The sequence below is a fragment of the Pinus tabuliformis genome, chromosome 2_2, assembly GCF_031772625.1.
Source record: "Pinus tabuliformis cultivar Carrire ecotype Pingquan chromosome 2_2, CPIR1, whole genome shotgun sequence".
Lineage (NCBI taxonomy): Eukaryota > Viridiplantae > Streptophyta > Pinopsida > Pinales > Pinaceae > Pinus > Pinus tabuliformis.
The window spans coordinates 542,225,105-542,297,193 of record NC_142300.1 but is presented as its reverse complement, the minus strand read 5'-3'; the positions used below and the strand labels follow the sequence as shown (position 1 = coordinate 542,297,193).

The 72,089-nt window shown below is 38.8% G+C and overlaps 1 pseudogene; it reads left to right on the top strand.

The window, feature by feature from the left end:
• Nucleotides 1-45,968: 45,968 nt before the first annotated feature.
• Nucleotides 45,969-47,073, top strand: LOC149193759 (trihelix transcription factor ENAP2-like; annotated as a pseudogene).
• The last annotated feature ends 25,016 nt before the right edge of the window (nucleotides 47,074-72,089 follow it).

The window sequence follows — 72,089 nt, the reverse complement described above, 5'->3', positions numbered from 1 at the left end:
CACGAGCCAGCTTGTTCAGTTAAATTACAACCAGTGAATGGCATTGTCGACAGCTGGCCACCAAACCAGGACAATGGCTTTTTATCTTACAAAATAAGGAAAAAAGAAAATGCAATACAAAAAATGTGGAAACATATCTTTTGGATTCATTCTTTTTAATTATACTCTGAAATGGATGGAACAATGAATGATCAAATGGTTAAAAGGTAACCCTGCCAAGACTATAGACGTTTGCTGGCAGCAGAGGCTCTACCTATGACAAAGGAGTCATTATAAAAGCTAAGTTGGAAAAATATTTTGTTTTATCATTATCAACTAATTAAGGTTTATTTAAAGCTTAGAATATATTTAATTTTAAGAGGAGAAAGAAATAGCAAAAATAGTTATCATTATATTCAGAGTTTATGATTATCTAGTTATATTAGATTTTCTCTATCAATTAAGGTTTTCAGATTAAGAAAGTTAAAGTATTATATTATTTTCTCAGAGATAATTGTTTCTCCCAATGAATCGCCAATTGTTGTGTTGTACAACAACCCCTCATTTCCAAAAAATCTTTACATAAAATTTTAATAAGAAATGGGTCCCTTTAAATCAACTTAGATAATATTTGTGTGTCCACAAATAAAATTGGTATTAACCCATCATAAGCAAAAACCCTTATTAAAAGGCCTAATGTAAATTAATCATTTTAAAATCCATTTGAATAAAAATAAAAGTGTGACTTTAAAAATATTATAAAACTTTTTGTTATTGCAATAAAGCGATCAGAGATCGCATATCGCACTAACAAAGGAAACATACGCAAAGCCACAAAAAGCCTCATCCATCATCTCTGATTCGAAAAGGCAATCACAATTGGGAAATCGGAGAAGCCAAATGCCAAGCATAATAAAATGGAGCCCCTTAATTCCTCTGATGCGATAAAGCATATTGGAATCGACAATGTCAACAATAAGTGAACACATGAATAAAGGGATGCTCAAAACCCCTGATGCAATAAAGCAAATCGCAATCGGCAATCGGCGGAATCACATTGTCAAAACAATAAAGCCCGAGCCCAGTCCCGACTGCGATATATCAATTAGGTGCGCATCTCTAAAATACATTTAAAATTGTTTACATGCATTGTATCACCTTTCGGTAATCGGAGATATTTAAAGCAAGTGTTAAAGCCTTTCCCGTGACATTCCCGATCATCGATTTATGATTTATCACTAATCATCCATCAAAGAAATCTAAGGCACGCTTGAATTAATCATTCGGCATATGAGCGACATGATCGGCATTTAAGATGTTATTTACCACGATTGACATGTTAAACGGCTATTCAATGAAGTAGTTAAGGGTAGATCTTTTATTTAGATTTTATTCGCGGTAATATTTAACTATATTTCATTATCACCTGCCAATCGACGTAACTCTTTTCATTATCATATTGGCCTGCAACAACGTTTCTTTGTATCACGGTTTGCAACTGCTTGTGCAGAATTCCTTCGAAACCAGAAATCTAAAGAAAATGGGGAAGAAATCAAAGAAGTCTGCAATAGCAGCTCCTCCAGTGAAAGATTCAGGACCAAGCAAAAAATGATTAATATCAGATACGACGTGTCTCAGACTGGGGAACACTAGCTGGGAGAGTATCTATAATCTAATTGAGGTAGAAGAGCCTGAAGAATTATCAGAAGAGGCCACGACTGATTCAACTAATAATTCTGAAGGAACTCTTAAAGAATTGGCATGCTCCTTTCTTCACAGGATAGCAGCGCGAGCTAAAGTCCTGCCATATACTGACGTGGTGAGATGGGTGGTAGAGAAAATTCCAATTATAAACAAAACCTTTTGCACAACTGACGGGAGGATATTCGGCTCGTTTCAGCCTGATGATCTAAGGAAAATGTATCACTTGCTTGAGCTTGAGAAGCGATACAACAAAGCATTCTTAGAAGCTTTTGCAAAGGAAAACAAATCAGAGTCAGCCCTGATAAAGCAGTGGAGACATTTCCCTTTAAAGCACAAGCACGAGTCATCGGGTAAGTACTCTGTAGACTCATTGGCGTCTCCTTACTGTTATGCCGAAGCTATGATGTGTAGAATGTGGGGGATACATGATTTCGCTAAATTCACTATAGAAATGGTCCCTCTAATGGAGGTTGCAATCAATGGATATGTGATGGATTGAGCGAATATTTTGGCCGATAAACTAGCCACAACAATTCTAGAGTACAGAGAAAATGTATATCATACTACTAGGACCATTCCCCCATTCTATTACAGTGCATTCATTATGGATACTGTTTGTTTCAATTCTGAATTTTCGTTGCTCGGATGGAGATGGACCCCCACAGACCCTAAACCAATCCATATCTATCATGAGCAGTTATGGAAGGCTAATTACAAAAATCATTTGTATAAAATCTGCAACGATTTTATTTTTCCTGTTTGTTACTCTATTTTTAATAAGCATGCTCCCAGGATATCCCCGGAAGCAGAAATATATTTGACAACAGTAGGCAGTTGGTTTATATAAGACCTTTTGGTAGCCTTACTAAACCCCATGTCCTTCCCCTGTATGTGCCCGATAAACTGTTAGCTCGGGAATTGGCTTATCAAATAACAGTAGATGGGACATCTAAAACCCTTAGAAATTCCAAGAAACAAGTATGGCCTATATTCCCTTTACGGTGCGGCATTTTCACTCTTCATGATTACAAGCACGCAGAGAAGGAGACAGAAAAAATGCAAACGCTGAAGCTTGCCACAATTCCTAACAGGCAGTATGATCCCAGAAAGGTTGCCTATAATGTTCTTGACCAAGCCAAACTTGCCAAATTTGATCATGAAGATGATGACTTCGATGATCTATTTGCCTCAACTGAATCATTATTCCAAGTTAAAGCATTGGCTAGAATCAAATATCAAGATGAAGGGCTAGAAATGTTTAATAGGCTTAGAGAACAGAGGTTGCAAACTCTACCTTTAGACCTCTTAGCCATAGCCGCTACAATCCAGTCATCTAGTCAGGCTGAACAAATATTTACTAGTAAGACCTCCGATGTGGAAAAGGTCTCTGAAAAAGAAAAGGTACCAGAACAAGAACAGGAACATGGAAAAGATAGTCAACTCCTGGATATAGATATTCAGATTGATCCCAAGCTACTTAAAGAATGGCAACAATTTGATTTAATCATAAGCAATACTAAGAGCTTACAAGGATTTAGCACACCTGAAGTGACAACTGGTCAGAAGACAACAACTAATACAGTTCCGACTGAGGGAACCAATGGCCCACCCATCACTCAAACAGATATAGAGATAATTCCAGAAAATCCATCTGATGAATTCATTCTACATGTAGAAGAAATGCCACCTTTGGATGTCTTCTACAACCCTAAGCATAGGGTTGTAGTAAAAAGACAAAGGAAAAAGAGAAAGCTTTATCAATCTTCTCTTTTACCTGCACAGATGGAAATAAGTAATGTGGTATTGAGAGAGGAAGTCAATCCTTCCGAAGACCTTACAAAACTCTCTCAATATGCCGAGGCATATTCGATAGCTACTATGGATAAAGCATCGGAAGTTAGCACTTTACTCAAAGAAAAAGATCAGACAATTATTTCGCTGGAGGCACAGGTATCTAAAAGACGGCAGAGGATAGAACAGTTAGAACAGCAATTAGCAACACAACAACAATTAAACAACCAACTAAACAAGCAATTGCTTAAAGAGAAGCAGAGGATAGATCAAAGTGCAGTTTAGAAACAAAAATAATTATCCCTAGCATTGGCCAAACTGAAGACAATGAATGAACAAATGAACAAATGAACAAAACAAAAGTTGAACAAATCGCTCAGTTGTCACAACAAATAGAAAGGTTCAAAGGTTTTCCTCAAGTAGCAGAGTTTAAATCAGAAGCTCTCCAGATCAATAAGGCATTGATTAATCAATTGAATTTGCTATGTCATAATATTTCTCTTGCTCAGCCCCTCTGTGAAATTTCTTCATCAATGATTGATAAATCAGTTGATGCAAGACAGAATTTGGAGCAGGCCAATGAAACATTAACAGAGTTTCTTTCTTGGCAAGAAACCAAGGAAGGACAAGCTGCAAATCTGCCTCAAATTCTGGAATCACACAAGGAAATTCTTTTCCTAGAATGGAAATCTCAATTGATGAAAGCGGAGAGGGCAACTTCAAGATGTAGATCGACGACTGGTAATTTGATTGAATTAATTAATGATACTCTTTATCTGTCTAATTTGATTTCAAAATGCACTCTAGGGAAACTGCCATCAGCTAAAGCATTGGAGCAGACATGTAAACAGGAATTGGAAAAGAAGGAGAGATTGATCGCGGGCATCCAAAGTTTAAATTGGGACACCTTTTGGTTCTTCCTGGTTAAACCACGTAGTCAAAAAGCAACAATAAAATGTTTAACCAATGCAATCGGTTACATGATTCCTGAAATCAATGATGCAACGTATTTAGCCCAACTACATTCACATATGAGTCACCCTCCAGAATTGCAACCAATGCTCGCCATATGCTAGCTCAAGCCAAAGGATAGTCAGCCGAAATAGTGAATCGTTCTTACCGACTGCAAGCATGTCTATTTCAAGGAGATTTTCATGATTTGGTTATACCAGCTCACAGCATTTTTATTTCATAGTTAGTTAGTTTAGAAAGTATTTATAGACCCTTTCATTGTTTTGGAAAGGGTCCTCAATTTTTGTATCAAAACTTGGATCGGGAGTTGCACTATTGTGCTTCTGATATATATTTTTTTATGAACACTGGACCTATATTCTGAATTTTAATGAAGAATACTTTGATGAGATATGCACTATTGCTTTTTGTGAGAGTATTTCTAAGTTGGAAGACGGGATCTGAATGCGATTGATATCGGAAGGGATTCAAATTACATATGGTACTATTATCTATGTCTTTGCTCCATTCTTTTATATGAATCAACATTTATTCAATTTTGCTATCATTTGATATATGTATGTGTTTTAACAACAGTCCTTTTACTTATCACTATTGAATGTTTAAGGAATGTTATTCTTTCCATCGTATTTATGTCAAAGATATATGAAAAATAGTGTAATAATGTGTTAATTATTACTTTGTTCAACTATTTGAACAAAGTAATTATCATATGAATGAATGTTTTTATTTATAAGTGGAGTCATCTATATGCCTAATTATCAAAAGTTGCACTAAAGTGGAAATTTCCCGGGATAGATTAGTTGTTTATAATTTTGCATTTTAGAATAAATCATCTATCATTATCATTAGATAATAGAAAATCAATCACTTATCCATCCTATTTACAAATCATTGGGAAACTGGTCCCATTATATCCAGTCAGAGCCACCACACCAAACGGAAAAGGAGCTACTTTTAAGGTTCGGACCTAGTGGTTTTCCGCGATGTTGATGCAACAATTTTCGAAGCATCAACACCTCCAAACCTCATGGTCTAGTTCCTATTCAATGATAATACTCATTAGTGCCATGTAGTTCAAAAACTTCTTCGAAGGGTTTCTCTCCTTCAATGTGTTCCTAGGAGCGTCCTCATGCTCTCGAGCATCCTTTAGTGTCTACTCAAATCGTTTGGGTCTCCAGATAGAACTAGGAGCCACTGAGTCCTCTCCGCCTAGAGGTTGATTTCCTAAATTAGAAGACTCTTCATGTTGCTCTCCCTTTAGAGGCTCTTGCTTCTCACCCTTTGTCAGTATGAGTGGCAACTCATGAGACTTCCAGGATGCTAAGTCTCCTTGAACTTAACATCCCTACTGAAAACTACCTTCCTTTGCACTAATGTGAAGATCCTATAAGCCTTTGAAATATCACTATATCCAACAAATATCCTCTTCCTCTCCTGAAGGCTCCAACTTCATCCTCTTCTCCATGGGAACATGAAATGTATACTGGACATCCAAAGATCCTCAAGTGTCGTATCTCTAGCTTCATTCCTTTAAAATCTTCCTCAGTGGTCTTGTCCCCCAATATCCTATGAGGATTGTTGTTCTACACATATATTATAATGTTACATGCCTTTTCCCAAAGAAACATAGGTAGATTTGAGTCATGTAGCATAGCCTTGTCAAAACCAATGATGGATTGATTATTTTTCGTTGTAACCCCAATTTGTTGAGGGTTATGTAGGTTTTACCCCTAAACGGATAATTCCCGCAAGAAAATTTTCAATAAAGTAGAAAACATTCAATGCAAAACACACACATTAACACAAAGATTTTATTGTGGAAATCCAACATCGGGAAATCCAACAAGATTATTTTTTTCAATATATTATCTTTACAATGTTACAATACAAATATGTATATGTCATAGCATTCATAAACTCTCAATCCATTAAGTCTGGATTAGAATACAACCATAGTTCCTTTGACCAAATTGCACATGGAGTTAGTGATGTAAAGCATATAACATACCCAACATTCTCCCACTTGTTGTTTTCTTTGCACACAAGGGGCCCTAGGAGTACACAGTCAACAATCCAAGAAAATTATGCCCATTGTCTCTCTACACCAAGATAATTTCTCAATGTTTATAGATTTTGCTAATGCATTTACAACATTCTTTATAGTGTCGACCTTTACCATCAAGACTTTCTTGTCTTCAATCATATCCCTCACAAAGTGATATTGAACATCAATATGCTTTGCCTTCAAATGATAAGCAAAGTTCTTTGCAAAAAAAATGCACTTTCGTTGTCATAATCTATCCTTATAGCTTGTTGTACCAATCACATAGCTGAACACAATCTCTATAACCGATTGCTTCCTTGCTTGCATGAATGGATGCCATGTATTTAACTTCTATAGATGAAATTGCCACTACAAATTATCTCTTTCTCATCTAAGTAATTTCTCCTCCAAATAGGTTAAACACATACCCACTTGTAGATCTTTTATGATTCGTATCTCCAACTCAGTCTACATCAATAAAGCCAAGTATGTCCAACACTCTATCCACTCTTGGTCTTCCTTGGTAGCACAATCCATAATCCTTTCCTGTCTTTGACAAATACCTACTCAATACTTCCACTACGTGTGCAATGTCTACTCTTGTACAAACCATTGCATACATCAAACTTCAACTACACTAACATATGGAACACATGACATGTCCTCTTCCTCTTTTTGTGTCTTGGGGCACTTATCTACAAAATGTTACACCTACAAGAATAGGACCTTTACCAGTTTGCTTTCCTGCATATTAAACCTTTGCAATATTGTCTTGACATACTTCCTGTGATTTAACCAAAGTTTCCTCTTTTCCCAATCTCTTTTAATTTCCATGCCCAAAATGAAACGAGTAGCACAAGGATCGTGATGTTAAATTTAGAGAACAATTGAGTTTTGACATCTTAGATGATTTCCCTATTATTTCCAATTAGCAACATATCATCTACATACAAGGCCAAATAAATAAGATGATCACTAACTAATTGAAAATATACACAGTTATTCACTTTACTCCTTTTGAATCCAAGTTCATATATATATTTATTAAATATTTGATACGACATCCTTGGTGATTGCTTCAACCCATACAAGGACTTTTTTTGTGTGCATACCAACTCTTTTTTACCCTTCACTGCAAAGCCTTCTAGATGCTTCATGTAGATCTCTTATTCCAGAACCTCATGTAGGAATGTTGTCTTCACATCCATTTGTTCTACCCCAAAACCAAAAGTAGCAATAACAAATAAAAAGAATCTAATAGAAGCTAACTTTACAATAGGAGAAAAAATATTACCAAAGTCAACTTTGTACACCTTGGAATAACCTTTTCCTACTAACTAAGCTTTGTATTTCTCCACTTTGTCTTTTGTGTTTAACTTATTCTTAAACACCCATTTGTTCCAATTGGTTTTCTTCCAGTCAACAACTCCATAACATTTTGTATCCATTTCCTATGCTTAGAATTCTTGTCATAACCCAACACCATTGAGCATACTCTTTGCTTTTTCCATCAATGTCCTGTTCATCCTTTATACAACTCCATTTTGTTGAGGTGTGTATGGGGTAGTCTTCTGTCATGCTACTTCACCACACTTCTGAAAGAACTCTTCAAAATTCTTCCCATAGAACTTTCCACCATTATCTGTCCTCAACACCTTTATCTTTTTCTCTGTTTGATTCTCCATCGGAGCCTTAATATTTTGATTCTTTCAAAGACTTCATATTTATTCTCGAGGAAATATATAATGTATTCCTCAAGAATTCATCCATAAATGAATATTAGTACATAGATTTACTTAATGATGGAACTGACACAAGTCCAAATCCATCAATGTGCACTAGTTATAATATTCTCTCTACCCTCTTAACACCCGAGGAGAATCTCACCCAATTCTACTTCCCATATAAACAATGTTCACATAAATCAAAATCCATAAAGTAATTAAGCATACCTTTTACCATACCATTGTCGTGTAATACTCAAAGGCCTTTCTCTTCAATATGTCCCAGTCTTTGATGTCACAACATAGTATTTTCTATAGATACTACAAGAGTTTTTCCTTTTGTTCCACTCTCAAGAACTATGGAACTGTTGCACCCATCATTAACAGTGCTTCCTAATAGCTTATATAGAGTTTCAATTCTAACTCCCCTTAGCAAAACCATTGTTGCTCAAACCATCTTGCAAGTATCCTTTTCAAACATTGTTCTTACACCTACATCACTCATATTGTTACAAATGATCCGAAGATCAAAATTTAGCTCAAAAATGAAAGTGCCCAAAATCTTTCTAAACTAGCTTCAAGTCATATTGTTCGTCGTTCTCATTCCAATGACACTTGTTTCGCCTCAATCCAATGTTGTATGAAAAAGTTATGATGTTTTGATAGTATGGCTCAACAACTAAAAAATTTGCAGGGTTGGCTGACTGGGCTGCTGATTGGGCAGTTGTATCGCTGATGTCAGCATATCTACTCAGCGCGTATGGATCAATCCTGGCTTTCCTAGTGGAAACCTCGTGTAGGGTAGGATGTCACATTTTGATTGGTTGGATTTTATATGTGGTGGTCCAATGAGAGGATTCCACGTGGCCCAACCAAAGGCCGCCACATAGCACTTCGTTGTTGGTCAAAATTTTATGTCTTTGGCCCACAAGCATAGTAGCGATCGAACAGATGACCTGCCTCATACAATTTCGACACTCTACCAACTCATCTATGCATTAGGTCTTAACCAATATGCACGTCTGCCTATTGTTAAAGGGTTGTTGGATGTGTTTTGGGAGGAGGGGCCAGGAAGTGAGCCCCAAACCCCAGTCATCTGCCATCCCATAGGACCAATGACGTAAAGGAAAAGGGCTCGAGGACCAGCCTCGACCCCTTTTCACCAGTCCTCCACAAGACCACAGGCGGAGACTGAAGAACGCTTAACAGAGAGGGGCTTGGGACCTAACTAGCCTTTGGTCACAGGATCATCCACAAAACCCTGGCGCATGGAGGAGAGGGATCAGGGACTAGCCCCGACCCCTGGTCATAAGAGCTCCCCACAATGACCGTGGCACTCAGCGGAAATGAGCCAAGGATTGAGGGGCTAGGCATATAGCTCGACCTGGGTCACAGACCTTCACGTGACCTTGACGAAGTGAAAACTAACAAGGAGAAAAGATATAGCCCTGACACTGGGCATATGAAAGCCATACGACCACAGGTGGACCGTCGAGAGGGTTCCTGCGGCGAGGGTAGGGGGTTAGCCCCGACCCCCGGCCACATTAATGTCGACATGATCACGAGCACGGATAAAAAGGGGCCTATGCTGGCGAGGGTGCGCCATTGGCCCAACCCTCGGTCATATGGACCATGTCGCCACATTTTAGTGCTCACGAGAGTTATTGGAAAAACTGACTATCCGATAATTTACACCTTTGGCAGGCGAAATTGTCGCCTCCCGAGCGGATTTCAGGGTGGAATTGTCACTCTATTAACAAGTTTATCCAATTTGTAGGATGGATAACATGAGAAGGTAGAAAGCCATAACTAGTTGAGTTTTTGGCCTTTTGGAGCTTAAGAAGAGTCCAGATAGGAGTTTTTGGATACCCTGGATCTAGTGGAAGCTTCTATTTGCTTATTGGAGCACATATGAAGATACTTTTTGCAAGTTTGAGTCCATGGGTGTGAGGATCAATCAATGTTTTGGAGTAGTTATTGGATGCTTTTGAGAATGGAGAGGACCTTGTAGGGGTTTTCTAGCCTTCAAATGTTAATTTCAACAACTATGACTTATTTGGTACAAGTCATGTTTGTATTTTCTCACTATGTCTTGTTGAGGAAAACTCTCTTTTGGTACTTCAGTGTGGAATTTTTGTACTTCTTTTCTCATTTTTAGATGGAGTACAGGGTCTTGATGTGAGGACATTTTTCTTGTTGTTTGTTTCATGACTGACTATAGGTTGTCATGCTTTTTAGAGTGAGAGTTCTTTGCAGGAGAACGTTTCCTTGAAGGGGAAAATAGCCACTCATATTGTTAGCAAACTTTATGTAATCTTCATCACTGAAATATATGGAACGGTCTAGTTGTGTTAGTAGGCCTGGAGATGTAGCCCAGGAGGGGTGAACTTTGTCACCAAATTTTGTGTTGTCCCTCTTCTTGAATGTCTTTATGAGTTAAATGATGACATGTTACTTGTTTAAAGTTCACATGTAAAACTAATTCATTAACCTTGAAGAACCCTTAAAAACTTTTGTTTGTGTAAGACCCATTTTTACTTGCAAAGCATCAAAGGATGATCAATTTTTAGGAAGGAGAAGTTCTCCTCCAGTTTCAGATCAATTGGTATCAGAACTTGTTTTGTCCAAGTTGCAGGTATGGGCAAGTAGCTTTAAAGTCTCTAAGAGCTAAAGGAGATGAACTTGTCTCTTCGAATGGAGAATGTTGCAAGGAAAGCAATAGGTGGCAAACATGATACTGGAATAGTTCATAAGGCAACCTTTAAGGCAAAATAGATGCAAAAAGAGAACCCATAACCCTAGGAGAGGCAAATATTGGATAGAATGTTTGTATATTTTGTTGCTTTGTAAATTGTAAATGCTTGTTATTGTCGTTACCTATTTTGGGTACTTTGTAAAGTGAACAAGAATAATCACTATTTGCAACAAGTATGTTTTTCTTTGACATGTTATGTTGTTGGCTTGTTTATGAGTCCAAATGTTTAAGGACTTTTGGGATGAACAATGTTTGTCGTCCAGTTTGTCTATAGTTGTGTCATGTACTCACCGATACAAGTGTTCAAGATGAAACTTGTTGTGAATGAAATCTTTGATAAAGATTGTACAAGAAATGACTATGTTTTTGTGGACAAATCCAAATGTGTCATTGAATTATTGCATCTAGAGTACTTTTTTGTACAAGCTCAGTTTGAGGATAGTAAAGAAAAATTTGAATAAGTGCATGGCAAGCATTTAGTTGCTTTTGTTTTCCAAGATGGAAAGTCAAGTTTATCTTCAACAAGGGAACTTCAAGATGAAGTTTTTTGAGCCATGAAAGATGGGTTTGGAAATAATGTTAAGATTCCATCTATCAATGTTTTTGTTCCTGCATGGTGATAAGAATTGTGGCTCGATTCTTGACAGGACGGTAAGGTCTTACGTAGAGGATAGGTAATGTACCTTGATTAGAGCTTGAAGGCACTAATTTAAAACAAAGCATTAAGGATTGAGTTTGGGAAATTTTTGAGTTTTTGCCTCATTTTGTTTGCTAGGATAAGATAAACTTTTGGAGACCAAAAGTTCCTAATGATCTGGAAAGCAAAATTTAGCTCAAAAATGAAAGTGCCCGGAGTTTTTTGAAACCAACTTCAAGTCGTAGTGTTCATCATTCTGATTCCAACGACACTTTTTTCGCCTTAATCCGATGTCATATGAAAAAGTTATGATGTTCTGATCGTTTGGCTCAACAACTAAAAAATTTGCAAGGTTGGCTGACTGGACTGCCGACTGGGCAGTCATATCATTGATGTCAGCATGTCTACTTAGTGCATGCAGACCAATCCTAGTTTTCAAAGTGGCATCATTGTATGAGGCAGGATGACTCATTTTGATTGGTTGGATTTTATATGTGGTGGTCCAATGAGAGGATGCCACATGGCCCAACCAGAGGCCACCACGTGGCACCTCGTGGTTGGTCAAAATTTTATCTCTTGGTCCCACAGGCCTAGTAGGAATTGAACACATGACCTGCCTCATACAACTCCAATGCTCTACCAACTCATCTACGTATTGGGTCTTAACCCATATGCACCTCTGCTTATTGTTAAAGGGTGGTTGGACAAGTTTTGGGAGGAGAGGCCGAGTGGTGAGCCCTAACCCTCAGTCACCTACCATCCCACAGGACCAATGGCGCAAAGGGAGAGGGCTCGATGATTAGCCCCGACCCCAGTCACTAGTTCTCCACAAGACCACATGTGAAGAATGGTGAGCGCTTAGCGGAGAGGGATTGGGGACCAACCACAACCCCTAGTCACGAGATCTCCCCACATGACCTTGGAACTCAGTGGAAAGGAGCCAAGGAGTGAGGGGCTAGGCATATAACTTGACCCTCGGTCATAGGACCTGCACGTGACATCGACGAAGTGAAAACCAAAAGGGAGCAGAGATATAGCCTTGGCGTTGGGCATATGAAAGCCATACGACCACATGTGGACCATCGAGAGGGTTCCGGCAGTGGGGGCGGGCGATTAGCCTCGACCCCCGACCACATGAATGCCGACGTGACCATGAGCCCAAATAGAAAGGGGCCTAAGTCGACGAGGGCGGGCCATTAGCCCAGCCCTCAGCCATATGGACCATGTGGCCACATTTTAGCGCTCACATGAGTTATTGGAAAAACTAACTATTTGACAATTTGCACCTTTATCAGGGGAAATTGTCGCTATGTTTGCATATTTATCCAGTTTGTAGGACGGATAATAGGATAAGGTAGAGAGTGCCATAACTAGTTGAGTTTTTGACCTTTTGGAGCTCAAGAAGAGTCCATATAAGGGTTTTTGGACATGCTGGATCCAATTGAAGCCTCTGTTTGTTGATTGGAGCATATATGAAGATATTTTTTTACAGGTTTGAGTCCATGGGTGCCAAGATCAATCATTGTTTTGGAGCAGTTATTGAAGTCTTTTGAGCATGGAGAGGACCTTGTAGGGGTTTTCTAGCCTTCAGATGTTAATTACAGATGTTGTGACTTATTTTGTACAACTCGTGTTTGTTTTTCTCACTATGTCTTATTGAGGAAAGCTCTCTTTTGGTACTTTCAATGTGGAATTGTTGTACTTGTTCTCTCATTTTTAGATGGAGTACATGGTCTTGATGTGAGAGCCCTTTTCTTGCTATTTGTTTCATGACTGATTGTAGGTTGTCATGTTTTTTAGAGTGAGAGTTCTTTGCAGGAGAAAATTTCCTTGAAGGGGAAACCAGCCACTAACATTGTTAGCAAACTTTATGTACTCTTCATCACTAAAATATATGGAGTGATCTAGTTGTGTTAGCAGGCCCAGAGATGTAGCCCAAGAGGGGTGAACTCGTCACCAAATTTTGTGTTGTCTCTCTTCTTGAATGCCTTTATGAGTTAAATGATGATATGCTACTTGTTTAAAGTTTACATGTAAAACTAACTCATTAACCTTGAAGAGACCTTAAAAGCTTGTATTTGTGTAAGACCCATTTTTACTTGTAAAGCGTTGTAGGTTTTAACACCATATAGAAATTACCTGCATACGAATTCTAAAACACAGAAAATAAACAATGCGAGAGCATAACACATAAAACACATATACACAGAGATTTTCCCCTGGATCCCAAAACCGGGACTACCAGCTTGATTTTTCGTTCTTTTCCTTTCAATGTTACAATACATATTTATACATGCCGAAGCATCCAATACCATGAACCGAAAACCATCACGTCCAAAACCATGGAATGAAAACCATCGCGTCCAAAACCATGTGCGAAAATCATGCACAAAACCATAGGTGGGTCCGCCCAACCTAACATAGGGTCCAAAACCAAAATTTTCCAGGGCACTACACCAGAACCCATAGAGTGGGGTTACCTGCACCCCTCAAACCCCCTGTGACCCCCCCCCCCCCCCCCCCTCTACGCAACGGCGCAACAAAGGGGGGGCTCCGCCCCCCCCCCTCTAACCCCCCGGTTAACTACATGGGCTAGTCGTGGAAAGAATATAACACAACCCAACATTCTCCCACTTGTTGTTTTCTTTCCACAGGGGGCCACAAGAGAGATTAGTCATTTATCCATCCCTGCAATGCCCATTGTTTCTCTACACCAAGAGAACTTCTCAGAGATCACGGATTTTGTCAATGCATATGCAGTATTCTTCAAAGTGTCCACCTTTACCAGCAACACCTTTTTGTCTTCTATCATATCCCTCACAAAGTGATACTGAACATCAATGTGCTTTGTTTTTGAATGATATGCAGGGTTCTTTGCCAAGAAAATTGCACTTTGGTTGTCACAGTCTATACTTATAGCTCCCTGTATTAACCCCATACTTGAACACAATCTCTGCAACCAAACTGCTTCCTTGCTTGCATGAGTGGTTGCCATGTATTCTGCCTCTGTAGTTGATAGTGCCACTACAGATTGTTTCTTACTCATCCAACTAACTGCACCTCCAAATAGGTTAAACACATACACACTTGTAGATCTTCTCTGATCCAGATCTCCAGCCCAGTCTGCATCAACAAAGCCACAAATATCCAACACTCTGTCCAATCCTTATCTTCCTTGGTAGCACAAACCATAATCACTAATGCCACGCAAATACCTAAAAACACGCTTCACTGTTGTCCAATGCTCCTTTCCTGGTTTTGACATAAACCTGCACAATACTCCCACTGCATGTGCAATGTCTGGTCTAGTACAAACCATTGCATACATTAGGCTACCGACTGCGCTTGGATATGGAACATGGGACATGTCCTCTTCCTCTTCTTGTGTCTTGGGACACTGTTCAGTAGATAACTTTACACATACAGGAATAAGAACCTTCACCGGTTTGCTATCCTGCATATTAAACCTCTGCAGTATTGTCTCAGCATACTTCCTCTGGTTTAACTAGAGCTTCCTCTTTTCTCTGTCTCTTTTAATTTCCATGACAAAAATATAGTTTTCAGCACCAAGATCTTTCATGTCGAATTTGGAGGACAATTGGGTCTTCAAATCCTGGATAATTTCTTTGTCATTTCCAACCAGCAACATATCATCCACATACAAGACCAGATAAATAACATAGTCACCAATTAATTTAAAATACACACATTGATCTGCTTTGCTTCTGGTGAAGCCAAGTCCCCGTATAAATGTATCAAATTTCTGATACCACATCCTTGGTGACTGTTTTAACCCATACAGAGACTTATTTAACTTGCATACCAGTTCTTTCTTACCCTTCACTGCAAAACCTTCAGGTTGCTTCATGTAGATCTCCTCTTCCAGATCCCCGTGAAGACATGCTGTCTTCACATCCATCTGTTCTACCTCAAAATCAAAAGTAGCAACAACAGATAACAATAATCTAATAGAAGTTACCTTGGCAACAGGAGAAAAAATATCACCAAGATCAATTCCCGACACTTGGGAATAACCTTTTGCTACCAATCGAGCTTTGTATTTCTCCACCTTTCCTTCTGCATTTGTCTTCTTCTCGAACACCCATTTGCTGCCAATGGGTTTCCTTCCAGCCGGAAACTCCACCAGATCCTAGGCCTCATTTTTGTGCAAAGATGCCATTTCATCAACCTTGGCCTCTTTCCAAAGTTTTCCGTCCTCTGAATCTATTGCTTCCTTCAGAGTTCTTGGATCATCATCAGTAATAGATAAAGAAAATTTAAACAGAAAGCAAATGGACTATACCTTTCTGGCTACCTTCTTTCTCGAACTGATCTTCTCACACTCGGAGTTTGTGGCTCTTCATCTTCTGATTCCTCCTCTGCTGTAGAGTCTGATTCTTCCTCCTTTAGCTCAAACTCTATCTTCTCTGGTTCCTTTGGTTGGGATTCATGTTTAATAACATATTTCACCTCTTTGAAGACCACATCTCGGCTGTACACAACCTTCCTTGTTACTGGGTTCCAAAGCTTATAACCCTTTAAACCATCCTTATGCCAAATAAAGATGCACTTTTTAGATTTACTATCCAACTTTGTTCTTTTCTCCTTTGGAACATGTACATATGCATCACATTCAAATATCCTCAGATGTGAAAGAGAAGGTTTCTTACCAGTCCATACCTCTTGTGGAGTCTTATCCTCCAATGCTGATGAAGGTGACCTGTTGACCAGGTAACATGTAGTCTCCACCGCCTCTGCCCAGAATTCCTGTCCTAACCCGGCACCACTGAGCATGCTTCTTTCCCTTTCCATCAACATCTTGTTCATTCTTTCTGCAACTCCATTTTGCTAAGGTGTAAATGGAGTATTCTTCTGTCGTGCTATACCACACTTCTTACAGAATTCTTCAAATTCCTTGCTGCAAAACTCTCCACCGTTATCTGTCCTCAACACCTTTATCTTCCTCTCTATCTGGTTTTCCACCAGAGCCTTGAATTCTTTAAACCTGTCAAAGACTTTAGATTTCTTCTTAAGGAAATATATCCATGTATTCCTTGAGAAGTCATCTATAAATGATACATAGTACACAGACTTACCTAGTGGTGGAACCTTCACAGGTCCAAACACATCATTATGCACAAGCTCTAATATATGTTTCGCCCTCTTACCACCAGCGGGGAAACTCACCCGATTTTGCTTCCCATATACACAATTTTTTCAGAAATCAAAATCCATAGAGCTATTACTCATACCTTCTACCATAACTTTACCATGAACTATTTGAAGGCCCTTCTCTCCAATATGTCCAAGCCTTTGATGCCACAACATGATCTTCTCTCGAGAGACCACTAGATTTTCTGCTCCACTTTCAGGAACCACAGAATTATTGCACCCATCAACAACAGTGCTACCTTGCAGCTTGTACAGAGTTCCAGTCTGAACTCCCCGCATCAATACCAGTGCTCCTCAAACCATCTTGCGGGTATCCTTCTCGAACATTGTTTTTACACCTGCATCATCTAGCTTTCTTACAAAAATAAGATTTTTGGCTAATGCAGGAATATGAAGAACACCCGGAAGTGTTCTAACCCTTCCACCTTGCAACTTCAACTTTACTTTTCCGCGACCAACGAGTCTAGCCTTCCTATCATCCCCTAAGAAGAAATCACCACCATCGTATTTATCATACTCGCAGAACCACTCTCTATTGGGAGTGAAATGAAAGGATGCACCTGAGTTAATCAACCATGCCTCATGATCTACATGTGTATTTGAATAAGCCAAGTACACACCCCCACCTTCATTTGAGGTGGTTTTCGCCTCTGCAAAAGAAGCATCATCAGATCCATTTCCTTTGTCAGGAGCTTTAGATTTACAGTCCCTTTTGTAGTGCCCTTCCTTTCCGCATTTCCAGCACACCACCTTTATAGGTTTTCCTGGAGATTTAGATCTCCCTCTATATTTATATCTCCCACTCGATGACTTACTTTTGTTTCTATTCTGGGACCAACCTCGTACAGACAAGGCATCACCATTCTGGCTCTCCATATTTTTCTGTCTAATCTCCTCCGTCAGCAAGGATGAGACTATTTCATCAAACTGCAAGGCAGTTGCATTGCTACCTATTGCAATAACCAGACTATCCCACGAATCTGGTAGAGAACACAACAAACGGATGCACTTATCTTCATCTGAAATTTTAATATCAACAGATAATAACTGACTTACCACAGTATTAAATTCATTCAGATGCTTTGTCACTGAGTCTCCATCTTTTATCCTCAGGTTATACATCTTTTTCCGTAGGAACAATTTATTCACCAGACTTAGATTGGTACAAAGTCCCTAACTTGTCCCACAAATCCTTCGTCGTAGCTTCCCCTGATACATTCAGCGATACTGAATCCACCAACAGATCCTCCATCTTGAGTTTCCATAACTCAAAACTCTGACCATTAAATTTATCGAACTCTATATTTCCACTGCTCGCCATCTTCTTTCACCACCAGAATCGATCCCGCAGATCTCCCACTGAACAGGGTCTACCATAGGCTCGAGCGAAACCCCTCAGCAACAAAGGCATCCCCTTGAAGCCAAAATAGCTCTAATACCAAATGTAGGTTTTAACCCCGTACAGAAATTACCTACATATGAATTCTAAAACACATAAAATAAACAATGCGAGAGCATAACACATAAAACACATATACATAGATATTTCCCTTGGATCCCGAAACCAGGACTACCAACTTGATTTTTCATTCTTTTCCTTTCAATGTTACAATACATATTTATACATGCCGAAGCATCCAATACCATGGACCGAAAACCATCGCGTCCAAAACCATGGACCGAAAACCATCGTGTCCAAAACCATGTGCGAAAATCATGCACAACACCATAGGTGGGTCCACCCAACCTAACATAGGGTCCAAAACCAAAATTTTCTAGGGTGCTTCCCCGGAACCCATAGAGTGGGGTTACCTGCACCCCTCAAACCCCCTGTGACCCCCCACTATGCAATCGGCACAATGAAGGGGGGGCTCTGCCCCCCCTCTAACCCCCCGGTTAACTACGTGGGCTAGTCATGGAAAGAATGTAACACAACCCAACAAGCATAAGAGGACGATCAATTTTTAGGAAGGAGAAGTTCTCCTCCAATTTCATATCAACAAAATTCTAATTTCTAGTTAATCCTAGAATGTGCAAAACACCAAGGAGTTTTCAAATCCTTCCACCCATGAGCTTCATCTTGAATTTTCCTTGTCTTATGATTTTGGTTGTTGAGTCGCCTCCTAAGAAAATATCACCATTGTCATATTTTTCATACTCATAGAAACACTCTTTATATGAGTAATATGAAAGGATACACCTAAGTTGACTAGCCATGCATCATGATCTACATGTGTAATTAAAGAAGCCAAGTACACATCCCCTCCTTTATCTGAGGTGGTCTTTGCTTCTGGAGAAGGAGCATCTTCAGATCCCTTCCCTTTCTAAAAAATTATATATCAATAATCTTTTTTGTAGTTCCATTATTTTCCACACCTCCAACATACCTTTACAAAATTTCATGGAGATTTAGATCTACCACTCAAGGACTTATTTTTATTTCTAGTTTCGAAGCATCCTCTTATAGACAAGGCATCTCCATTCTGGATTTTAATTTTAATTTTTTCCGTCTTATCTTCTCTGATAACAAGAATGAGACTATTTCATTGAAATTTAAAGTAGTTACATTACTACTTATGGCAACAACCAGACTATCACACGAGTCTAGTAGAGAACATAACAAACTAATGCACTTACCTTCATATGAAATCTTAATATCAACAAATAACCACTGACTTACCGCAATATTGAAGGCTTTCAGCTGCTCTATTGCTAAGTCTCCATCCTTCATCCCCAAGGTATGCAACTTCTTATGTAGAGACAATTTGTTCACAAGGGACTTAGATTGATACAAATCCCTTAACTTATCCCACAAAGTCTCCATTGTAGCTTCCCTTAAAATATTCAGTAAAAATGAATATGAGAGACAAAATCATATTGTGCTCTTTGTCTTTCGATCTAAATTGGTCCAATATTTTGTTGGCATCCCTGTTGGTGTAATATCTAGATCCACGATGATCCACTGATCTTTGTCCACCAACAAATCTTCCATTTTGAGCTTCCACAACTCACAACTCTGCCCATTGAATTTTTCTATCTCTATCTTCAAACTTCTCACCATTTCCTTCTCACCAAAAGAATCACTTCCATAGATATACCGCTTTAATAAGGCTTACCATAGGCCAAAGCCAAACCCCTTAACCACAAAGGTGTCCCCTTGAAGCAAAAAATGCTCTAATAAGAAATACATGTTTTAACCCTAGACAAATAATTCTTGTAAATAGATTTTCAATCAAACAGAAAGATTCAATGGAAAACACATACATTACACATATTTTATCCTGGAAACCCAAAACCAAGAAAACCAACAACATTTTTGTCAATATATTATATTTACATTGTTACAATAAAATATATATGTGTGTGTGTGTGTGTTGTAGCATTCATAAACCCCCAATCCACTTACCCCATATTAGAATACAACCATAGTTCCTTTTATTGGATCTAATAAACCATAGTTCTTTTGAACCCCACATGCATGGGGCATATAAATCGCTCATGGGGTCAATTGTGCAAAGAATATAACACTTACCCAACAAGTTGTATGAGACTATCATCTCCATCTTAATCCCAATCTCCTTGTAGAAGTCTTTGAAGTCATTAGAGGTGTGTTACACTAAAAAATGTCACCATGACTATTTACAGTTAGTATGGCTCAATCAACAGTCATGCTACCCTCTTAGGCAAGTCTTATGCCTCTGCTCTCCATGTCAAACTCCAAAAAGAGAGAAAGTCTTGTATAAATGTATTTATCTCTGGGGACGCAGGTTCTCTCAAACTTACCTGCGGGGACACTCCCAATGTTCACAAAAGCTGCGTCCGAAGACGCTCTGTATGTAAAGGGACAGGTGTGTCCCCCTGTAAAAGTTAGAATGCGCAAGTTTCATCTTTAAAAAGTTACTTGTGGTCATTTCTAGAGCATTCTACAAGGTTGTTCGACGTGTATTGGGCGCCTCCAGATGGTTCATGCACTCCTATCAAAGAGGAACTTATCCCATCAATAAGGGAGTGATCCCATCCAAAGAGGGGACTATCCCATTGATGGTGGACCTGATTAACCTCCTCTTGAGTACTATAAATGCAGGCATTGGGCCAGAAGGAGGAGAGGTTGAAGCTATACATTTTCTAAGGGTAAATGCTGCAGGAATTAGGACTCCCATTTAGAAGCTTGTGAGGAGAGATTGCCATCTTTGCTTGTTCTATTTGGAAGTGGGTGAGCTTTGTCAAAGTAGAGGAAGACTCTTGTGGACCCTGGAAGGAGCTTGCACAACACCAAGGCTCAGGTTGTAATGGTTCCTTTTGATTACCTTTAATGCAAATTGGTCCATTCTTCTCAATAACTTGTTGTTTATGGGTTATTTCATGTACTCCTTGGTCTATATGTTGGATATGCTTTGTTTTATGTTATAATCAGGTGCTATTTAATTGTTTGACTGTTGGTGATTGCAGGTTTTGGAGAAAAGGAGGAGCTCATCCAGATCAACAAAGCTTGGACTTCTACAACAGCGTTTGGACAAAGGTAAGAACGAAACACTTGATTTCTCATATCATAATGCATGTTTAGAGAAGGATAGCTCCAGTTTGTTTTGTTTGTCATTAGAATGTCTTAGACTTCTAGGAAGGTCGGTTGTGTCCGCACTTTTGACTGATTCCGTGTGACAAATTGGCGACTCCGCTGGGGAATCCATTGTTGAGAAGAGTCTTTTCTTTTGTGTGAACTTTGCTTTGAGAAAATTGGTTTATTTTTCTGGTTTTGGCTCTGTGATTCTGTCTCTGGGTGGGTTAGCTTAGGATTAGTTTTATTTTGCATTTTCTTGAGTTTTTCAGTAGGACGCACCCTCTGAGTGCTGCACAGTGCGTCCCTAGACGCTCTTTTGCTGTGTGCACAGAGCGGGCCCGCACCTGTGCTAACGGGTTGCCTGCGTCCCCCTGCTAAAATTTGAGAAAACTCCATTTTTTGCTTTTTTTACTCTTAGATTTTGTTGTTTCTTAGTTTTTTCTGCCCAGATTCATTAGTCCCTTGCCAAGAATCTTCACCTGAACTTGTTTTTATAGCATTAAGTGTTTTAGTGGATTTCATTGAAATTTAAGCCTAGGGTTTGATTTTTGAGTAGATCCTGTAGTGACTTTAATGGTGGAAGTTGTCAAGCCTTAGATCTCTCTGGTTTGGTCAACCTTCTTAAGAGTCGGATCTGTCGTAAGTCTACCCGTGTGAGCAACCAACCTGTTGAGTTGTCTCTTTGGTCAAATTTCAAAGTGCTTGTTGATTAAGTCTTGAATTCCATTTTACAAAAAGAACAAAAAGATTTGAGTTTTGTTTTGATCAGCTCTTGATTCTGCAATAGCTGGTCCTTGATTTGATTTTGGTCAAGTAAAACAACCTAGAAACATCCTTGTAGGTTTTGGCCTCGTTAAGTTTGCTTAGAGTAAATTTACCTTTTAGTTTGCTCGTGAGTGAATTTTCGTAGATTTTAATAGTTGTTAAGATTGATTTTTGTTAAATTAGATTTATTTGCTTTATTAAAAGAAAAATACAAAAACATCTTCTTTAAAAGTCTTGTTTCAAGCAGCTTTGAAAGTTTTGAAAGAAAAAGAGTTTTTCGTGCAAGTAAAGAGTGGTCATGTTTGTGTGCTTGAAAAGAAAAAGAGAATTGTTTCTTTGATTGTCTTTTCTAAGGAAGTTGTTTTCTCTAAAAATTTGCATTCTCTCAACTCTCTTAGTTAAGAATTTCATTGAAAAAGGAAAGTAGCGTAAATCATCTTAGGTGCATCTTTGTAGTGGTTGGAGTCGAGTCTACACACCATTGGTTTCACTTCCACTACCTTGTGATTTTAAAGAACAACCATAAAAGTAACGCTTAAAGTAAAATTGAAATAGTAACTTTTATTTACTAGGGCTCTGAAGCACCAATTTAGATCAGGCTAGTGTCTTGGAGTAGGTGAGTAATTAACTCTCCAAGACAACAAAACCAAACAAGTAGCTTATCTTGTGATAGAATAAATCCAATTGTCTCACTTGTACTCTGGGAAAGCTCCTCTTAAAGGAGAAGCACGAGCTCGTGTCCGAACCAGTGAGGGGATCATTCCCCCCTCGTTGGGAACGACGCCAGACACGCACGTATTACAAACGGTAAACCTCGGATTAACCATTGTCGAGGAGCCAGGGGTCACTTGTCGGTAAACCTTGGATTATTGTCAAGGAGCCGGTAAGGGGATTGAGCTTGCTACTCTGCCCTTGCGTGTTGTCGGAGTTTAGACTGTTCCCCCAGGTGCATTTGTTGCGGTTGGTAACCTTAGTGGCCATTATCTTTAGGATTCTACCGAGGTGACGGTGGAGGGAAGGTCCCACTGTACCTGGAGCAGACGTCGGTTATACTCACTTGGATTTTCTGGGGGGTTCACTTAACTCGAGACGGTTAAAGTGGAGGAACTTGGTCCAGTCTATTCATTAAGCAGGTTGTCGGGGTAACTGTTCCACCCGCCATTTCTGTACTGAATCCAGCGAGGTTGGGCTTCATCACCAACTAGCGCTTTTGGTCCGGAAGACTACTGTTTGTGTTTGGTTTGACGCCCTAGATTCTTTAGGCGTGTGATTCAAATTTGTTTGGTTCTTTAGAGACTTTAGGTGGTTTGATTTGAAATTTTATTTTGTTTTCGTGTGTAGTAGTTAAAAGTTTTTAGCTATGGCGGAATTACCGAGACAGTCCCGTAGACTGCGGGGCCAGTCTCCTGAAGTTGTTTCTGTGGCCGAATTGTTGAGAAGATCCCGTAGACTTAGGGGTGAACCTCCTCAAGACGAGTCCAGTCATTTAGAAGGTTTAAAGGTCCTTGTAACTCCTCCTAGTGGCAGTAGAGTAGGTTCACCTGAAGAAGGAGAATCTTCCTTGGTGGTCCATCCAGATTACCAAAGTTTAGAGACAGGTTATAATCCCGAAGCTGTTACAGTTTCTGAGCTTGTTGGTAGTTTTTCGTCTGCTAGTGATACAGGCGAAGAACCAGAAATATCCGAACCTGTTACTCCGATTCCTAGTGTTCCTGATTCACCGAGAATAGAAAGGATTATCACCGAAAATCTTCCTGTTGGTTTGATTGCTATTGAAGAACTTGTTCCAGAGGAAGAAATAGGCGTCTCTGATCCTGAAGATCAAATTACCCTTGATCTAAGGGAGCGTGAATCTATCTTTTACAGTCCTCCTAGAAGTACTACTTGGTACCTTTCGTTAACAAATTATCTAGACAACTTTGGGCTAGGTTTTTCTACACCTCGTACTCCTTTTCCACCTGGAGGTATTCATACTCCTGTAAATATGTCTGGTCAGTCGTCCGTGTTTACACAAAGTCCTGAATCTTTTTTACATGGCGGTCCTTCTGTTCCTACTGGGTATCAATCTCTTTCTGGTACCTTTGCGGGAGCATCTCCTCAACCCGTTGATCATGGGTTATTAGTTGGAAACAGTGGTAATGTACCATTGGGTGTAGGAGACATTTACATGATGTCAGGTTCAGTTCCCGTTTCCCAACCTCAAGGTGGCCAATTACCGCCTGGGGGGCAGCCTCCGTTAATGCCTGGGGGGCAACCTCAAGGTACTTCATTCGTGTCTGGGGGGCAACCTCAAGGTCAGTACGCTCCTATAGGGCAATACATACCTCAAGGTCAACCCCAGCCTCAATATGTACCCCAAGGTCAACCTCAGTATCAATATCAACCTCAAGGATGGCAACCTCAAGGATGGCAACCCCAAGGGTATCAACCCCAAGGGTATCAACCTCAAGGGTACCAACCTCAAGGTCAAGGTCAACCCCAGTATCCGTATTTACCTCAAGGTTATCAACCTCAAGGTCAATACTCAAATCAAGGTTATCAACCACCTCAAGGTCAATCGTATGGTCAAGGTATGGGAACTACACCTTACAATTATCAATCCTATCCTCAATCCGGCTATGGATCTCAGTATCCTCAACCTGTTATGGGTCAATACCCTGGAATGTTAGTGTGGGATCCTTCACAGGGTCAACAGATGTTGCAGCCAAGTATGCAGTCGGTACCTCAAGTTGGACAACCTGTAGTTTCTGGTCCACCCAGCAACCGCAACCTGTCCAGTCAAGTGTTCAAACCTCTGTAACTTCGGTAGTTACTCAGCCGCCAATTGCACCTAGTACTCCATCTCAAACGGCTGCTGCAACTACCGCCACATCTACCATACTTACTTCTGGAGTATCGACGGCTCCGGTTTCTACTGTCTCTGTAACCACTCCTCAGACATCTGTACCGTTGTCCGGATCTACGATTCAAACCACGGTCCAGATGCCTGTAGGCCAGCCTGGTATAAGTACGGTTGTCACTACTCAACCTCAATTTGTTCAACCTCCGTACCAGGGACAGTATCAACCTGGGCAAGCTGTCCAACAACCGGTTTACCAGTATCAACCGTATCCTGGGTACACTTATCAACAACCTCAACAACCCCAGTACGGTCCGGTTAATCCTGGTTTTCCAGGAGGATATAATATCCCAAATGCGACTCCTGTTCCTAGTTATCCTGGATATCCTCCTCCTGGGGCTGGTATTGTGACCCAGAGTTTTAGAGATCCTAACCGGCAGTTACCATTTATCGCAACTTTGGATTTACCAGACTTGACGCGCCTAACGAACGATCCAATTCAATATCTTCCGTTCTGGCCGCCAATGCCAAATAAGTTGCCCAGCGATATACCCAAGTTCGAAGGTAAGTCTGGAGAGGATCCGTCCAATCACGTGATGACTTACCACCTCTGGTGTGCTTCAAATTCTATCTCGGATGATTCGATCCGCCTACGTCTTTTCCAGCGTACACTCATTGGTCTCGCGGCCAAGTGGTACATTGAGTTACCACGGGCCTCTTTTTACAACTTTAGCCAGTTAGCTACCTCGTTCTTAACTCACTTTCAGTTACCGGTCAGATACGATAACGGTACGGAGTTATTAACTTCACTAAAACAATCAACCTCCACGTATATTTCTGATCACATTCATGAGTGGAGACGTCGAAGAAGGCTAGTGAAAGTTTTTATCCCGGACCAAATCTTAGCTGAATGGTTTGTTAAATCATTATTACCAAGGATTACTGAAGATGTAGCTAAGGCCGGAGTAGTTACTGAGGAGCAAGTCATTGCTCAGGCGCAATACCTTGACTTAGTTTACACTCAGTCGGGTACGTTACACGAGAAGATTCCGGATCTTCCAAAATCGAATCAAATCGCTGCTGCTCCTTCGGGATCTCATGCCGCTGATGGTATGATTGGTATCGTGAATACAAAGAGCAAGAAGAAGTCTTCCAAGGCTTCAACTACTCCAATTATCACTTTGCCCGATTCTACGACAGGAGAGTCTTCTCCTGAACTTACCGCTGATATTCACGCTGTAGAGTCATCTACGGCCAAATCAAAAAACGGTGGAAAGAAGAAAGGAAAGAAGAAGGCTAAAGCAGACAAGGCTCCGAAGGAGAAAACAGAAAAGTCGAAAACCAATGACGAAAAGCGCAAACCTCGATATCCTTGTCTTATTTGTGAAGAGGATCATTTTACGAGAGATTGCCCTCATCGGGCCGAGGTAGTGAAAATAGTCAAAGGTTCTCCCACTCCTGCTGTGTTAAAAAATCCATTTCCAGAGCAGGAGAATAAGATGATAGGTTCTTCCTCGAATGCCAGTGAAGAACCCATTTTGATGATGTCTCATGTGAGGATTGCGACTCGATCGCAAGATTATGGTAGTAAGAATCCTGTTGATGGTAAGGAAGCAGAATCTTCTCATTCTAATCCATCAACCTCAGCTCCTGGTTCCGATCCACTACAGATCGAGAAACCTAACCCAGACTTAGTAATTAAACCGCCCGCCAAGGGTGTACTTCGAAGGTCTGCTTTCAATCCACATGCGAGAGCGGCCCAGAATTACAACATTGTTGAGGACTTAGCTGTTTCACCCTCAGCAATGTCGGCGTTAGAAGTGCTGCAATCATGTCCAGCACAACGAAAATTGCTTTTGTCGGCTATAGGAGCTGTTGATGTTCAGGATCCGAATCTAATGATCTTCGATCTAGAAAATAGTACGTCGCGTCTCCCCCATCAAATGGCTTTCCAAATTCCAGTGATAGTCAAAAACAGGCCTATTCATAGGACTGTGATTGATGAGGGAGCTTCTACGTGTATTATGTCGATTCAATGTTGGAGATCCCTTGGTTCTCCTTCGTTGAACCAATCCCCCACCATCCTTAAGGCCTTTGATGGCCGTGGGTTCCGTCCGTTTGGTATTCTACAGGAATTGCCTATAGGGGTAGAAGGTAAAACCGTTAGTCTGGATGTGGAAGTGGTTGATGCCCCTCTAGACTACAACCTTCTTTTGGGTCGAAGTTGGTCATATGCTATGACAGCGGTCGTTTCATCGGTCTTCAGAGTAATTAAATTTCCACATAACGGTAAGATCGTGACTATTGATCAGCTGACATACTTTTCATCCGACCCAGCCTCTTCAGAAAGTATCCAGCATGTCGGTAAGACGACAATCCCTTATAGGGACGTTGGTGTAGGTTTAGTTAAGGATTCCGGTTTACTGGGAACTTTTCCTCTCCCTCCACTCAGCGTAGAACCTTCGTTTGCAACAATTCATATGATTACATCAGAAAACATTATTTATGATGATCCTTGGTTTGTCCCATCTGACTCTGAGATAGACTCATTCGGTAATGCTATGCCCTTGAGTCCATATGAAATTGCTTATGAAGCTCTCATGTCTTTTACCGACTTTCATTCAACCGAGGTCGACCAAATGAATGTGGTCAGTGAAGAGTCACTTTTCACCTCACCCTTAGAACGGATAGCGTTTCCCGAAGTCGTGTCATCTGACGAACAACTTCGCGAAATCCTAAGTGTAGACGATCTACCATGGGAGGATCTCCATCACAGATCTTCGTTTTTACCTAAGGATGATGCATTTGAAAATGATTTTTCATCTATCTTTACCGCTGAATATGTCAAAGACGCTCAGGATCCAACGAAACATTCTGATTCAGAGTTGAATTTAGGGAATATTTCTCGTACTATTCCCATTGATATTTCAGTGAAGCCCGGAATTGAGGAGAACATTCATATAGGTGCCGCATGTACAGAAGATGAAATCCAAACTTACAAGGCCCTATTCCAAGAATTCCGCGATGTGTTTGCCTGGTCTTACGAGGAAATGCCGGGAATCGATCCTGCCATTGTTGTTCATGAAATAAAGACCTACCCGGATGCTAAACCCATCCGGCAACGGTTGCGTCAAATTCACCCTCGAAAAGCGGCTGCGATTAAAGCAGAAGTCGAAAAGCTGTTGAAAGCAGGTTTCATTTATCCGATCCCGTTAACGGATTGGGTATCGAATATTGTTCCCGTCAATAAGAAACAAGGAACAATAAGAATCTGTATCGACTATAGGGATATAAATCGAGCTTGTCCAAAAGACAACTATCCTACGCCTTATATCGATCAAATTATTGATGATTGTGCCGGAAGTGAAATGTTTTCCTTTATGGATGGTTTTTTGGGCTATAATCAAATCAATATTCTACCTGCCGATCAACCAAAAACGGCATTCATTTGTCCATGGGGGACATTTGCTTATTGCAAATTACCTTTTGGGCTTAAGAATGCCGGGGCCACTTTTCAACGGGCGATGTCTTATGCATTTCATGACATCAAGCACATTGTGCAACCGTATCTCGATGATTTGCCTGCTCATTCTTTACGTCGAGCTGATCACCTTGTCCACCTACGAGCAATCTTTATGAGGTGTAGGCATTATCGAATTCGGTTGAATCCCCACAAGTGTGTTTTCTGTATAGAAACAGGTCGATTGCTGGGATTTGTTGTTTCAAAAGCCGGCATTCGCGTCGATCCCTCGAAAGTCGAGGCTATCATCAAATTGCCTCCTCCTTCGAGTTTGCGCCAACTCCAAAGTTTGCAAGGGAAAGCGAACTTTTTACGCCGATTCATCCCAAACTACGCCGAGGTCACTAAAGGTTTTACACGGTTGTTGAAACAGAACGTTCAATTCTTTTGGGACGAGATTGCCCAACAATCTTTTGATGCACTTAAACACGCGTTGACCCATGCACCGTTATTGCATCCTCCCAACTACAACCAGGACTACTTCTTATACCTCGCAGCTTCGCATTCCACCATTGGAATGGTGTTAGTTCAAGAAGATGAATTCGGAGCGGAACATGTGATATATTATCTCAGTAGGACCTTAAATCCCACTGAGTTAAAATATTCGCATGTGGAGAAATTGGCCCTGGCAGCCGTTCAAGCTGTCCAGCGTTTCCGTCACTACATTCTTCTCCGTAAAACTACAGTTATTTCGGATTGCAACCCTATGATTTACATTTTGACAAAACAATTGCTAGGGGGCAAGTACTCTAAATGGATCGTTATCCTGCAAGAGTTCGACTTGGAGTTCGAGAAGTCCAAGTCTAAGAAATCCTTAGTTTTTGCGGAATTGATGTGTGATTTCCCGAGTGCTGACACAGAGACTGTGGCAGAAGAGTCCATTGCGGACGAATCTTTGTTTCTTATCAGTACTGTAGATCCGTGGTACGGGGATATAATCATCTATCTCCAAACCCAAACCTTTCGGCCTGAAGCTTCAAAGGCGGAACGTCGAAAAATTCGGTTTCAATCCCAGCCATACAAAATTATTGGAGATACACTTTATCGCCGGGGGGCAGACTTAGTTTTTCGACGTTGTTTAACTCACGAAGAGGCTGAGAGAGTTTTGAATGATTGTCACTCTGGAGCATGTGGCGGTCATATGTCTGGGTATGCCACAGCTCAGAAGGTGTTGCGCGCTGGTTACTTCTGGCCATCTATGTTTAAAGATTGTATCATTGCAGTCCGGAAGTGCCACAACTGCCAAGTGTTTGATCGAAAGATGCGCGCACCGCCTGCTCCTCTCCACCCTATAATTGCCGTTGGTCCATTCGCCAAATGGGGTATCGACTTTATTACTTGTAACCCTCACTCGGCCGGGGGGCATGCGTATATCATCCTCGCGGTTGATTATTTCACTAAATGGGCCGAGGCGATGCCTACATTCGACGCAAGCGGCAAAACAGCTGCAGTTTTCATATTCAATCATATAATAACTAGGTTTGGTGTCCCACAAGCAATCATTACTGACCATGGGAGCCATTTTCGAAACACCATGATGACTGAACTTACAAGCCAGCTTGGTTTGCGCCACGACAGCTCTACTCCTTATTATCCGCAAGCCAACGGCTTGGTTGAGTCTATCAACAAAGTTCTGGTTATCATGATCCGACGAACCATTGGTATTCATCGGTCGAATTGGCACAACATGTTATTTTCGGCGCTATGGGCATACCGAACCTCAGTGAAAACCTCAACAGGGTTCACTCCTTTCCAGCTAGTTTATGGCTTGGAAGCAGTGTTACCCATTGAATGTGAAATCCCATCACTTCAAATGGCTGTCGAATTACTTCCAGCTACTTCCGAAGAGGAGAAACGTTTATTGTACTTAGCTAAATTAGATGAGACTCGACGTGATGCTGCATTGGCAATCGAGACTCACGCGAAGCGAATGAAAGCTCAGTATGATAGAAATGTGACCCCTCGAAGTTTTTCGGAGGGAGACCTAGTGCTTTTATATGATCAAGCTAACGATAAGCTAGGTGATGGAAAATTCGTTCCTATGTGGCATGGACCCTATATTGTAAAGCGAAAGCTAGCAAAAGGGGCTTATGAGCTGGTAGATTTTGATGGGGACTCTTTGGGTAAACCCAGAAATGGACTTTACCTAAAGAGGTATTATGCTTAAATGGTGGGTATGGAGAATTTTTAGTTAGGTTAGGTTTTCTTTCTAGCTAGTATGATTGTTAGTTAGTCAGTGTGCTTAGCTTAGTGAGTGTGTTTTTCGTCGTTATTCTGGCTTATCTTGGTTTTACTCTTGATATTACAGATGTCGACGCCTCTCCAAACATACATTGGATTTGCTGATGGTGCTTGTCGTAGTACACGGAATATCTCTTCCGCAGCTTGGGTTATCTATTCACCCTCTGACGAGTTAGTTTCTATGCATGGGGTAAGCCTCGGTCAAACAACGAATAACATTGCAGAATACAGTGCAGTGGTTGAATTATTATCCGAATCTATTTCATTTGGAATTCGACGTTTGATAGTGAGGTTAGATTCTGAACTTGTTGTATTACAGCTTAATAGAGTTTATGCCATTAGAAATCCTGTGTTATTAAGGTTGTTTTTGAGAGTGCGTCTCTTGGAACGTGAATTTGATTACATTGAATATCAGCATATTCCAAGGTCCTTAAATACATTAGCAGATGCAATTGCTTCTCGAGTGTTGGACAGACATTTACGATAATCATGCAAGTAAATTTAAAAACATTTCATCATACATGTTAAACAAGATAAGCCGGTAATAGTGATATATATATAGATAGGAGTGTGTCAAAAAATATACATCGTCCTCGATCATAGGTTGAAAAACACCTTATGATCGGCAAAAATGATAGAGTACAAAAAGTCAAAAATGTCACATGTGTCTACAAAGTGACTAGCCAATCACTGGTGGTGCTCCCTGTACGACACCACTGCACGGGCTACCTTACGCAAAAATCTCCTAAACGGTCCAGGGACTGCGACTACAAAGCGCTGAAGCCTGATAGGAATGTCATCCATAGTAGTCTCAGGCATATCTGCCGTCAGACGCTCTAGATCATGCTCCAACTCAGCTAGTACTTCTGCAGCCGCGTCCTGTGGGGCCGGTACCGGTGCAGCTGGATGTCTCCTCTCAAAAGGCCGGAGGTTGGCTGGACGCTGTGGACCAACATCTGCATTTTGAAACTTTCACTGTCAGTTTTGAGACGATATATATAAAAACAAAAAATACATAATTTGAAAACTCGTGAAAAATAAAGTACCTCTGTCATCCCATTGTTCTCCCTGTGGAAGAACCATGTCCGGATCATGTCGAAAATCTACTCCGGCGTACGAAAAGTCCTGGATCGAGAAAACCTGGTCCTCCAACCAGTGAAAGTAACTATCAGAAAATCGAACAACTGTCGCGCCCTCGTCAGGATGCCGGGCCATCACCGCAACCCATCGTACCAGCTTTGGCTCCCGAGGACCCAAGATATCAACAGTGAGTTGCTGAGGGATCAGCATCGGAACTCTCTCTAAGGCAAAGCTCACGACTAAAGGCCCATATCCAAAAGTTTTCAGTCGTCCGTTCTTTGCCTTAGTCAGTTGGCTCTTCATATTAGCCGACACAGCATCACACCAGTTGAAAATGGTGCCTTGGTAACAGTCAATTGCCATCCGCATTTGGGACCCAGAAGCAATGTGCAAAGCGGCCGCGCCGCAAATTCTGGTAACCGTGAAAGCAATAACTTTGAGTTCACGCAGAGAGATGTGTTTGATCTCCACGCCTTTCGAATGGTGTGCCCCAGGTGTGCACCAATCTTCCCGGAGACTAACAAGGGATTGGCCACCCGGCCTAGTCCCGGCTAGATTGAGTTGCTCGCCTCTGTTTGGCAAGCCAGTGAGAAAGTATACATCCGAGGGCTCTATCTCGAGCTGGTGCCCTCCTATGTAAAAGCATTGCTCTTGAACATTCCATCTCTCAACCAGCCATTCTAAGAATCTTACCTGAGCCCTCATGCCCGGTATGGCCCAGTACTTGTATAACCCGCATGCTTTTAGGGCATCCAGGGAAGGTTGGTGTTCTATTGCAGCTTCATCAACCTCTTCGTGCTCTCTTTCTCTCCAATCCAACATGGTGAGTGCCCTACACACCAAGAAATGATGATTAGAATTAATTTGGGGAAATTTGAATGGTCATTTGTGAGGATTGGGGTTTCAATTTCCGCGTTCCACGGAGGACGCACCCCGCATTTGGAACACAGGGCGTCGGGACGCAGCTGGCCTGAAGGTGGGCTGCGTCCCCCGACCATTTTCCTGTATAGGAAAAAGTCGGGGGACGCAGGTCACCCGAAGGGCACCTGCGTCCACCGAGGAGCGCATTTTGAAACCTAAACCCTCCCAAAAAACAAAACTAAAACCTAAAAAACAATTTTAATCGGATAGAAATGAAGAGTAAGATGTTGTAAAATACCTGGAAGAAACGGCGTTCGATTCTGACGGTCGGATTTTCCGCAGCGACCACGGGAAGTTTCTTGTCAAAAGCTCCTTTTTCAACCTCAACAGTCAAACGGTAAAAATGACATGGTAAAAAGTCTTTTTATGGGTTTTTTGGATGAATTTGTTCATTTTTCACCATGGAAAGATGTTTTTCGATGTATTTTTGCCTATCTTAAACAGGTATGAGTAATGTGTCGCTTTTGTGCAGGACAAAGGGACTTAGAGGGAAAATTGTTATTTTTTCACAAACAAAATATCAGAGTCATCTTTTAAGCCCTTTTTTGACTCCTAAAATATGAAAAGATTGCCGAGCGTTTCTTTTACACTTGTTAAAACGGAATTAAAAGACGGTCCCCTTATAGCTCTTTTCTGACCGTAAAATCAGGAAAAGATTGCCGGGTTTTTGTCGTTTCAAACTCGATACGGAAATAAAACGACGTGTCCTTGATCGCTTTTTACTTTTCAGGTCAGTGGCACTAATTATGAAAGTACTCCTTGGTTGCAAGATCAAGCGGTTCCCCCAGGTATTATTTTATACTTTTTCGGGCTTGAGGGACACAAATCTACGAAAAAGTTCAACTTGGAGTCTTCTTAAGTTTTTCAGACTCTCTAAAATTGAAAAACACCGAGTTTCTCCTATACTGGGCTCGTTAAACATTTCACAGTAAAGGACCTGTTCAATTACAAACAGGAACGAACCACTCCTTCCTAGGGTTCGAATCAAAACTAGGTTGGACTCATCCGAAGGATGAGCTTATAATCAAGCACATGTTATCCTCCTCAAGCTTGTTAAAAATAAAGAGGTACTTGCCAGAAATGGTGGGGGAAAAAAGAGAAGAATGAGCCTATTTGTTATCCTTTGTCTCAGAAGAAACTTTATTACCACTCTTGAACGCGACACTTTTTCATTCACCTGGGTTGGGAAATTCTTCACCTCACAGTTGATCAAACCACCTTTGAAAGTCTTTAACCGGGTTTCAGGGATTAACTTTGAGTTATTCGTCACCAAGCCATCTGTCGTGTCGTTATGTGTTCAAGAGGTCTGCAAGCAAAACTTTCATCCGCAAAATACTTGTCATCCATTTGACCATCCCTGAGTCAGTCCTTACAGCAACATTTCTTCAACTTGAACAATGATTTCGTGTTGCGGGCTTGCCTGCAACGGGTCGCTTTCTATCGACATCAGCACATTATCTAGAGAGATGACTTAGAAATCGTCAGTACCTTGAAGTCTGCATGCATCAATGGCAGGTTTCTCGCCTTTGACGTCAGTTTACATCATTGACTTTCGATCGAAGGATTCCGTGAAATGTTCGACATCAACTCGTTCATTCACATCTCATGGATTGTACTGGGTACTTTGAGAACCATTGACATTATTGGTGGTCTCTCTCACGCTTGTTAACAGTTTACATCATTGACTGGTAATCAAGTGGTTTCTACCATGTTCGACATCAACTCATTTATTCGCATGGCTAGAATCGTACCAATTCGGGAAGTAGAAATGAAGACCCTGGATCTAGTTTCCACCATCCAGGCTGCGAGGAGTTTTGTATTCATTATCTAAGTAGACTAATCATAAACAGATGGCTGCGTCCATACTGTGTCTACAAAAGTCTATGATTGTGATGTACTGCAAAATCATTCCTGTATCAGAATAGTTAGTCTGTTAGTTAAAGTTTTGATCTGAGTATGGGAATGCCTACCTCAGTGATGATATAATCTTATACATGTATTTTGTGTTGAAAATTGCAGGTTCTGACCAGGCTCTCCACGGGATAATCCTTGAAATGATAAAGCGCTTCACCCTTCCTAGATATTACAAACCCTAATCTATTCCAGGCTTCGCACTTTAGGGGGCAATCTGTTACACTAAAAAATGTCACCATGACTATTTACAGTTAGTATGGCTCAATCAACAGTCATGCTACCCTCTTAGGCAAGTCTTATGCCTCTGCTCTCCATGTCAAACTCCAAAAAGAGAGAAAGTCTTGTATAAATGTATTTATCTCTGGGGACGCAGGTTCTCTCAAACTTACCTGCGGGGACGCTCCCAATGTTCACAAAAGCTGCGTCCGAAGACGCTCTGTATGTAAAGGGACAGGTGCGTCCCCCTGTAAAAGTTAGAATGCGCAAGTTTCATCTTTAAAAAGTTACTTGTGGTCATTTCTAGAGCATTCTACAAGGTTGTTCGACGTGTATTGGGCGCCTCCAGATGGTTCATGCACTCCTATCAAAGAGGAACTTATCCCATCAATAAGGGAGTGATCCCATCCAAAGAGGGGACTATCCCATTGATGGTGGACCTGATTAACCTCCTCTTGAGTACTATAAATACAGGCATTGGGCCAGAAGGAGGAGAGGTTGAAGCTATACATTTTCTAAGGGTAAATGCTGCAGGAATTAGGACTCCCATTTAGAAGCTTGTGAGGAGAGATTGCCATCTTTGCTTGTTCTATTTGGAAGTGGGTGAGCTTTGTCAAAGTAGAGGAAGACTCTTGTGGACCCTGGAAGGAGCTTGCACAACACCAAGGCTCAGGTTGTAATGGTTCCTTTTGATTACCTTTAATGCAAATTGGTCCATTCTTCTCAATAACTTGTTGTTTATGGGTTATTTCATGTACTCCTTGGTCTATATGTTGGATATGCTTTGTTTTATGTTATAATCAGGTGCTATTTAATTGTTTGACTGTTGGTGATTGCAGGTTTTGGAGAAAAGGAGGAGCTCATCCAGATCAACAAAGCTTGGACTTCTACAACAGCGTTTGGACAAAGGTAAGAACGAAACACTTGATTTCTCATATCATAATGCATGTTTAGAGAAGGATAGCTCCAGTTTGTTTTGTTTGTCATTAGAATGTCTTAGACTTCTAGGAAGGTCGGTTGTGTCCGCACTTTTGACTGATTCCGTGTGACAAGGTGTACTCACCCCCATTGTTCAACCTCAATACCTTGGTCCTCTTCTCTATCTGGTGCTTCACCTAGACCTTGAACTCTGGTAATTGACTGAAGACTTCATCCTTGGTCCTCATATGAAGATCAAGTTTTCCTAGAATAACCATCAATGAACGTTGTTGGAGGAATTTGTTATTGATTTCAAAGGGTGAATGGGACAACATTCATTTTGATGATTTTCACACATAAATAAAGTGAATTTGGGTAAAAGGACCCTCTATATTTGTAGCCCTTGTCACGCCATTTCATTTGATAGGTGGCATGCCTTGTGAGTCCTCATGGTTGGAGAGATATTGACATTTGAAGTTTGATGCCCCAAATGGATGGGTTTAGCACCAACTCTTGCCCCATTATATTCATAGATTTAATATTTAATTTATGCCCTAGAAGAAGGTCAAATTGAAATTAAATTTGTCCTAAATTCATATATCCTAGTCAGCCTTGATCAAAGACATTTAGAAAGACAAAAAATATTTTTTATTGTGCCTCAACCTCCTTGTTCAGGTCGGCCTAAATAACAAATTTCTCAAGTTATCTCTAGAAAAAATTCCTAGCTTTTCAAAAGGAGAAGTTGGCCTTGTCTTGGTTGACTTGTTCAATATAAATAAGAGGCTCTTTCCCTCCATTCTATCACCCAACTTGGTCAAGCAAAACAAAAGAAGAATTTAGCCTAAGGAAGGAGTGAAGAAGGTTTATACCTCATGAACCTAGAGGCAATTTGAAGGCATATTTTCTTGGTCTTTTATCTTTGATCTTGGGTAAAGGTTATTGGTGGGTTTTCTGATCAAGTTTTGGGACATTTTGAAAGCTATATTTTCATCCTCTTTTCTTTCATATTGTGGAGAAGAATTGGGACTCTTCTTGAAGCAAATTCGACCTCCTTTACGTGTGCAAATCTTGGCCTTCCATAGGAGAAATTCAGGCCTATGGACAAAGTTTTCTCCCCCCACCCCTTTGTGACATTTTAGACTTGTGTTTTGGCATAAAGCCTCAGGTAATTCGACCCCTCTATGACCAGTGAAATTCAACCTTTAGGCAATAGTTTTGGCCCCTCTCTAGCCTGTGGTAATTCAAATCTAAGGAAATAATTTTGGCCTCTTATAATAGACCTTTGTCCTAAAGAAAAGAAATGTATTTAGACCTAAGTTTTTACAATACTTGGATCTGACCTTGGATCAATTTTGAACAGACCTTGTATCAATTTTTTAGCACACTTTGGATTAGTTTTAGGATTAGAGCTTAAGTAGTATTTGGATCAAATTCTTGAGCAAACTTTGAGTAGACTTGAAGATGCTTTGAAGCAGGCTAATTGAAGAAAACTTGGAGACACTTCTTGAGCAGAATTAAAGCATACTTTTGGAGCACTTGTTGAAGCATTCTTGAGGTAAACTTTGTCACAGACTCAAAGCAAATTTGGAAACCTTATTTTGAACATACTTGGAGAGTTTTGAAGTAGACTTTCTGGACCTAACTTTGAAGAATCTTTAAAGCACTTTTGAAGCATATTTGGAGTACATTTTGGAGAATCTTTTAGAAGCAAAATTTTATATTGACTTTGAAGCAAGCCGGGGTAAGATCACTTGCGAGTTTGATGATCTAAGGTACCCACTTCTTAGTTAAACTATTGATATGAAAAGGGGCGGAATTGAAGTTGTTTGAGTATTGTTGTAATTGGGCCATTGTCCCTTATACAAAAGCCCAAGAAGATCTTATTTTATATTTCATTCTATAGGGTGGTGCTGAAAATATAACTAGTGCCAATATTCATAATGTAATATAAATGTATCATTGATGTACTTATTATATTCATTTATTACATTCATTATTATTATTTTATTTCTAGTCAAAGCATGTTTTTCATGCTTATGGGGTCAATTGAATCAAAAGAGAATTTATTATGAGTCAAATAATTGTAATTGAGTCAAAGTCCCATTTGGACTTCCTGTAAGAAAAATAAAATTATTTTATTTGAGTCAAAAAGTCAAATTTTCATCCACAAGACCAAGTCGGCCCTCCTTGGACAAGTTGGCCTAAAGAGGCAGCTATTAGACCTCCTGGACAATTATAAATACAAGACAATTTGACCTCATTTACTCACTCACTCAACACATTTATTTCTATGACAAGGAAAGAAGAAAAAACAACGAAAGTCAAAGGAGAGATAAGATCGAACTTTTTAACCCTAATTCTGCTCACACGTGCGAAGATTCTGTGGTTTTTCTGAGATGTTACAGGGACGAAATTTGTGCATCTATTGTAGGTCCAAACATTCTGTGGTTTGACAAAAAAATTCATATATTTGACTAGTATTGAATTTGTTGGAGGTGATTTGCAATTGATTAGAGGTGAGGCTCAGAGAGTCTCACCTCTCAACTGGTAATTCCAAAAACTCGACTCAAAAACAAATGAATCAAACACACTCACACAAGATAAGATAAAAGACTCTAACATTCACTTGTATTATCATGAGGCTTGATAACCTTTTTAAAGAGATCTACAAATACATATTTAGAACTTGCCTCCTTTGTTATCAGTTTCCAAACAAGAAAAAGCTAAATACATTATTTAGATATTGCCTTTCTTGATATAAGTTTCCTAGGACTAGATGTTTCCCTCCTCATTAGATTTTACCATTATGAGCCAGACAACTTGACTGCCCAATTCGTCCCATTTAGATGGAAAGTGTACCTTTCTTTCCACCTCCCGGTTTAAGTGTGAAGCCATGGCTGAAATATTTTTAGATGTTGCTGGAGTTGATGTGATGTGATGTTGATTGTTGACGAAGTAGTTGGTGCCTACATAGCCTAGGGTGGGAGGGCACATATTCAAATGAACCTGAGTCAAATGATGCCATTTCGAAACTGTTGAATGTGAAGCAGGTGCCTACTGAAGCGGGGTGGGAGGGCACGTCTCCAAAGGGAACCCGCTCTAAAGGCTGCGCTTGATATAAAAACTCAAGGATTCTTGGTGGGGTGCAGAACTAGGGCACACGAGAGATATACCTTAACTATAAATATTTTGCATACTTTGTAACAAAATTGGCCATGGATGTTGTAGATGTTGTGATGAGGTAGAGGAATTGAGACATCATAGCTAGGGAATGTGTGAAGAAAAAGATAAATATTGATAAAGAAAGTGAATGTAGAATGGCTAGAAAATAAGAACATGTAGTTGTTGGAAAATAGGGAGGATGATAATAGAAAAAATTTAGAGCATATTTTTTTTAGATCAGGCCTCAAGGAGCGACTTGCTCTGATACCAATTGACCTGCAATTGATCAGAGGTGAGGCTCAAAGAGCCTCACCTCTTAGCTAAATCTTCTAAAAACTCGACTCAAAAACAAATGAATCAAATACAATCACACAAGATAAGATAAAAGACTCTAACATTCACTTGTATTATCATGAGGCTTGATAACCCTTTAAAGAGATTTACAAATACATATTTAGAACTTGCCTCCTTTGTTGTTAGTTTCCAAACATGAAAAATATAAATACATTTTTTAGATATTTCCTTTATTGAGATTTTTTATTCAGATTTTCCACAATCTCCATTTTTTATTTTGATTCGAAATCATCATTATCTATAAGCATCTTCGTTTCTCAACATGGTAAGAAAGCTAAGGTGAAATAGGAAGCTTAAACATCACATCTTGTTGGCACTTTTATTTTAAGACATTCTTGAAGTAGCTATAATATCTCTCCCTCTCCAATGGCAATAGACATGAAGGTCCCGAGACTCTTAGGAGTCCCTTTGAATCCATTAAAGGATGCATCATCAAATTCATTTTTAAGCTATCTAAAGAAGTCAATAATGGAAGTCTCTATTCCTCTCATACAAGTTCATTTGAAGATGATACTACATGGGTAATCGACAATGGAGCTTCAAAGCATATGACAGGAGAACATGGTCAACTCAAAACTCTATCAGAAGGAAACACTTCTCACACAGTTGAACTTGGAGACAAGAATATCTACTTAGTCAAAGGGATTGAATTTACCTCCTTAGAGCTAGAATCTGGTGGGAACATTTATCTCAACAACATCCTATATATTCGAGGTTCAAAAATTTGCTTTCTATTTGTTTCTTAGAAGATAAAGGGGATAGGGTAGAATTTGTTGATGGCAAAGTTATTGTTTTGGGAAAAGGGTCTAGTATAGAAAATGCAAGGACTATTTGGATTCGTGAGGGGAGGTTGTATACACTTCTAATTCCTCCTCAAGCTCTAGTACACTTAGACATCGATCCTTGTGAATTATGGCACATAACGTATGGTCATATCCATTACAAACTTTATTTCCATCATTGAATCAAATGGTTACTGGTATACCCCCATCAAAATAAGAGCGTGAAGGAGTTTGTAAGGGATGTGCCCTTGGTAAGAATGTGAAGAAACCATCCACTACCAGTGTCAGAAGATCCAAGGAAATATTGGACCTAATACACTCTGATGTTTTTTGACCCATGTCAGAGAAGTCACTTGGTGGTCATCAATACTATGTAACATTTATTGATGATCATTCTAGAAAGAATTGGATATAACTATTAAAGTATAAAGATGAAGTATTCGAGAAGTTCCAAGAGTTCAAGGAAGAAGTGGAAAATATGACAGAAAAGAAGATCAAAACCCTAATATTAGATAATGGTGGAGAATATACTTCTAGATAACTTGTGGCTTTTTGCAAAGAAACAGGAATTACGAGGGAGCTATATGACCAAGATCCTACATGAATGTGTAAGATCCATGCTACATGACCAATACCTTCCCAAATTCTTATGGGGATAATATTTTGTGACAATAATGTACATACAAAATAGAAGTCCTCACATAATTATTGATGACATGAACCCTAAAGAAGCATTTACAGGAAATAAACTGAATGTTGATCACCTCATAATTTTTGGATGCTTTGTTCAATTCACATTCCCAAGGTTGAAAGGAAGAAGTTGGACCCGACAAGTATGAAAAGTATCTTTGTTGGATATAGCACCTCATTCAAAGCATATAGAGTCTACAACAAGGAAGAACGTTGTTGAATTAATCATAGAAGTTACATTCAATGAGAGCATTGCATACAAGAAATCCAAGGATATCCATATTGATTTTGATGAAGAAGAATAACTTATCTTTCCCAATGAAGAAAGTGGAAGAAAAACAATTCTCCAGAAACCACATCTAATCACCATGAAGAACCAGAAGGACCAAGTGAACAAGTACAACCCGTCATCATTCTAGAAACTCAAAAAAAAGAAACTTGGTTAAGATCAAATCTATAAAAATATGAAGGACATGCAATAACAAAAGGGACATTCAGAGAAAGAAAGAAACCCAAGAGATATTCAGGCTATGCAACATACATGACCAAACTCATTGAAGTAGAATCTACCTCTCACGAAAAAGCAACCGAACATCAAGTATGGAAAAATGCAATGTTAGAAGAATATCAATCAATAATGAATGATGTTTGGGAAATTGTTCCTAGAGAAAAATACAAATCGATTATGATTTCCAAGAAGGTGTACAAAATCAAGCATGCAACAGATGGAATTATTGACAAACATAAGGCTAGATTTGTGGCAAGAGGATTCTCTCAACAAGAAGGAATTGATTATGAAGAAAAAAATTCACCAACAACCAAATACACAGCCATTAGACCCCTCATCTCTATTGCAACTACTATGGGTTGGAACATTCAACAAATAGACGTAAGGACAACATTTCTAAATGGGACAGTTGATGAAGAATTCTACATTGAGAAACCCGAAGGATTCGAAGTGAATGACAAGGAAACACATGTTTGTAGGTTAAAGAAGTTTTTATATGGCTTGAAACAAGCCCCTAGAGCATGGTATGCCATAATGGATGCTTATCTACGAAGACTTGGTTTTGTCAAAAGTTCTGCAAATCCAAATCTCTTCATCAAGGTGGTAAAGAATGAACCCATGGTCATATTACATTATGTGGATGACTTACTAATAACATGTGTCTATCATCATATTCACGAATGCAAGAAGGAACTAGCAGTTGAATTTGATATGAAAGATCTTGGACTAATGCACTATTACTTGGGACTCGAAGTGTGGCATAAACCTAGTGTGATTTATCTTGGTCAAGGAAAATATGTGATCAATATTTTGCAAAAAATTGGTATAATGGATAGTAAACCTATGGCAACTCCTATGATCACAAATTTTAAGAATTTGGATAACAACCAAACACATTTTTAGATATTTTCATGGGACTATACATCATTGTTTGAAATACGTTACATGAAATAAGATTTAGTTATTGGGCTACACAAATTCAAATTAGGCAAACAATGATGCAGACAGAAAAAGTATTACAGGTCGATATTTTCGTTTGGGATCCTATATGGTTTCTTATATGAGAAGAAAACAAGACTTAGTTACATTTAGTAGTGCTGAAGCTGAATATATAGCAACCAGTGAAGTTGGTCGAGAAGTAGTTTGGCTATGAAATTTTCTTGCATATTTGTTTGAAGGATCTTTGGACTCTACCATCATTTGTTGTGACAACTAGAGATGCATAAGGTTGAAAAAGGACTTAGTTTTCCATGAAAGGACAAAGCACATTAATATGAAGTATCATTGTAACATTCAAAGTTTGGTGCAGGATCGGGTCGTGAAGCTATAATACATCTCCACCGACGAAAATGTAGAATATATATTGATGAAGTCACTTCCTAATAGGAAGCTTGAGTACTTGAGAGACAAGCTTGGGATTGTGAATATATCCTCCCTGGTTGAGAGGGAGTGAGGGTGGACACCATATTCTCCATGTGTTATGCTCTATGGTCTGGACTAACAACTGTAAGCCTAATGAAGGCCATGGTAAGGAGAATGGTGAGTTGGATAACCATCTGGGACCAATATTCTTTGAGGATTTGTATCTAAGATAAGAATAGTCACGAGGACCAATATTTTTTGAGGATGGGTATCCAAGATAAGAATAGTCCCATGAGGACATAATTGGTGAACATTCGGATGGGGTATGTGCCTAGAGAGGCGGTGGTGTCCAAACTTGTGCCTTCTAGCATTGTGCACTAATCTAGTGGAGAGCTAGAGATTTTTAGTGAAGGCCTTGCTTTTGACAATGTTGGTTATGATGATTCTTATCAATCTGAACCCTTCTTATGAGAATATTTCAATTTGAGAGTATTATATTTTGTCATTATGAATACATCACTAGTTAAGAGGGAGTGTTGAAATTTTAACTAGTTTCACTCTTCATAATGTAATACAAATGTATCATTGATGTACTTATTATATTCATTTGCTACATTCATTATTATTATTTTATTTCTAGTCAAAGCATGTTCTTCATGCTTATAGGGTCATTGTTGAGTGAAAAGAGAACTTATTATGAGTGAAACAAATGTAATTGAGTCAAATTCCCATTTGGACTTTTGTAAGCAAAATAAAAATTATTTTATTTGAGTCAAAAAGTCAAATTTTCATCCACAAGACCAACTCAACCCTCCCTGGAAAAGTCAACCTAAAGAGGCATCTATTTGACCTCTTGGAGAGCTATAAATACAAGGCATTTTGACCTCACTCACTCAATCACTCAACACGTCGATTTTTGTGCAGAGAGAGAGAAAGAGAGAAGATCGAACTTTTTAGCCCTAATTCTTCTCACACGTGCGAATATTTTGTGATTTTTCTGACAGAAAATTTCAGAGATTTGACTAGTGTTGAATTTGTTGACTTTGACTTTGGAGGAGGGTTGACTTGGGGTCTTCGTGATAGTCTTAGCCTTGGGTCTTGGATATCTCACTTTGATCTGATTCTATAAGAAGATGTTTTTTTGGGTTTCCCCCTTGTGGGGTTTTGCCCTGGCTTAGAGCCTAATTTCTGGTGTTCTTTGTCTCTTTGTGATCTTTATGTTTTGGTAATTGCTTAATGAAGATAACATAATATTAATAAGAGACCAAGAAACATTCACAAGTAATTATCAAGTTGAGAGAAATCATCATTATCTATAAGCATCTTGGTTTCTCAACAGGTAGCAGGGTGGTTCTAGGAAGGAAGTTGTAGCTTCCTTTAGGAGGTTGTCACCTCCTTCTAGTTGGAGCTAGTAAATATTGGGTTTGTATCCCTTCTAGTTGTAGCTTCCCTTGTAATATCTTGTGTTTATTTCATGTGATGATATTGGTTAATTGTTTTTATAGTTAAATTGTTGAAATTTATGAAATATTGATTCACCCCCCTATGTGTGTGGTGCATATAAATCGCACACAGGGTTAGTTGTGCAAAGAATATAAATCTTACACAATAGGTTGTACGAGACTATCATATCCATATTAATCCTTTCCTCCTTGTAGAAATATTTGAATTCATTAGAGGTGTACTCACCCCCATTGTCCAACCTCAATACCTTGATCCTCTTCTATATCTAGTGCTTCAACTAGGCCTTGAAATCTGGGAACTAACTAAAGAATTCATCCTTGTTCCTCATAAAGAAGATCCAAGTTTTCCTAGAATAGTCGTCAATGAACGTCACATAACACTAATCTTCTTGCACTGATGCCATTAATATCGGTCCTCACACATCCAAGTGAATGATATCCAACATTCCATTGGACCTACTCTTATTGCTTAGAAAAGAAACCTTGGCAGTCTTTCCAAGTGCACACCCTCTACACATGCCCTGCCAGTCAATGTTGGAATCTGGGAGACCAATGATAATCTCCCCTAGGATCGAAAATGCTTTGTAGTGCAAGTGTTCCATCCTCATATGCCACAACTTACAGAGTTTGTCATGCTCATGTATCAAAGCCAAAATAGGTTTGTGCTTCAACCTATATAAGTTTCCCTCTTTAGCCTTGATGGCCACTACCATGTCTAAGATAGAATCCTTTGGACGAATGAGCCATTGACCATTCTTAAACTTTTCTATATATCCTTTATGGTCCATGATTGATACTAAGATAAAATTATTCTTCAACCCTAGTATATAACACGTCCATGGCCTCCAATGTTCTTCTTGATTCATGTTGGAACTTGATGGATCCTTGTCCCTTCATTGCTTTCTTGGCATCATCACCAAGCTCCATATGAATCCCTGATTATTTCTCCTCTAGGATGCTAAATAGCTGGTGTGCTTTTGTTATATGGTGTGATGCACCATTGTCCAAGTACCATGCACTCTTGGGGATGGTGTTGGTAGATAGATAAGAGACTAATGAGAAGTCCTTCTTGAACTTCGTTGCAAACTCATCAAGCTATACCTATACTAATGTTGCTTTCTGCTGCTATTTACCATTTCCCTTCTTATTTGGATATTGTGTGATCTGAATGGAAATCTACCAATGGTATTTACCCATGGTAATGTAACTAAAAAAGGTTATAAATAACGAGCCACTTTTTCTAAGAGGGAAGATTGTTCAGTACAATGTAGTTGCAACTATCATTTTCTGGTCTAATAAAAGTTAGTTCATGAGTTATTTTCTGGTTTGGTTTACCTTTGTTCTTTTCTTGGTGCCAAAATTGCTCAAATTTGGGGGCCCTCCCCAAGATCTGGATCAGTGGTATCAGAGCGGGTTATAAATCCATGGCATTTAGGATTTGCATTACAAGGATTCCTCATTCAAGCTCCCATGGTATTCCTATTCATTGGGTTGGAGGATTCAAAGCCATTATCCATTATCAACTTCCTTTGCTTGCAACGCCCGAATCAGCATCACCCCCATTCCCTATCCAACCCTCCTGGTAGAAATGGGTGGTATTCTAGTCATGGCGACTTTGACGGTCGAGCTTATGGTCTCCTACATTCTCGATTCCTTACAACTCAAGCAAGGCGCCTTCTTCGACATCTGGTCGACCCTTCTAGTCTCGTAGTCAGCGTTCATGCTTAGGGGTTCAACTCTCTCTACCAAATATTCCTGGCTGTTGTACATAATTGTAATGCTTATGTACTGCGAGGCAAATTTTCTGATAGGTGTGTGGGCTTTACAGCTTGAGCACCCTCATGGATTTCCAACGTGTCTTGCCGATTTTGGAGTTTTGGTTGTTAAAACCATGATGGTTGAGAGTAATAGCGCTCGTCAACACCACCACCATAGCAGAGGAGGTGCGGTTGAAGTCTTCTCCGGTGGAAAAAATGGTGGTGACGATGGTGCATCAAACGACCTGATTCTTTCTTTATCGCTACCTCTGCCTGGTTACTCCTCTGTCAAGCCTACCACGTTACCACCACATCCTCCTTTGCCTCAACCCGCTGGGGAGCCCGCGGGGGGGAGGGGATTGTGTGCCAACAGGTGGGGATAAGGATGATATCTGGAGCAAGACCACCACTCTAACTTTGATCGATGGTTGGGGCGTGTTATCTGGAGCTGAGCCACTAGAATCTGAAGTAGAAGCCCTGGAAGGAAGTGACAGAGGTTGTCAATGGCAGGTCGGGCAATAACAAGAAACCTAAGACATACATCCAGTGCAAGAATCACTTGGATACACTAAAAAATAAGTATAAGGTGGAGAGGAGCAAGATCTTCGTTGACGATGTCACCAAATGGCCGCTTTACACCAAGATGGATGAACTTATTGGATCCACTAAAAAAAACCACCACCACGAACAACCGCTTCCCTCAACATGACCACTTCCCTTGATATGACCGAGAGTTGTCTCAACAGCTTCAATGGGAACCCTTCTTCGGCCAAACGATGAAAAAAAATGATGGCGACAGTGGAGAATCCTGATGGCAGTCTGTTGAAGGAGCTGGTCGACGCCATCTGGAAGTTCAGGGAGGTGTACAATCAAACATAGGTGGTGAAGCATCAAAAGATGATGGATATGGATAAACATCTCATGGAGTTCGCCAAGGACTTGGAATTGCAGTGAATGCAGTTATTCGTGCAAACCCAACTGGAACTCGCCAAGATCAAGCACGCCAAGCATGGGATTGGTCTGGTTAACGATGCTTTTGGCTTGGCTGCATTTACTAGCTTATCAATTTTGGTGGCTTCAACCGAGTCGAATGTCATCGGCATGCCACTCAAGTTCTTGCCCACACCAATTGTTGCTGGTTTTTATATATCACAATTTTTCATCAAGAAGAACCTATCATCTTATTTCATATTTGTCTCAACAAGCTTGCCAGTTGCATGGTTTGTTGTGCACAAATACTAGGATCTCAATGAAAAACAAGGAAGCTGACGAGTAGGACAGATGTACAATGGGAGATTTTTGACAAAAAGGAACTAGGAACAATACGACTATGTCTGGTAGCATCAGTGGCATTCTTATTTTCAAAGGAAATGACAACATAAGGTTTAATGACGACATTAGAAAAGCTATATGAAAAACCCTCGACCTCAAATAAGGTATTTCTTATGAAGTGTCTATTTAATATGAAGATGTCAGAAGGAAGATTTGTTGTTGATCATTTAAATGAATTTAACACAGTTACCAGTCAGCGAAGTTTTGTAGGGGTAAAGTTTGATGATGAAGTTAGGGATATGTTGTTTCCATGCTCATTGCAAGAAAGTTGGAATGGCTTAGTTATGGCTATCAATATCTCTATCTCTGGATCTATTACTTTAAAGTTTGATGATGTTGTTGATGCTATCCTTAGCGAGGAAATGCGACAAAAAATCGTTGGTGAGACATCAGGTAATGCTTTGACTGCAGAGACTAGGGGAAGAAAAATGGAAAGAGGAAGAAGCCCAGGAAATCGTAGTAAGTCAAGAAAAGGCATATCCAAATCCAGATAAGGGATAGTGTGCTAGAAATGTGGGAATAAAGGACACCTAAAGAAAGACTGCAAATCTTAGAAGGGAAAAGAAGGAGATGGACAACAAGAGAACAATCATGAAGCGAATGTGACAGGTGATGTGTTGCAAGATGCTTTTATTATTTCATTAGAGAATATTATTAATGCATGGCTGGCAAATTCAGTGGCCTCATTCCATGCCACACCTAATAGGAAACATTTCCATGACTATGTTCAAGGAGATTTTGGACAGGGTTGTCTGGGTGATGATAAACCCTGTAAAATCGCTAGAATGGGTAAGGTTTTTATAAAACAACATAATGTAAACCAATAATTATTAAAGGAAGTAAGGCATGTTCCAGATCTGAGGAAAAATCTAATTTCAATAGGGCAATTGGGAGGTGAAGGTTGTGTAACTACATTCACAGAAAAAACCTGGAAGATCACTAAAGGAGCCTTGGTAATAGAAAAAGGAGAAAAGGTTGGTACATTGTATTTATGCAATGGTATTTCTTATTATGTTAATGCTTTGACCTCCACATGAGCAAATACGACATTGTGGCATCATAGGCTCAGGGCACATAAGTGAGAAAGGGATGCAAATTATTCACTCAAGAAATTAGTTGTCAGGTTTGAAGCATGTTGATTTGAATTTCTATGAAAATTATGTTTACGAAAAACAGAAGAAAGTCAGATTTATCAGAGTTGGGAAGGAAAAGAAAAGCGAAAAAAATAGAGCTTGTGCGTACAGATGTATGGGGACCTTCTCAAGTATCATCTCTTGGTGGCTCTCACTATTATGTTACTTTTATTGATGATGCAACTAGAGAAACCCATATTTATTGTATTTAGAATAAATCTGATGTATTTGATACTTTCGAGAAATGGAAAGATTTGGTGGAGAATAAGATAGGAAAGAAGTTGAAGTGTGTCAGATCAGACAATGGAGGTGAATATTGCAGAAAGGAGTTTGATAACTATTGTTCAGAGCATGGGATTCATAGAGAGAAGACAGTTCTAGGAACACCACAGGAAAATGGTGTTTTAGAAATGATGAATAGGAAAATCGTGAAGCATGCAAGGTGCATGAGATTTCATGTAGGATTTCCCTTACAAATTTGGGTAGATGTTGTAGATAATATTGTTTATCTAATAAATAGAGGGCCTCCAAGTTCCTTGGATGGTGGTATTCCAAAGGAGACATGGACAGGTAAAAAGGTAAACTACTCATTTTAAAGACTTTCAGTTGTGAACTTTTGTTCACATTAATAAAGAAATAGAACAAAGCTTGAGGCAAAATCAAAGAAATGTACCTTTATTGGATATGGTGTTAATGATTTTGGTTATTGATAATATGATTATGAAAATCAAAAAATTATTAGGAGCATAGATGTCATATTCAATGAAAAGGTCTTGTATAAGGATTAGATGCAGGAACAGGAAAACAAAAAATACACAATGCTTGATGAGATTAGAAAAAAAGTAAAGGTGCCTGAAAATTATAATGATCATTAACCACAACAATAACACCAACATAACAACAACAGACACCTCAAACACCTAAAAGTGGTGTTAGAATATCTACCAGGATAAGTAGACCCCATGAACGATACTCTCCTTCATTATATTATGTATTGTTGACTAATTCTAGTGAACCAAAAAGATATGAAGAAGCAATGCAAGTAGAAACCAGGAAGAAGTGGGAGAAAGCCATGGAAGAAGAGATGGACTCCTTGATGCATAACCAGACTTGGGACTTAGTCAAGTTGCCTGCAGGTAAAACAACATTGTAGAATAAATGGGTTTACAGGTTGAAGGAAGAAGATGGAGGAAAACAAAGGTATAAGGCTAGACTTGTGGTGAAAGGGTTTGCACAAAAGAAAGGTATGGACTTGATGAAATTTTTTCTCCTGTTGTTAAAATGACTTCAATCAAAACTATTTTAAGTATTGTGGCAACAGAGGATTTTCATCTTGAGAAATTAGATGTAAAGAAACCTTTTCTCCATGGGGATTTCGAGGAAGAAATATATATGCAACATCCACAACGGTATGAGGTCAAAGGGAAGGAGAAATTAGTGTGCAAATTGAAGAAGAGTTTGTATGGCTTAAAACAGGCTCCAAGGCAATGGTATCTAAAATTTGACAAGTTTATGTCTGAACAAGGTTATACTATATGTCACTCTAACCATTGTGTTTATCTTAAAAAGAAAAATGATGGTATCTATATTATATTGTTATTGTATGTAGATGGCATGCTTGTTGTAGGGTCTAACATGCAGGAAATAAATGTGCTCAAAGGAAAATTGGCAAATTCATTTGCAATGAAGGATTTGGGTGTTGCAAAACAAATCTCTGGTATGAGAATAACTAGAGACAGGAAAAATCACAAATTATTGTTGTCTCAAAGTGAGTACATACAAAAGGTGTTGTACATATTCAATATGCAGAATGAAAAACCAGTTAGTACACCTTTGGCTAGCCATTTCAAACTAAGTAAGGAGATGTGTTCCAAGATCCAGGAAGAGATGGATTATATGTCTAAAGTTCCATATGCATTAGTAGTTGGAAGCTTAATGTATGTAATGGTCTGCACAATGCCTAATATTTCACATGGAGTGGGAGTTGTAGGCAAGTACATGAACAATCCAGGAAAAGAACATTGGATGGCAGTGAAATGGATTCTCAGGTATTTGAGAGGTACCACAAATCAAGAATTATGTTTTAGTGGTTCAAACATTGCTCTATAGGGATATGTTGATGCATATATGGAAGGTGATAGAGATAATAGGAAGAGCACCACAAGGTATGTGTTTGTTGTAGGTGGAATAACTATCAGTTGGGTTTCATAATTGCAAAACATTGTTTCAATTTCAACAACGGAAGCAAAGTATGTTACTGCTACAAAGGCTAGTAAAGAAATGATTTGGCTACAAAGGTTTATGGATGAATTGGACAAGAATCAAGAGATGGGAAGGTTATACAATGATAGCCAGACTGCCAATCATCTTGCAAAGAACTCAACATTTCATTCTAAGACTAAACATATAAAGCTCAAGTACCATTTCATATGGTTAATGTTGGAATATGGACAATTGAAGCTGGAAAAGATACACACTAGCTAGAATCTTGCAAATATATTAAAAAAAGTTGTAACCAAGGAGAAACTTAGATTTTGCTAAGTTTCAATTGGTCTTCAAGTATTATGATGAAGATGAGGAACAACCAGGTCCAAAGTGGAAGCATTGTCTAGCAAATGAAGCAGTAGTGGAGTTGTTATAATTAGTCTCCAAGTGGGAGATTGTTGAGTGTGGAGATTGATTATCTTCTTGATTCAAAGGTCTTGTTTCAGCTGGGTGTATACCCCAAGAGGATTGTACACCCCTCCACGTAGGGGGTGCAACGCCCCTAAATCTAAAAATAGATGTAAAATTGCCTTGTAAAATATTGTAATTTTGTAATCAATCTGGGTCGTTCATTAAGCAAATGATCTGATAGTAGAAGTTATGTTAATTTAGGGTTTTTTTTTTCCCTAGAAGGCAACCCTCAATTTATATGAGGGAATTGTATTACGGTAGTGTATGATTATTCTGAGCGAGAGAGAGAGAGGAGGTTGTGTGAGGGCGAAGAGGAAATACAAGTGGATCTGCTGTAGGTTGTAACTCTTCATTTTACTAGATAATATAAAAGGAAGGACTAGTTGTTTCTCCACGGACATAGCCCAAATTGGGTGAACCATGTATATCTATGTTTCTCTTGTTTTATGCTTTTCTATATTTGTGTTTCCGCAATATTTTGCATATTTCATTGCTCCGTTAATTAATTTCTAACATTGCATGTGTTGTGTAGGGTATTGATTATATCTTGTTGGATACACATTCAAATTGGGTTGGTGATGTCACAGATCACAAGTCTACCTCAAGATATGTTCTTTACCTTAGCTCCAGTTTGATATGTTAGTCAAGTAAAATGCATTCAACTTTTTTTTTTTTATCTTCAACAAAAGTGGAGTATTGCATGGAGTGACTATTACTACTCAAAATGTATGGTTACAAAACTTCCTCACATAGTTAGTTGTTCAATTTCATTATTTGATAATTATATGATGTGATAATTAGGGTACACTTTAGTTCTTTAAATATCTAGTATAATGGTAATGGACTAAGCATAATGAGGTACACATCATTAGATAATAGACCCATGATGGAGGTTATTTTGCAATATTATCCTTCTTTAAAGTAGATTTTAGACATCTTCACCAAAACCTTCACCAAAAAAAATTCACAACTTTGTGAGATCTCTTAGGGGTGAAGGATACAACTGCCTAGTAGTTGATCATGTTAGCATTCCCTTTTTGTGGGGCGGGTGGGTGGTGGTTTCTTCTCACTAGATTTTCCCTCTTTGCCACACTTTTTGTTTTGCATAGATGTTTGTACATGAGTACCTAGCATGGCTAAAATTTGTCGAGACTCATTTATTGTGCACATATTATTTGTGGTTCAAAGGGGATGTTGAATTACATGTAAATCTACCCTTTAGGTGATCCTTCTATTTTTAGTAGTTATTTTTTATAGTATGAATATTTTTTAGCATGGACTGCCATGCAACATTGATTAGGTATTGACAAGGTAGTGACATAGCTATTTCTTATCCATTAATGTGCACTTCCTTACCCCTAGCCACCTTATCCACAAGTTCACACTTCCTTCCTACTTCTAGAGACAAACCTTGTTATAACCTTATCCATTTATCCTAGGAAACCTTATCCTTTGACTTTTAGTCCTTTTTTGGAGTTTCTCTATATTTCTACAGTTAGAAGTGGAGTGTGTGAGTTTTTTCTTCATTTCTCACTTATTTATGGCTCATCCTATCCTTAGTCAACTCTATTATTAATTTTAACCCTATTTTAGACCTCACAACTCCTTTTTTGGCCTAGTTATTTGAAAGTAAGGGAGAGTTGTTTTTATATTACTTGTGTATGCATAAGGAACCACACTTAGTGCACATTAGTCCTCTCTATGAGAGTGTTATTTAAGTATACTCAATTCAAGCAAAGAAATAGAAGTGAATTTGAATTGATCTTTCAACCACTTAGTCTATTTGATTGTTATTTAATTCTCTGTCCTCTCTTTTGTCTTGAGAATTGCTAGCTTATATTTTGTCACAACTAGATCTTGTGCTTGTGCTTGAAATACTACAAGGCTTGTAAGCAATGGCTAGCAATAATTAGTGAGGAGCCAATCATCTATAAATAGTAATAGCATCCTCCCCCACAAATAATAATAAAAAATATTGTACAATATCCACATTCCCCCCATTGCAATGTTGAAAATTGATATCTACAATTCCATTAATAAAAAAATGTTTATTTCGATATTTCGTGCAAAATATCCCAATTTCCTTTCCTATTATTTTGAGCAACCGAAAAAGGTCAAATTTATCAAACATTTAGGCTAGAATGTCTTAAAATACACGCACATAATATGCAACCATGAAGCCACTCTAGATACATTTAAGTGTCAAAGCAACAAACTAAAAAATGACATTTAATAAATTAGGTGTATGTAATTACATGCTAGCAAAATACCTCTTTCTTTATGCAACTTGAAAGCCCTATAAGAATCAAATAAGAATCATTACGTGCTTGATGTAATCACTAACTCTAGAAAATTCCTAGCTATAAGTTTGAAAAACAATGAAACAATACAACATATGCTTAACTAAACCATAGTAATACTCGTTAGATTTCATACCCATGAGCCAACATAACAACCAACTTAACCATAAAAACATAACCAAGAACAATGCAACAACATAGAGAAACCATAAAACCTAGGTGCGCATGAACCCAACACAAACACAAGGTAGACTCAACAACCACCACCCCTTGCATTTACTATCGTACCATGAAAGCAACCACCATACATTCACAATTGAGAATAGATGGAAGGTAGCTAAAACACCCTTTTTTGGGGGATTTCTCATCCTGACAATGCCCCTTGCCCTTGACAAAAGTAGTCATAATGAGCCACACAATGGCACCACCTTCAAAACCCTCAACATCTACAACCATTGTACCAACCACCATAACCATGAAAATCATAACTAGGAACAATGTGAAAATATGGAGAAACTATTAAAACCAACAAGGAATTAACCCTTTGCACTTAACAACAAGCCACTTAATGCATAACTAACTACCACTCTTTGCATTAACAAGTCATTGGAGCACCAACATCGAGCAACAAAATAATGTAGAAACCATAACTAATCACTACCATAACTAGGAGAAACCCAACATATACAATAATGACTAGTAATAAAGGTAATGAAAGAACCCTAAGTAACCATCACCAAGAGAAACTTGAGAATGTAAAGAAACTATCAGATTGTTTAACACCAACCTTTTGAATTTACAACTAACCCACCAAAGACAATAACACTCTCCACTCTCCACATTAATGAGCCAAGGGAGCATTTACTACTAAACAATGTAACAATGCAGAGAAATCATGACATGAAATGCATTAACACCCACCATTCTCTTCATGGACAAAACAATGAATCATTTACCACTCAACAATAGAACAATGTGAAAAACCATAACTAACAACCACCATAAGCTTGAGAAACCAAACATAAATAACATTGGCCTAACCATGAGCCAATTGTCAAATGCATTTAACATCCACAAACTCTTCACATCAATGAAACAATGAAGCCTTTACCATTGGGCAATGCAATAACACAATGTAACCATAACCACCAATAACTATAGTTGAGCCCCACAACCCAATGCAAATAATAGTAACCAATAACAAGGGTAAACATGAGAACCTAGAAAAACCATAAACATCAATCACCATAACTTAGAGAAAAGTGAGAACCTATAAGAACCGTAATAAGTGGCTACAATAACTAGGAGAAACTAAAGAGCACAAAAAAACCACAACTTTGAATCCAACACTAAACAATATTTCTTCACATTCACATGTAACCTCCAAATCTACTATAAAACCGCCAAATGCATTAACATTCATCACCATATACATTTACAAACTAAATACACATTCATTGCTAAAGACACCACATGATATTGCATAACATTTTGAAGTCTTTTACCCATCATCGCGTCTTATAAGGAGTTAGTATTGTGTCACTGCTCCATCAATACTATTCACCCATCCTTTATGAACTTCTTTTTTAAAACCTAGAAAATCCTAACAATAATGAGACAAAGTCTGCGATGCAAATTCCATTGAAAGATCATTGGATGACATTATTAATGCAATGACATGGGAACAAAAGTCCCTTTCTCCATAAGGAACTAATAAAAATCATATTCCTCACCATATAAGCGCTTTTCACTCATATGCCACTGGTTGAAAGGGACTACGTGATATATGTGTGTGTGTGTGTGTGTGTGTGAGAGAGAGAGAGAGAGAGAGATTTGTATTCATTTATTGAGGATGTCGAAATATTTCATTAAATAACCAATGGTAGTAGACTTGTGAATCATCCCCTATCAATTCAATGATTTTCCATACTCCAAAATTCTCTGAAGCACCCTCCTTAAAGAGTGTTTCCGTTGTTGTACTGTGTTCCCTATATTGTGGCAACATGAAATAGAATCAAAAACATGTTTTATGTGGAGTATCTCTTCAACGATAAGCAACAATGTGAGATTGTGACATCTTCGAACCTCATTGAACCAATCTAAGACAATCATGGAGTCTCCAAAAATATACAATGACCAACATCCTTTTTCTGTCACAAATAAAAGAAGAAATTTTAGCGCAAGAAACTCCACATAATTATTTGATCCTCTTCCCAAACCAATCTGATGTTTGAAATAATGATTTGACTATGGGAAAAAAATTCCCCTCCTCCACAGACATTGTCTACAAGGGATGCCCCATCAAAATATGCCCAAAAGAGAGAAGTATTTGTTTCTTCAACAATGACACTCCAAGGAGCATGAACAAAATGTGATAAAGGAAGGAGTGAGCATATTTCTAGAACCTGTGCAACCACTTTATTAGTAGAGGAAAGTTGATCCTGGAAAATGGATTTCTTTCTTGAAATCCTCACTCCCAACAAATGAGTGTGAGGATGTTCCTGAAATGTTTCACTTTTATTTGTTCCCACTAGTGTTTCCATGCTTTAACAAAAGACTCACCCTACCAAGTTGTTGTGAATTTTAGCTTATTTTTGCAAAAGGCCCATATCCCCACTATGAAAGAACATGTCAAAAATAGGTGAACCATTGATTCTTCTCCATTATTACAAAGAGAACACCAACTAGTGCCAACCTTCTATCTCTTTTACAAATTTTCCCAGGTGGGAATTTTATTTTCTAGAAGACACCACAAAAACACCCAGGCTTTTGCAGGGCTACACAATTTCCATATTTTTCCCGCTAACTCTAGAGTCTTCGGACTACTAGTATTAATTAATTGAAGGTAGCCTAATTTGGGACCATATTCCTTGAAAGGAGAGTGTATCCAACATAGGCAATCCTCCCTATCTTGTAGTCACACATGCGAAGAACTCATAGTTGATGTGTAATTTTTCCATTGTTCTACGTAAGCTATCGAAAGATTTAACCTAACAGCATTAGCCCAACCTTGAGCCCAAATAGATTTGTGCATATTGTCAATCACCTGGTTAAGTTAAATCCCTCCATAATTGTTTAGGAAAGTGACCATTTCACGAGGAAGGTGAAAATGTTCCCCACAACAAACCCATGGATCCATTCCAATTTGCAGTTTTTCACCATTTCCCACCTTCCACGATAAACCCTCTTCAATTACTGAGAAAGACTGATGGGTCCCATTGTTAAAAATATTCAACTAAATTCAAATTACACTTTGTACAATTCACCTAATTAAGATAATGTTAGCATTTCCTCTTTTCGAGAGAACCAAAATCAACCTAAAGATCACTCAAATCGGATAAGGGAAAGTGCATTTATGAATAAAAACCCACATGTGCATATTTTATAAGGTCGACCCTAAAGCAAAATGGACCCTCTTGGAAGGCAATAAATACAAGTGAACTCTACCTCATTTGGACACAATCATGAGACACTCTTCTATTTTTGTTTTTGGCTCGCACAGTTCTGAGTCTTGTCCGCGGAGGAATAGGTTCGCTCTGAGGTGAAATTGCAGGGTTCGAAACTCGCATTTCATATTTAGGGTTTTGGGCCACAATCACAGGCACAACAAAGAATGATATCGACCACAGTCACTCCCAAAGAGGCTCATGTGTGTGACTGGAGCCTTCTAGTCACACCCATAACTCACCATGCATGCATCTGAGAGTTAGGATTTTCATAGACACAATCGCTTACTCTCCACATATCATATCCAACCCTAGTCACTCGCTCACCAATCTTAAGGGTGCGACTAGGATGCTAAATTCGCTCAGATGACTCCTCCTCCAAGAGACTGGGAAGCAAAAGATGAAATATCAGTTTTTCGAAGATTTCGCTCAGTGACTGCAAGGTTTAGCAGTTGAATGTAGTCAGTGACATTTCACTATAGACTTAAGAATCATTATTTTGAGTATAAGATTTGTTGGGTTTATTTCATGGATGTTGTAGTTTTTATTTTTATTTTTTTTATTTTTTATTTTTTTTAAGCTGCATAGATAAAGATATGGATCATTGTACTCCCTTTTGTTGAATCATTTGATGACGAATAAGAAGAAGAATTTGAAATTTTTAAATTTATTTATTTAGTTTATTTTTATTTATTTTTATTTTATTTTATTTTATTTTTTATTTTTATTATTATTATTATTATTATTATTTTTTAAAGCTGCATAGATAAAGATATGGATCATTGTACTCCGTTTTGTTGAATCATTTGATGACGATCTAATAAGAAGAAGAAATTGAAAGAGTTTTCCCCATAGTGGGTTTTGCCCTGGTCTCCAACTAATCCTAGGGTCCCTATGTGTGAATTATTTTCTTCTATTGTTCCTTTTTGTTCTATTGCTTTGATGATAATGATATTGTTATTTCTACATAGTTGCATATGCTGCTGAATAATGATGTAAATCTGAATAATGTGATGATGTTATGGGGTGAACTTAATGTGTTAATAAATAAATGCAATTATCAAAGCAAAGAAAGATATAGCCCTATGAAAAATTAACACAGTATCAGAGTTGGGCTAAAGAAAAGTCATGGAGATCGCCCCTATGATGGCACCATTGATGTAAGTAAGAAGAGGATGGCAGAGAACTAAAAGAATTCTAGGGTTTGAAGAAAAACTTAGGTAATTTGTGTATTAGGGTTTGATGGATATTATGAGGTTAGGGTTTGAGAAAACCTAGTTTGTCGCAAAGATATGAGATATGAAACATAGCATGATCAATGTGAAGATGCTCAAGCACTTGTGATAGATTTAATGAAGCCCTAGATGGGATAATCTCTAGTAGGCTTGGTTGTTGATAAAGTTGATTGAAATAGTGAATGCATCAAGTGGACTATGGATAATGATGGATCTTGAAGGTTGCTTCAAGAGGGAGAGGATCACCTCTCACTGAAGATAAGTATCTCTTGACTTATGATGCTCCTTTATGTCTTTACTTTTGTTTAGAATTATAAATCTGATTATTATTTTGATGATTACTTATACTTCCTGCATGTATATTTGAGTATATGGATGTTTCTAACCTCCTTAATGATATGTGATAAGTAGATCCCTCTTGAGGATCATTTGAGATGTTGGAAAGAAGATCTAGAGTTGTAAAAGGTAAAGAGGCATATGATAAAAATATGACTAAGTGCTACAAGCTACCTATGCCAAATAAAAGGGTGCACATGTATTTGAATACTACAAGGTATGCATGGTATATTATTTCAATATTGGATGGCAAGGTAAGCCCTAAGGTATGTTGAGAATATCTCCTCCTCAAATATTTTATGAATGCATATGAAAGTAATTTGGATTCTTGATTCTTATGATAAAATGGTGCACTTGGTATTGAACAAGTATCTTACTTCTTCATTCTATGAGGCTACTTAATGTCGATCTTTGATATAGTGGCATACTTGACTTTTGGCTAACATCTACTATTTTGGATATCTTGATCCCATAAATAAGGTTATCACCTTGATTCTAGTAGATGATACTCTTGACACTTGACATGCATAAGACATGATGGATTTCATATAAAAGATTATTTCATTTATTTCTATATACAATACTATTGATGATGCTTGTGATGAGCATAATGAAAGTATGGAAATTTTTTTGACACTCTTGTTGTTTTGGTAAAGTTTTATTGAATGACCTGGCTTGATATTATTGATAATGATAAGCATGGTAACCATGATAATAGAAGTATAACTATGAGATTGATATTCTAGATATTTTATTAACCATGGTCATGTTATGATGTGATTAGTAACTATGGCACATGATAAAATTGAATGCCCTAACTTGATGGATTGACTTGATAAAAGTAATATTGTATTCATGATCTTTGAAATATGATGTTACATTTGTTTGCTACCCTAATCGCTTGAATCTAACCCTTGATGAAAGATTGATGTCATGATGTCATGATGTCATGATGTAGTAGTTGATGTTAGGATGTTATGACCATGATGGGTATATGTTTGACTTTATGATCTAACAGATCGACTGATGCATTAGAATATTATAGTTAGGTTGATGACATGAATGAATATGACTGAAGTGGTTCCCATTCAAAGGGAAAATCTCTCCAAAATATTCTTACTCCTATTACCATTTGCATTATATGTATATTCTAACTATTGAAATATTATTTATGAGCATGAATATACAAATATCTGACATTGTTGATTTGCAACAAAGGTCTGATCTGAGGTGAGATAGTTTTATCTCACTCTAAGCCTCAGTCACATGGAAGAAAGCCTACAGGTGCGACTATAGCCTCCCATCCGCACAGATGCAAGCTCAAGGGTGTGACCGAGGCACTGAGTCAGTTCTGAGCTAGGGTTTGGTAGTTGGGAAGCCACAATCACTCACATAACATCTTGAAGAGTGCGAATGTAATCTCCCAACCACTCATAGGAAGGCCTATGGGTGTGACTATGCCTGTTGGACATAAAAATGAAGTTTTGTGCATGAAATCAGATGTTCTCCTGAAGGATATCAGTCCTACAGACATGAAGCAGACAACAGAAAGATCTATGAGAAGGAAAGTTTGAATGTTTACTATAATATGAACATGAAGACTGAACTTGTGTTTGCAGATGACCGGGATATGCATATAGATGTGTCATTATGATTAAAGTTTGTGCTACAAGAGTTTGACATGATTTGGTTGATAAGTGTTTGGAGTTTTGACATGATGCTTGATAATGACTTAGAACTTTGACTTGATGATTGAGATATGTTTTGGACTATAGATCTCTCTATGATAGAAAATTTGGATTTGACCTGATGACAAATGATTTGATTTGACGACTAATGATTTGCCTTGATGACAATAATATATGAGCATAGTGACTTCCAATGAATTATATGAATGGTTTTGTATTGGCCTCCTTGTTCCTAGCACAATGGTTGAAGTATTGACAGTTGTAATTCAATATGAAGATGGAACCTGCATGACTTATCCTTGGTGTATGCATTTGCATCTAGTAACATAAATGAATTGTATTATGATCATTAGAATGACTTGATGAAGTTTGGATTGATATTGCATGATAGATGACAGCCTGTTGGCATGATTATATATGAAGTCAGGACTTGATATGAGCTCTACCTATCACCTGGTCTAAATAATTGATACTGTGATATTAGTTTTAATCTAGCTTCTAAACTTTGATAAGTTGACTTAGTTGATTTGATTCATCAATGTTGATTTATGTGAGGTTGAGCATATTGGTTTGGAAGAGTGTCATGGTTGTAGAGAGATTTGAATGAAGCTGGCCCCCTAATCCAAATACGACCGCATTTACTGTTATCTGGTGATGCCAAGAAGATGTGTTGATTCAAACCTTTACTTCAAAGTGTTCCAAGGTATGACTTTGATTTTGGTCTTGGTTTTATATATTGATGGTCTACTATTGACAGATAATGGGGCTCTGATGATCTAAGTAAGAGGGAGATGGCTTCTGAAGCTCGAAATGATGAATCATGGCATGATGAATTGATTTTTGAAGTTGGGAAAAGATAATCTATATTTTGAAGCTATTGAAGAAGTATTGGAAAGTGGAAATGCAAATCCTTGGACACTCCGATTAAATTTCAAGATGTTGTGAAGAAATCTTGTTAAAAATAAACTTGGAAATCGACAATTGATTGAAGCATTGATGTTCCGTTTTTTTAGCATTTGTCCATATATGTATATGCATGTGTATATATATATATATATATATATATATGATGTGCATAGAACCTGAGTCGATTGAGTTGATTCATACACATTGAGTTGCCACCAAGCACCCTTTGAGATACTTGCATGAGATAATCAATTTTGATCTGAGATATTTATCCTACAATATGTCGTTGCATGAATGTACTAATGATGTTTGGGATTATTATTGATGAGCACATTTGGATTTTGCTTTAGTATGAGATCTGCCATGATATCTTGGATGAAAGGTCCATATCATGGCTGAAGTTGAGTATAATGTTGCTAGCATTGCTAGCTGTGAGGCAGGATGAAGAAGTTCCTTAGTGAGTTTTTTTAGCATAATCTGGATATGACATCAATACATTGTGATGACAAAGAGAGGGATCTGATTAGAAGAGAATCTGATATATAGTTGGGACCGAGATGCTTTCATATATTGAGACATTGCGGTTGTACAAGACAAGCTTAGGATTGTGGTTGGAACCTCCTTGAGAGGGAGGATGAATACGGTATCCTTTTGTGATTTATATGGTTATTTATGTTCTAACATGATATTTGATTTGATTCCCTGTATGAACAGGAGACGACTTATATTAAGTCATGATGATTTACAGGTATGAATATGATGATATGTTGATGATTTATAGAGAGCATCGTTGATCGAGGACACTGAGCCAACTCTTCCTCCCTATTTGAGCTCCTAGGGTATGGAATATAGATGAAGGGCTCCTAGGGTTGAGGGAACTCTGGACAACAGGGTTGTAGATTTTTCTCCTCTATCTGTCACCGGTGGGATGTGTGTGATCCTTGTCCGTTTTGATAAGTCGGGTATCTCCCCCACCTTTGGTCATTGTAGAGTATACCCCAGTTTCCATCATACCCACAAGAAGGGCTTATTGGGATTATCTCTTCCCGTCTAGCCAATGGGTTGAGGAGGCTTGGATGTGTGATCCTTACTTCTTGGTAATTCAGGTATCTCGTCCAAGTTGGATTACGATGCAAGTGTTCTACCACATGACTGCTTAGATTCATCGATGGGAAGATCAACATGCAATAAGATTGGGTTGAGATTTTCTCCCCTATGTGATTCTGGGTTGAAAATGAGCTCCCTGATGTGATACCAGGGTTGATATGTGCTCCCTTGTGTGTTTGGATATCTTATTGCTTGACATGTGGTGAGAGTGTCCCGTCAAATCTTCCCCACTGTCATGGACATGAGGTGAGAGTGTCCAATAGGACCTTCCTCATTGTCATTGGTTTCCAGGTTGAGATGTGCTCCCTGATGATATGCTCTCCGATGATGATGTGAATTGACTCTCCACTGATGAGATTATGGGTAATAGCCTGATGAACAAAGGGTGGTAGCTTAAGCTCCCCTCTAGTAACAAATTCTTCTTATTTTAAATTCGAGAATGTTCAACATATTAGCAGGGACAATCAAGAGATAAGCAGGAATAAGCAAGAAATGAATTAATATGATCTGTGACAATGCGTGATGCTACTTGAGACTAGATAGGATATGATGACATGATGCCATGTTGATCGTCAGCCAAATATTAGCAGCTGGAATTCTCCATCGTTGAGAGGGAGTGTTAAAAATATGCAATTGCAGTCAAATTCCACTTTGGACAACTCACCTAATGAAGATAATGTTAACATTGAATTCCTCTTTTCAAGAGGACCACAATTGAACTAAATATCACTCAAATCGGATAAGGGAAAGTGTATTTATGAATAAAAATCTACATGTGTATATTTGATAAGGTCGACCCTAAATCAAAGAAGGCCCTCTTGGAAGGCTATAAATACAAGTGACCTCTACCTCATTTGGACACAATCATGATACACTCTTATATCTTGTTTTTTGGCTCACACGGCTTTGAGGCTCTTCTGCGGAGGAATAGGTTCATTATGAGGTGAAATTGTGGGGTTCGAAGCTCACATTTCCAATCAAGGGTTTTGGGCCACAGTCGCAGGCACAACATAGAAGTATCTTGACCACAGTCGCTCCCATCGAGGCTCATGCACACGACCAAATCCTTCCATCCGCACAGACAAATCACTATGCATGCAATTGAGAGTTAGGGTTTTCACCAACACAGTCGCTCGCTCTCCACAAATCAGATTCGACCCTAGTCGTTCACTCGCTAGGCTTAAGGGTGCGATTGGGATGCTAAAGTCACTTAGATGACCCCTCCTTCATGCGACTGGGAACCAAAATATGAAATCTTAGTTGTCCAAAGATTTCGCTCAGTGACCGCAGGGTTCGGCGGTTGACTGCAATCAGTGATAGTTCAATACAAACTTCATAATCAATATTTTGAGTATAAGCTTTGTTGGGTTTATTTCATGGATGTTGTAGTAGTTTTTTTCTATATAGTTGCATAGATGAAGATATGAATAATTGTAATCTCTTTTGTTGAATCATTTGATGACGATCAAATAAGAAGAAGAATTTGAAAGGGTTTTCCCCATAGTGGGTTTTGCCCTGGTCTCCAACCAATCCTGGTGTCCCTATGTGTGAATGATTTTCTTCTACTGTTCCTTTATGTTTCGCTGCTTTGATGATAATTATATTGTTCTTTCTACATAGTTGCATATGTTGTTGAATAATGATGTAAATATGAATAATGTTATGATGTTAACGGGTGAACTTAATGTGTTAATAAAGAAATGCAATTATCAAAGCAAAGAACAATATAGCCCTATGAAAAATTAACTCCAATCAATAGGTATATTTTGAGGCTCATTGTGCTATCCTCTAGCCCTTAAATTCTCCTTTTTCTCACATTAATTTACATTTCTTAACCATAATATGCTTAGTAAGAAGACCAAAGGGTGCTTTTAATATTTCATGGCCTAATGTGGTTAATATGCAGGCAAAAGAAACATTTTTGGAGACATTTACTATGCAAGGGCTCATTGGAGGCATCTAGAGAGAATATAGGAGGCTTGTCCACTACATTAACTCTCCAACTCGACTTGAGTCCCAAGATTCCTCACTAATAGCTCAAAGTCCATTAGCAGCTGAGGAACTCAAGTGCATGTGGAGATCTAAGGGAACTAGATCCACCAATTTCGATATTTTGGAGGGAAGCAATCCTCCTCTCAAGGGAGCTGCCCCTCAGTCACTTTTTGTATAAATAAACAGGCCTAAGGGCTCATTAGGATTCAAACTCTTGGAGCTAGGAAGAGTTATTGAAGGTCGAGTACTTAAGACTGTTATCTCCATTCTGAGATTATGTATTTGCACTATAGTTTTTGTTAAGGAAAGGTTTTTTGTTTGTCTACATATGAGTTAGCTTAGGAGGGTTGAAACGCTTGGGTTAGGGCCCAACCTAGAAGCTTTAGTCCCTCTCATGTATTTTTCCCTTTGTTCAAGTTGTTGTATTTCTTTACTTGTTTAAGTAGGAAATAGACTGCCAAAATTGTAGTTGCAGATCTGATCACCACCTCTCTTGTGGGAAGTGTGGTTCAAGAGACTACAAGAAAAAGCCAAAAATATGTGTTTATGCTTGCTTGGAAATTGCTAAGCTTTGGAGTGAATTTATTTTGCACGCTTGGTTTCTACACCTTACAGGTTAATATCATGATTTGGAAAATGGATTAGATGCATGTTGTAGGATAGAATACATCTTGAAGAAATAAAATTCAAGTCATATTTTCCACTTTGATTAATTTTGTTGCAATATTGATCATTAGATGTATGTTCTTGATTATAGTATTGTCTTTCGGATTAATCACTTTCTTGAGGTTTGGTCGATGTTTCAAACCAACTAATGTGGTTCATCCTCAGTACAAAGGTGAAAAGATCAATCTTTGCACATGTTTAAACAGCAGAGAAGCATTCATGCCCGAAATTAGTCGTTAAAAACTAGCCGTTCTAACATGGATCAAAATGGATCACAAAATTCTAAGATCTAACATGTTCTTGATTGTTAGCTTGCATGGGCTGCCAATGACTTGGAAGGGTTGGCACACTCATCCACATCCACCTTTTCATTACCATCCTCCTCCTAGACACCTCATACTGCTCTCAAGTTTTGCCACCGAGATCATCTTTTCAGGGTCAATGAAGGACACTGTGGGCATGAATTTTTGTGCAAGATGGGCCTCTGAGGGGTGCTAGTCTTGGAAAAATTCCTCACGCGTCCTTCATCCACGCTCATCCACCTTCCTCTACCTTCAGAATATCTTCCTTGCCCAATCCTCAGACCCAATCCTATAGCAAAACATGGCATTCCTATAACAAAACAGGGTTTCCTATAGCACTTCCCAAACCCAACCAAATTTGCTCTGGGATCTCAATTTATGCAGTTTGAGATTGAATAATGACCCCTAATCTTTGAATCGTTGATTGGGAGACCCAAGGACCACTCTAGACCCATCGTTCATCCACTACAAGCACAAGACAACAAATATAATTAGGAAGCAAATTTTCACATGCAGTGAGTAAAGACCCTGTTGTTGAGGCTAAAGTCATCTTACACTCAGTGAAATGAAGGGAAACTCTTCAATGAAAATAGATTAAACTTCTTCTTTTTTGAATTTCCTATTTATGTGTTGTAGACTAAATTTATTCCTTCTAAACAATTTGCAATTAGATTAATGATTTACATTCCGCAAGTAGAATGTAGATTTGATTGGTTTGCAAGTAGAGTAGCATGGTTTATTTTTGCAACTAGTGTAGTCTTTCCCTTCCTACAGTTACAATTAATCTCTACATTTGATTTATGGCACTTTCATTTATGCAATTAATCTAATGCTCCTTTCCTTCCACCTAGGGTATGTTTTTGTCTTTTCATAGAAATTCTCTTTGTAGTTAGCTGAAGGAGTGGTCTTTGCATGCCTTGATCTGATCCAATGACTGAGGATGACATGAGTAGAACTTGACCTACTGTGCATATAGAATTTTCACCTCTAAGTTTATATAAACCCCAGGTTGATAATTCAATTTTAGGGTCTTGGGAGCTGCAACATCCTTGATGCATACAAGGACTCATCAAACAATAAAACAATTTTCTAGATAACAGATACATAAACAATTTTCTTAGCTAGAGAGCAAACCCATTCTTCAATTATGCTGAAAAAAATGTACTTTTATTGTCAAACTTGTGACCATAAGCTGTTTGTTGTTAATAATCTCCAACCCACCATTGCGACCAATGCTTTTACAAAGAAATGAATGTTTTTTATGCCCCATCCACCATAGGCCTTGGGAGCTAATATTTTCTCCCATCACACCTAAGGAAGCATCATTTTGTCCTTGGAGTCTGCCAAAGAAACCTAGAATAGAGCTTGCACACAGAGGTAAGGACCCACTTTGGGATCTAGGATATGGACATCCAATATATTGGGATGGCTTCCAAAACTGATTCGATGAGGACTACCTTGCATGCTCTAGACAACCATCTAAAACTCCACACCTTTAGCCTTTTTTCCATTTTCGCAATTAACTATTGCTAATCTGCCTTCCTATAATCATTTGGTTTAAGATAAAACCCCAATTACTTTAAACCATCATCAAATGTATTTTTATGAAAAGGAAATGTATCTTGCATACTTCCTGTTTCATCAATGGACATAACTATTTCTGAAAGGGTATATTTAGATATATTAGCTTGCATACTAGTAGCTTTTTGAAAGAGGTGTAAGGCAATGTTAAAGGTTATCATACCGCGCCTAGAGCCATCACTAAACAATAGAATGTCATCAACAAACAATAGATGAGTGATTTCCAATTATTTAGCCACAAAAACACCTCTTAAATCCCCCCTTCTTCTGGCCTCTAATAGAAGCCTCTTCAAACCTTCAGCGAGCAAAAGTAATAATAAGGGCGACATTGGGAAACCTTGGCAGAGTCCCCTTTGAGCATGAATTTATTTTGAAGGCAAACCATTGATGAGAACCATAAAAGAGCCTAAGGTTATACAACACATAATCCAATTTATGAAGGGGACTTCGAAGCTCGGGTGAGCAAGGATCATATGTAGAAGTAACCAGTTGGCCCTGTCATATGCTTTTGACAACTCAATCTTAATCACCAACCCTTTGACCTATCTAGTTTTTAGATTATGAAGGCCTTCTTGAGCTACTCCAATTGCTTCATGTGTTTGACACCTTTCTAGGAAACCAAACCACTCCTTGGAAACATTTTTGGAAAGAATTGGTTTGATTCTATTGGCTATAATTTCCGCAATCACCTTGTATATACAATTACATAGGGAAATTGCCCTTAAGTTGTCAAAATATTGTGGATCATCTAATTTGGGTATGAGAGCTATAAAATTTGAGTTTAATATAGGTCATCAGACAAGACGTCATAGAGCCCCAAAAAGAATACAACCATCCAACCATCAAGGCCTAGGCTGTTGTCTTTTCGTATACTGTGCAGAAACCATTGCACTTTTCCTGCAGAAACATGCTCCATTAGAATATGATTATTCTCATCATTACATAAATGGGGAAAATCTTGATCCAAGAGAATCACGTCTATAATAGATGCCTCTAATGGAGATTCATACATGTTACTAAAATGTCTTTTCCTTAAGATGAATAACTCCCCAAAAGAAGAGGCTCTTCCTCCTTTTGGATTGTTCATAGCCCAAATGGTATTACAATATTTCACCCTTTAGTGAAATTTTGAAGAATAATTGTTTTTTCATCATCACTTTTTAGCCATACAACTCTCATCTTTAGCCTCCAGAATTCCTCCTCCTCCATCATAATTATTCTTTTGGAAGCCTCTAGTTGCACAATTCTCTGCTTTGAATCCTCTAATGCATATTTCCCCTTCCAATTTCCTCTGGTCTCCCCAGTTCTTCTTACATCGATTTGAGTTCTTCATCGTCCCTCATTTTCGTTTGGATGGACTATTGGACAGTGGCTTCTTTGACCCTTTTCAGGTTTTCAACAAAATAGACTACAATAATGACTATCAAAACTAGATTTTAAGGGGTCCAAATTTCCTTCACTAAATTGAGGAAATTTTCATCTCATAGCCACAAAGCATTGAATTTGAACGAGCTTGAAATTTTATGCATACCCATTTTCAGTTCTAGAAAGATGGGGTGATGATATGATCTGCCACCAGTTCCAATCGACTGTCTAAATAAAGGAACCTTTTCCATCAAACATTATGATATAAGGAAATGGTTGAGGCGCTTAGCTACCATTGCCTCCCCAAATCTTCTATTATGCTAGGAAGTTTTGCATTTAATTGGGTCAACAACAGTCAACTTTTGCTCCACAAGGAGATGGGTGAAGTAATCAGAAAAGAAATCAATCCTAGAATGAGTACCCCAGACTTCGGATGCCCTAATCATAAAATTTAAGTCCCCTTAGACCATGACATTGTCTATAGACATATATGATTTTCACATCTACATGTCCTAAAAAGGGACTCGATCTTGACAAGGGCCATATATGTTTATCACCTAGAGATCCACCCCTATCTCCAACGAGAAAATATCCGCTCACTGAACTAACTCCAATCTCCAAGGGCCCTTTACTTTCATAGATTTTGATTCAAAACCTACAGCCAACCCCCATAGATCTACCCCTTGCATCAGAACAAATGAATGACTAGCTCAGAAAGATGGAATTTAATACATGTGACATTTTATCCCCATCCCCCAATGTTTCTTGGAGAAAAATGATCTCTAGGTGCTCAAAATCAACCAAATGTCATAGGGCTAGTTTTTTGGATAGGATAGCCAAGCCTCCATAGTTAAATGATATAAGACCACGGGGGAAGTTTCCCAAGGGAATGCACTACTGTAAGTTCCCTAACAATCGACTTTGTTTTCCATTGACAACATCCATATGAGATTTTAGTTGAGCCTTGGAAAAAATGGATTTTTACCCCTCACTCAACCACTAATCTTGACCGAGGAGGAAGAACCAATACCACCAATGCATTACTTGCCATCCCCCATAAAGGGCCCAAGACAAAGGTTGTAGTGGGAGATGGAATCCAAAGAATCTTCCTGAAGTGAAGCAATCTTTGGAGAGGGGAAAGATGAGGCTACAAGGGCCAAGGGCATGATATATGCACAATCAAGTACGTGAGAGTGGAGACATTATTGGAACAAAAAGGAAGAGAAGAAGGGCCAGATCCCATGTCTAAACAATTAAATGAATTAATTAAATTTCTCATAGAGTGAGAGGAGGTGGAATACCTAGAGGGGAGATCACCACAAATGTTGTATTTTCAGCTGAACCACCACCTTGCAGGCTCGCCTCTGTCACAACTACACTCGAACCAACGTCATCTGCAAGATCTGAATTCTTTGAAGCCTCTATTTGTTCCAATTTCCAGGAATGAACATTGGGCACCATTGTCTTGTTTCCTAGTTCGACATCTTACACTCCTCTTTTTTTACCAGACCTTTTAACTCCTATATATTGTTTTCTTGAAAAGGGAAGGGTGCAATCTTTCATTATGTGCCCATACTTATGACACTTATGGCATCTGAAAGGAATCCCCTTGTAGTCCAATGGCTGCCTATGAGTGTGATCTTGATAGCATAGGTTCAATTCTACAGTTAGACCCTCACAAGTGTCCAAGTTTACCAACACTCTTACCATATTCAAGTTCTTGGATGAAAAGAAAGACATGTCTACATCAAGAAACTCACACAGTTCGCTCCCTATCACCTGAAAGACATCCATTGACCAAAATTGTGTTAGCAAGCTAGGAAACCGAACCTATATAAGAGATCTGTCTAATCATTCAAGGTTTGCATAAAAAATGGGATTCTAACTCTTCATCAACATTGGTGAGGAGTCAATACACCAAGTTTTTCCTAATGCCCATGTTACCACTTCAACTAAAGCAAATTGAAACATGAACCAAACTTGGGTCAAAATGCTCACTGAAGGAACCTCTTCCGACGTTTTTCGCCACTCCTTATTGACCCATTCACATAAAAATCTCATAGAGAAACTTCGCCCCCTAGCATGCCCAACCAACACTTGTTCGACCATAGACATTACCGCTGCCATATGAATGTCCTCCCCCAAGACCAATTTTGAACCCCACATTTTATCTTGGCACAATGTCCCTTATTCCTCTTTTTCCCAAGACATTTTTTCCCTTCTGATTTATTCGTGACCCCTAGGGTTTCTCCCTACTTCACCTGCTCTCTAGAATTTGCTGAAAGTCCACCATCCTCAACCCCAAATCCTGTTTGATTTTTTATTCTAGGATTTCCTCCCCAAAACCCTAGAAAAATGTTATCTAAAGGAACTTGTTCCAACCTTGTTCCAACACCTCCAACAAGCCCTTCCAATTACAACTCATCTCGAAACCCTTCAATTTGCATGAGGTCGTTCCCCAAAGACACTGCCTCAACTAACTACTCTGCGGGATGCTAGCCAAACCACTTAAAATATGTCTTCTATGCAATGCGTCTTGTGAAGAGATGACGCCGACAGGATGGTTGTTTGGAAATATACCAAGGGTTGGTTCCTTCACCTCACTGAAAGGTCCATTCGTCGTACGCACCCCCCAAGTTTGTTCATTGTGACACCACATAAGGGGGACTGACATATCCTCCTCCATAACTTGAAACCCCAACACTGATGAATCCACAAACCCTGAGGAGGAGGTGCCAACTATTTTCCTAGCCTCCATAGTGTGCAGTTGGGTTGGAACCTCAAATCAAAATAGCTCATAAATCACTTGGGTCATATGTGAAGTCCACCAACTCTTCCATAGAAAAAATACGGGTGATAGGAAACAGAAATCTCGAGCTAAACGTCGAAGAAAACCAATAAACACTACCTTTAAACCATAAGACAAAAAGCTCCTTGCTATCTCCACCAGGGATTGCGGACCGTAGAGACTTTTGTGCACTGCAGGTCACCATCTCACATAATTCCCTTAAGTTAGTTAGTTAGTTAATTATATATGTCACAACACATTTTTTATTTTTTATTTCTTTTGGAAGGGGTAAGTTGTGAGCTAAAGGATTGGCCAATTTATTTCGACCAAAATGATACAAGCTTGTTCAATAAATGGGCATGGTTACATTTACATGGAGATATTACAAAGGCGTTTCATTGTACAAGTGAGAGAATTGGCATGGACATGTTGAGGTCGAAGATGCAACTAAGAGTGGAATGATGTTGGTTGATTGAGGGAACACAATGGATAGAAAATAAGTAGACAAGTTGTGGAAGGGTGAACTAAATGCAACTTTATATGAAGGTTAAGAGGAGAAATAGTGAATTAGCAAAGGTGGAAGCACATTGTGTGGAAAAGGGTACGATGTTGCCAAGTTAACCAAATAAACATGTGTTTGTAGGAAATTAGGATTGGTTGTATTAGAATGGAAAGAAGGTGAGTTGAGACTATATATAGAGAACAATGAAGATCCATAGAACATAAAATCAATGCAAAAAATAATATATAACAATGTATAAATGCATATCTTCACACTTTCACCAACCACTTTTCACTAACCATTTTATAAAGAAAAAAGATAGAATACATAAAGTAAGGTAGATGGTAATGATTAATGTGTGGAAAGAGGTGGGAGAGTAAAAAAGATGGGTTGATATAGTGATCTAAGGGAGAATAAATGGATTTCCTAATATTTTTAAATAAAGTGTATTTCTTTTTCAACAAGAGCCACATGGTGGCAATTCCACTGCTTTTGCCCACATGGCTCTTGTTTTTTCTCTTGCTTTTCTCTGCTTCCAATGACAAGTCTCCACCAACTAATGGCACTGTTGCTTTTGCATTGCTTGTTGTCTAGACCACTTGAGGTATTGAATCGTTTCCCGTGCATGCAACGTTTTCACAACCATGGGTGTGGAGAGTTGGAGTGTAAGGTGAAATTTTTCCTTCTAACTTAAGTCCACCTCTGCACCTCCTTGCCACCATGCATGGTGAACTATAGATGTTGTGACATCTCTCTTACTTCTTGCACCAAAGTTCTCAGGTTAATTACCCTATTATTCAAAGATGAAACTTCTATTTCCGATGCCACATTTTGTTTTGCCAAGTTTTCTCACTATGTCTCTTATCTTTTCTATTCAAACTTAATTTTTCTAGCCTAGTTGCC